Raw genomic sequence first — 72,089 nt, forward strand, 5'->3', positions numbered from 1 at the left:
GTATGAGTCTGATGAGTGAAAATCCCAGGCCTAACCTAGACCTAACATGAATTATTCTCTAAAATATTGATCGAAACCTGGTTTAATCTATTGTTTCAGTGTGGTACCACATTACTATTAGATCCAAACCAGAAAATAACCCAGGATCTGTTCAACGAGTATGTGAAGTGTGCGAAAGTATGACCCTGATGAGGTCAAATCCCAGACCTATCCCAGACCTGACATGCGTTATCCTCTAAAATATTGATCCAAACCAGGTTTAATTGACTGTTTCAGTGTGGTCCCACATTACTACGTGATCCAAACCAGAAAAAACCCAGGATCCGTTCAACAAGTATGTGAAGAATGCGAAAGTATGAGTCTGATGAGTGAAAATCCCAGGGCTAACCTAGACCTAACATGCGTTATCCTCTAAAATATTGATCCAAACCAGGTTTAATTGACTGTTTTAGTTGTGCTACCACTTTACTACGTGATCCAAAGCAGGTAAAACCCTCGATCAGGTCAACATGCATGTTAAAACTGCGAAAGTATGACCCTGATGAGGTCAAATCCCAGACCTATCCCAGACCTGACATGCGTTATCGTCTAAAATATTGATCCAAACCAGGTTTAATGGATTGTTTCAGTGTGGTACCACCTTACTACGTGAACCAAACCAGAAAAAACCCAGGATCCGTTCAACAATTATGTGAAGAATGCGAAAGTATGAGTCTGATGAGTGAAAATCCCAGGGCTAACCTAGACCTAACATGCGTTATCCTCTAAAATATTGATCCAAACCAGGTTTAATGGACTGTTTCAGTGTGGTACCACTTTACTACGTGATCCAAGGCAGAAAAAACCCTCGGTCAGGTCAACATGCATGTTAAAACTGCGAAAGTATGACCCTGATGAGGTCAAATCCCAGACCTATCCCAGACCTGACATGCGTTATCCTCTAAAATATTGATCCAAACCAGGTTTAATTGACTGTTTCAGTGTGGTCCCACATTACTACGTGATCCAAACCAGAAAAAACCCAGGATCCGTTCAACAAGTATGTGAAGAATGCGAAAGAGTGAGTCTGATGCGTGAAAATCCCAGGCCTAACCTAGACCTAACATGCGTTATCCTAAAAAATATTGATCGAAACCAGGTTTAATCGACTGCTTCAGTGTGGTACCACTTTACTACGTGATCCAAAGCAGAAAAAACCCTCGATCAGGTCAACATGCATGTTAAAACTGCGAAAGTATGACCCTGATGAGGTCAAATCCCAGACCTATCCCAGACCTGACATGCGTTATCCTCTAAAATATTGATCCAAACCAGGTTTAATTGACTGTTTCAGTGTGGTCCCACATTACTACGTGATACAATCCAGAAACAGCCCAGGATCTAGCCATCAAGTATGAGAAATATGCGAATGTATGAGCCTGATGAGGACAAATCCTAGACCTAACCCAAACCTAACATGCGTTATCCTCCAAAATATTTATCAAGACCAGGTTTAATTGAATGTTTCAGTGTGGTACCACATTACTACGTGAACCAAACCAGAAAAAACCCTGGATCCGTTCAACAAGTATGTGAAGAATGCGAAAGTATGAGTCTGATGAGTGTAAATCCCAGGGCTAACCTAGACCTAACATGCGTTATCCTCTAAAATATTGATCCAAACCAGGTTTAATGGACTGTTTCAGTGTGGTACCACTTTACTACGTGATCCAAAGCATTAAGAACCCTCGATCAGGTCAACATGTATGTTAAAACTGCGAAAGTATGACCCTGATGAGGGCAAATCCCAGGCCTTACCTAGACCTAACATGCGTTGTCCTCTAAAATATTGATGGAAACCAGGTTTAATTGACTGTTTCAGTGTTGTACTTCATTACCACGTGATGCGATCCAGAAAAAGCCCAGGATCTAGCCATCAAGTATGAGAAATATGCGAAAGAATGAGCCTGATGAGGGCAAATCCTAGACCTTACCCAGACCTAACATGCGTTATCCACTAAAATATTTATCATAACCAGGTTTAATTGATTGTTTCAGTGTGGTCCCACATTACTACGTGATCCAAACCAGAAAAAACCCAGGATCCGTTGAACAAGTATGTGAAGAATGCGAAAGTATGAGTCTGATGAGGGCTAATCCCAGACCTATCCCAGACCTAACTTGCGTTATCGTCTAAAATAATGATCGAAACCAGGTTTAATTGACTGTTTTAGTTGTGGTACCACTTTACCACGTGATCCAAAGCAGAAAAAACCCTCGATCAGGTCAACATGCATGTTAAAACTGCGAAAGTATGACCCTGATGAGGGCAAATCCCAGACCAATCCGAGAACCTAACTTGCGTTGTCCTCTAAGATATTGATCCAAACCAGGTTTAATTGACCGTTTCAGTCTGGTTCCACATTACTACGTGATCCAAACCAGAAAAAACCCAGGATCTAGCCATCAAGTATGAGAAACATTGCGAAAGAATGAGCCTGATGATAGCAAATCCCAGACCTAACCTAGACCTAACATGAATTATTCTCTAAAATATTGATCGAAACCAGGTTTAATTGACTGTTTCAGTGTGGTCCCACATTACTACGTGATCCAAACCAGAAAAAACCCAGGATCCATTCAACAAGTATGTGAAGAATGCGAAAGTATGAGTCTGATGAGTGAAAATCCCAGGCCTAACCTAGACCTAACATGAATTATTCTCTAAAATATTGATCGAAACCTGGTTTAATCTATTGTTTCAGTGTGGTACCACATTACTATTAGATCCAAACCAGAAAATAACCCAGGATCTGTTCAACGAGTATGTGAAGTGTGCGAAAGTATGAGTCTGATGAGGTCAAATCCCAGACCTATCCCAGACTTAACATGCGTTATCCTCTAAAATATTGATGGAAACCGGGTTTAATCGACTGATTATGTGTGGTACCACATTACTACGTGATCCAAACCAGAAAAAACCCAGGATCCGTTCAACAAGTATGTGAAGAATGCGAAAGTATGAGTCTGATGAGTGAAAATCCCAGACCTAACCTAGACCTAACATGAATTATTCTCTAAAATATTGATCGAAACCTGGTTTAATCTATTGTTTCAGTGTGGTACCACATTACTATTAGATCCAAACCAGAAAATAACCCAGGATCTGTTCAACGAGTATGTGAAGTGTGCGAAAGTATGAGTCTGATGAGGTCAAATCCCAGACCTATCACAGACCTAACTTGCGTTATCCTCAAAAATATTGATCGAAACCTGGTTTAATTGAATGTTTCAGTGTGGTACCACATTACTACGTGAATCAAACCAGAAAGAACCCAGGATCCGTTCAACAAGTATGTGAAGAATGCGAAAGTATGAGTCTGATGAGTGAAAATCCCAGGGCTAACCTAGACCTAACATGCGTTATCCTCTAAAATATTGATCCAAACCAGGTTTAATGGACTGTTTCAGTGTGGTACCACTTTACTACGTGATCGAAAGCATTAAGATCCCTCGATCAGGTCAACATGTATGTTAAAACTGCGATAGTATGACCCTGATGAGGGCAAATCCCAGGCCTCACCTAGACCTAACATGCGTTGTCCTGTAAAATATTGATGGAAACCAGGTTTAATTGACTGTTTCAGTGTTGTACTTCATTACCACGTGATGCGATCCAGAAAAAGCCCAGGATCTAGCCATCAAGTATGAGAAATATGCGAAAGAATGAGCCTGATGAGAGCAAATCCCAGACCTAACCTAGACATAACATGAATTATTCTCTAAAATATTGATCAAAACCAGGTTTAATTGACTGTTTCAGTGTGGTACCACATTACTACGTGATCCAATCCAGAAATAGCCCAGGATCTAGCCATGAAGTATGAGAAATATGCGAAAGTATGAGCCTGACGAGGGCAAATCCTAGACCTTACCCAGACCTAACATGCGTTATCCTCTAAAATATTTATCATAACCAGGTTTAATTGATTGTTTCGGTGTGGTCCCACATTACTACGTGATCCAAACCAGAAAAAACCCAGGATCCGTTCAACAAGTATGTGAAGAATGCGAAAGTATGAGTCTGATGAGTGAAAATCCCAGACATAACTTAGACCTAACATGCGTTATCCTCTAAAATATTGATCCAAACCAGGTTTAATGGACTGTTTCAGTGGGGTACCACTTTACTACGTGATCCAAAGCAGAAAAAACACTCGATCAGGTCAACATGTATGTTAAAACTGCGAAAGTATGACCCTGATGACGGCAAATCCCAGACCAATCCGAGACCTAACTTGCGTTGTCCTCTAAGATATTGATCTAAACCAGGTTTAATTGACCGTTACAGTGTGGTCCCACATTACTACGTGATCCAAACCAGAAAAAACCCAGGATCTAGCCATCAAGTATGAGAAACATTGCGAAAGAATGAGCCTGATGATAGCAAATCCCAGACCTAACCTAGACCTAACATGAATTATTCTCTAAAATATTGATCGAAACCAGGTTTAATTGACTGTTTCAGTGTGGTCCCACATTACTACGTGATCCAAACCAGAAAAAACCCAGGATCCATTCAACAAGTATGTGAAGTGTGCGAAAGTATGAGTCTGATGAGGTCAAATCCCAGACCTATCCCAGACCTAACTTGCGTTATCCTCAAAAATATTGATCGAAACCAGGTTAAATTGACTGTTTCAGCGTGGTACCACATTACTACGTGATACAATCCAGAAACAGCCAAGGATCTAGCCATGAAGTATGAGAAATATGCGAATGTATGAGCCTGATGAGGATAAATCCTAGACCTAACCCAAACCTAACATGCGTTATCCTCTAAAATATTTATCAAGACCAGGTGTAATTGAATGTTTCAGTGTGGTACCACATTACTACGTGAATCAAACCAGAAAAAACCCAGGATCCATTCAACAAGTATGTGAAGAATGCGAAAGTATGAGTCTGATGAGTGAAAATTTCAGGTCTAACCCAGACCTAACATGCGTTATCCTCCAAAATATTGATCCAAACCAGGTTTAATGGACTGTTTCAGTGTGGTACCACTTTACTACGTGATCCAAAGCATTAAGAATCCTCGATCAGGTCAACATGCATGTTAAAACTGCGAAAGTATGACCCTGATGAGGGCAATTCCCAGGCCTTACCTAGACCTAACATGCGTTGTCCTCTAAAATATTGATGGAAACCAGGTTTAATTGACTGTTTCAGTGTGGTACCACCTTACTACGTGAACCAAACCAGAAAAAACCCAGGATCCGTTCAACAAGTATGTGAGGAATGCGAAAGTATGAGTCTGATGAGTGAAAATCCCAGGGCTAACCTAGACCTAACATGCGTTATCCTCTAAAATATTGATCCAAACCAGGTTTAATTGACTGTTTTAGTTGTGGTACCACTTTACTACGTGATCCAAAGCAGAAAAAACCCTCGATCAGGTCAACATGCATGTTAAAACTGCGAAAGTATGACCCTGATGAGGTCAAATCCCAGACCTATCCCAGACCTGACATGCGTTATCCTCCAAAATATTGATCCAAACCAGGTTTAATGGACTGTTTCAGTGTGGTATCACTTTACTACGTGATCCAAAGCAGAAAAAACCCTCGATCAGGTCAACATGCATGCTAAAACTGCGAAAGTATGACCCTGATGAGGTCAAATCCCAGACCTATCCCAGACCTGACATGCGTTATCCTCTAAAATATTGATCCAAACCAGGTTTAATTGACTGTTTCAGTGTGGTCCCACATTATTACGTGATACAATCCAGAAACAGCCCAGGATCTAGCCATGAAGTATGAGAAATATGCGAATGTATGAGCCTGATGAGGACAAATCCTAGACCTAACCCAAACCTAACATGCGTTATCCTCCAAAATATTTATGAAGACCAGGTTTAATTGAATGTTTCAGTGTGGCACCACATTACTACGTGAACCAAACCAGAAAAAACCCAGGATCCGTTCAACAAGTATGTGATGAATGCGAAAGTATGAGTCTGATGAGTGAAAATCCCAGGGCTAACCTAGACCTAACATGCGTTATCCTCTAAAATATTGATCCAAACCAGGTTTAATGGACTGTTTCAGTGTGGTACCACTTTACTACGTGATCGAAAGCATTAAGATCCCTCGATCAGGTCAACATGTATGTTAAAACTGCGAAAGTATGACCCTGATGAGGGCAAATCCCAGGCCTCACCTAGACCTAACATGCGTTGTCCTCTAAAATATTGATGGAAACCAGGTTTAATTGACTGTTTCAGTGTTGTACTTCATTACCACGTGATGCGATCCAGAAAAAGCCCAGGATCTAGCCATCAAGTATGAGAAATATGCGAAAGAATGAGCCTGATGAGAGCAAATCCCAGACCTAACCTAGACATAACATGAATTATTCTCTAAAATATTGATCAAAACCAGGTTTAATTGACTGTTTCAGTGTGGTACCACATTACTACGTGATCCAATCCAGAAATAGCCCAGGATCTAGCCATGAAGTATGAGAAATATGCGAAAGTATGAGCCTGACGAGGGCAAATCCTAGACCTTACCCAGACCTAACATGCGTTATCCTCTAAAATATTTATCATAACCAGGTTTAATTGATTGTTTCGGTGTGGTCCCACATTACTACGTGATCCAAACCAGAAAAAACCCAGGATCCGTTCAACAAGTATGTGAAGAATGCGAAAGTATGAGTCTGATGAGTGAAAATCCCAGACATAACTTAGACCTAACATGCGTTATCCTCTAAAATATTGATCCAAACCAGGTTTAATGGAATGTTTCAGTGGGGTACCACTTTACTACGTGATCCAAAGCAGAAAAAAGACTCGATCAGGTCAACATGTATGTTAAAACTGCGAAAGTATGACCCTGATGAGGGCAAATCCCAGACCAATCCGAGACCTAACTTGCGTTGTCCTCTAAGATATTGATCCGAACCAGGTTTAATTGACCGTTTCAGTGTGGTCCCACATTACTACGTGATCCAAACCAGAAAAAACCCAGGATCTAGCCATCAAGTATGAGAAACATTGCGAAAGAATGAGCCTGATGATAGCAAATCCCAGACCTAACCTAGACCTAACATGAATTATTCTCTAAAATATTGATCGACACCAGGTTTAATTGACTGTTTCAGTGTGGTCCCACATTACTACGTGATCCAAACCAGAAAAAACCCAGGATCCATTCAACAAGTATGTGAAGAATGCGAAAGTATGAGTCTGATGAGTGAAAATCCCAGGCCTAACCTAGACCTAACATGAATTATTCTCTAAAATATTGATCGAAACCTGGTTTAATCTATTGTTTCAGTGTGGTACCACATTACTATTAGATCCAAACCAGAAAATAACCCAGGATCTGTTCAACGAGTATGTGAAGTGTGCGAAAGTATGACCCTGATGAGGTCAAATCCCAGACCTATCCCAGACCTGACATGCGTTATCCTCTAAAATATTGATCCAAACCAGGTTTAATTGACTGTTTCAGTGTGGTCCCACATTACTACGTGATCCAAACCAGAAAAAACCCAGGATCCGTTCAACAAGTATGTGAAGAATGCGAAAGTATGAGTCTGATGAGTGAAAATCCCAGGGCTAACCTAGACCTAACATGCGTTATCCTCTAAAATATTGATCCAAACCAGGTTTAATTGACTGTTTTAGTTGTGCTACCACTTTACTACGTGATCCAAAGCAGGTAAAACACTCGATCAGGTCAACATGCATGTTAAAACTGCGAAAGTATGACCCTGATGAGGTCAAATCCCAGACCTATCCCAGACCTGACATGCGTTATCGTCTAAAATATTGATCCAAACCAGGTTTAATGGATTGTTTCAGTGTGGTACCACCTTACTACGTGAACCAAACCAGAAAAAACCCAGGATCCGTTCAACAATTATGTGAAGAATGCGAAAGTATGAGTCTGATGAGTGAAAATCCCAGGGCTAACCTAGACCTAACATGCGTTATCCTCTAAAATATTGATCCAAACCAGGTTTAATTGACTGTTTTAGTTGTGGTACCACTTTACTACGTGATCCAAAGCAGAAAAAACCGTCGATCAGGTCAACATGCATGTTAAAACTGCGAAAGTATGACCCTGATGAGGTCAAATCCCAGACCTATCCCAGACCTGACATGCGTTATCCTCTAAAATATTGATCAAAACCAGGTTTAATTGACTGTTTCAGTGTGGTCCCACATTACTACGTGATCCAAACCAGAAAAAACCCAGGATCCGTTCAACAAGTATGTGAAGAATGCGAAAGAGTGAGTCTGATGCGTGAAAATCCCAGGCCTAACCTAGACCTAACATGCGTTATCCTAAAAAATATTGATCGAAACCAGGTTTAATCGACTGCTTCAGTGTGGTACCACTTTACTACGTGATCCAAAGCAGAAAAAACCCTCGATCAGGTCAACATGCATGTTAAAACTGCGAAAGTATGACCCTTATGAGGTCAAATCCCAGACCTATCCCAGACCTGACATGCGTTATCCTCTAAAATATTGATCCAAACCAGGTTTAATTGACTGTTTCAGTGTGGTCCCACATTACTACGTGATACAATCCAGAAACAGCCCAGGATCTAGCCATCAAGTATGAGAAATATGCGAATGTATGAGCCTGATGAGGACAAATCCTAGACCTAACCCAAACCTAACATGCGTTATCCTCCAAAATATTTATCAAGACCAGGTTTAATTGAATGTTTCAGTGTGGTACCACATTACTACGTGAACCAAACCAGAAAAAACCCAGGATCCGTTCAACAAGTATGTGAAGAATGCGAAAGTATGAGTCTGATGAGTGAAAATCCCAGGGCTAACCTAGACCTAACATGCGTTATCCTCTAAAATATTGATCCAAACCAGGTTTAATGGACTGTTTCAGTGTGGTACCACTTTACTACGTGATCCAAAGCATTAAGAACCCTCGATCAGGTCAACATGTATGTTAAAACTGCGAAAGTATGACCCTGATGAGGGCAAATCCCAGGCCTTACCTAGACCTAACATGCGTTGTCCTCTAAAATATTGATGGAAACCAGGTTTAATTGACTGTTTCAGTGTTGTACTTCATTACCACGTGATGCGATCCAGAAAAAGCCCAGGATCTAGCCATCAAGTATGAGAAATATGCGAAAGAATGAGCCTGATGAGGGCAAATCCTAGACCTTACCCAGACCTAACATGCGTTATCCACTAAAATATTTATCATAACCAGGTTTAATTGATTGTTTCAGTGTGGTCCCACATTACTACGTGATCCAAACCAGAAAAAACCCAGGATCCGTTGAACAAGTATGTGAAGAATGCGAAAGTATGAGTCTGATGAGGGCTAATCCCAGACCTATCCCAGACCTAACTTGCGTTATCGTCTAAAATAATGATCGAAACCAGGTTTAATTGACTGTTTTAGTTGTGGTACCACTTTACCACGTGATCCAAAGCAGAAAAAACCCTCGATCAGGTCAACATGCATGTTAAAACTGCGAAAGTATGACCCTGATGAGGGCAAATCCCAGACCAATCCGAGACCTAACTTGCGTTGTCCTCTAAGATATTGATCCAAACCAGGTTTAATTGACCGTTTCAGTCTGGTTCCACATTACTACGTGATCCAAACCAGAAAAAACCCAGGATCTAGCCATCAAGTATGAGAAACATTGCGAAAGAATGAGCCTGATGATAGCAAATCCCAGACCTAACCTAGACCTAACATGAATTATTCTCTAAAATATTGATCGAAACCAGGTTTAATTGACTGTTTCAGTGTGGTCCCACATTACTACGTGATCCAAACCAGAAAAAACCCAGGATCCATTCAACAAGTATGTGAAGAATGCGAAAGTATGAGTCTGATGAGTGAAAATCCCAGGCCTAACCTAGACCTAACATGAATTATTCTCTAAAATATTGATCGAAACCTGGTTTAATCTATTGTTTCAGTGTGGTACCACATTACTATTAGATCCAAACCAGAAAATAACCCAGGATCTGTTCAACGAGTATGTGAAGTGTGCGAAAGTATGAGTCTGATGAGGTCAAATCCCAGACCTATCCCAGACTTAACATGCGTTATCCTCTAAAATATTGATGGAAACCGGGCTTAATCGACTGATTCAGTGTGGTACCACATTACTACGTGATCCAAACCAGAAAAAACCCAGGATCCGTTCAACAAGTATGTGAAGAATGCGAAAGTATGAGTCTGATGAGTGAAAATCCCAGACCTAACCTAGACCTAACATGAATTATTCTCTAAAATATTGATCGAAACCTGGTTTAATCTATTGTTTCAGTGTGGTACCACATTACTATTAGATCCAAACCAGAAAATAACCCAGGATCTGTTCAACGAGTATGTGAAGTGTGCGAAAGTATGAGTCTGATGAGGTCAAATCCCAGACCTATCACAGACCTAACTTGCGTTATCCTCAAAAATATTGATCGAAACCTGGTTTAATTGAATGTTTCAGTGTGGTACCACATTACTACGTGAATCAAACCAGAAAAAACCCAGGATCCGTTCAACAAGTATGTGAAGAATGCGAAAGTATGAGTCTGATGAGTGAAAATCCCAGGTCTAACCCAGACCTAACATGCGTTATCCTCCAAAATATTGATCCAAACCAGGTTTAATGGACTGTTTCAGTGTGGTACCACTTTACTACGTGATCCAAAGCATTAAGAATCCTCGATCAGGTCAACATGCATGTTAAAACTGCGAAAGTATGGCCCTGATGAGGGCAAATCCCAGGCCTTACCTAGACCTAACATGCGTTGTCCTCTAAAATATTGATGGAAACCAGGTTTAATTGACTGTTTCAGTGTGGTACCACCTTACTACGTGAACCAAACCAGAAAAAACCCAGGATCCGTTCAACAAGTATGTGAGGAATGCGAAAGTATGAGTCTGATGAGTGAAAATCCCAGGGCTAACCTAGACCTAACATTCGTTATCCTCTAAAATATTGATCCAAACCAGGTTTAATTGACTGTTTTAGTTGTGGTACCACTTTACTACGTGATCCAAAGCAGAAAAAACCCTCGATCAGGTCAACATGCATGTTAAAACTGCGAAAGTATGACCCTGATGAGGTCAAACCCCAGACCTATCCCAGACCTGACATGCGTTATCCTCTAAAATATTGATCCAAACCAGGTTTAATGGACTGTTTCAGAGTGGTACCACTTTACTACGTGATCCCAAGCAGAAAAAACCCTCGATCAGGTCAACATGCATGTTAAAACTGCGAAAGTATGACCCTGATAAGGTCAAATCCCAGACCTATCCCAGACCTGACATGCGTTATCCTCTAAAATATTGATCCAAACCAGGTTTAATTGACTGTTTCAGTGTGGTCCCACATTATTACGTGATACAATCCAGAAACAGCCCAGGATCTAGCCATGCGGTATGAGAAATATGCGAATGTATGAGCCTGATGAGGACAAATCCTAGACCTAACCCAAACCTAACATGCGTTATCCTCCAAAATATTTATCAAGACCAGGTTTAATTGAATGTTTCAGTGTGGTACCACATTACTACGTGAACCAAACCAGAAAAAACCCAGGATCCGTTCAACAAGTATGTGAAGAATGCGAAAGTATGAGTCTGATGAGTGAATATCCCAGGGCTAACCTAGACCAAACATGCGTTATCCTCTAAAATATTGATCCAAACCAGGTTTAATGGACTGTTTCAGTGTGGTACCACTTTACTACGTGATCGAAAGCATTAAGAACCCTCGATCAGGTCAACATGTATGTTAAAACTGCGAAAGTATGACCCTGATGAGGGCAAATCCCAGGCCTTACCTAGACCTAACATGCGTTGTCCTCTAAAATATTGATGGAAACCAGGTTTAATTGACTGTTTCAGTGTTGTACTTCATTACCACGTGATGCGATCCAGAAAAAGCCCAGGATCTAGCCATCAAGTATGAGAAATATGCGAAAGAATGAGCCTGATGAGAGCAAATCCCAGACCTAACCCAGACCTAACATGCGTTATCCTCTAAAATATTTATCATAACCAGGTTTAATTGATTGTTTCAGTGTGGTCCCACATTACTACGTGATCCAAACCAGAAAAAACCCAGGATCCGCTCAACAAGTATGTGAAGAATGCGAAAGTATGAGTCTGATGAGGGCTAATCCCAGACCTATCCCAGACCTAACTTGCGTTATCCTCTAAAATAGTTATCAAGACCAGGTTTAATTGATTGTTTCGGTGTGGTCCCACATTACTACGTGATCCAAACCAGAAAAAACCCAGGATCCGTTCAACAAGTATGTGAAGAATGCGAAAGTATGAGTCTGATGAGTGAAAATCCCAGACATAACTTAGACCTAACATGCGTTATCCTCTAAAATATTGATCCAAACCAGGTTTAATGGACTGTTTCAGTGGGGTACCACTTTACTACGTGATCCAAAGCAGAAAAAACACTCGATCAGGTCAACATGTATGTTAAAACTGCGAAAGTATGACCCTGATGACGGCAAATCCCAGACCAATCCGAGACCTAACTTGCGTTGTCCTCTAAGATATTGATCCAAACCAGGTTTAATTGACCGTTACAGTGTGGTCCCACATTACTACGTGATCCAAACCAGAAAAAACCCAGGATCTAGCCATCAAGTATGAGAAACATTGCGAAAGAATGAGCCTGATGATAGCAAATCCCAGACCTAACCTAGACCTAACATGAATTATTCTCTAAAATATTGATCGAAACCAGGTTTAATTGACTGTTTCAGTGTGGTCCCACATTACTACGTGATCCAAACCAGAAAAAACCCAGGATCCATTCAACAAGTATGTGAAGTGTGCGAAAGTATGAGTCTGATGAGGTCAAATCCCAGACCTATCCCAGACCTAACTTGCGTTATCCTCAAAAATATTGATCGAAACCAGGTTAAATTGACTGTTTCAGCGTGGTACCACATTACTACGTGATACAATCCAGAAACAGCCAAGGATCTAGCCATGAAGTATGAGAAATATGCGAATGTATGAGCCTGATGAGGATAAATCCTAGACCTAACCCAAACCTAACATGCGTTATCCTCTAAAATATTTATCAAGACCAGGTGTAATTGAATGTTTCAGTGTGGTACCACATTACTACGTGAATCAAACCAGAAAAAACCCAGGATCCATTCAACAAGTATGTGAAGAATGCGAAAGTATGAGTCTGATGAGTGAAAATTTCAGGTCTAACCCAGACCTAACATGCGTTATCCTCCAAAATATTGATCCAAACCAGGTTTAATGGACTGTTTCAGTGTGGTACCACTTTACTACGTGATCCAAAGCATTAAGAATCCTCGATCAGGTCAACATGCATGTTAAAACTGCGAAAGTATGACCCTGATGAGGGCAATTCCCAGGCCTTACCTAGACCTAACATGCGTTGTCCTCTAAAATATTGATGGAAACCAGGTTTAATTGACTGTTTCAGTGTGGTACCACCTTACTACGTGAACCAAACCAGAAAAAACCCAGGATCCGTTCAACAAGTATGTGAGGAATGCGAAAGTATGAGTCTGATGAGTGAAAATCCCAGGGCTAACCTAGACCTAACATGCGTTATCCTCTAAAATATTGATCCAAACCAGGTTTAATTGACTGTTTTAGTTGTGGTACCACTTTACTACGTGATCCAAAGCAGAAAAAACCCTCGATCAGGTCAACATGCATGTTAAAACTGCGAAAGTATGACCCTGATGAGGTCAAATCCCAGACCTATCCCAGACCTGACATGCGTTATCCTCCAAAATATTGATCCAAACCAGGTTTAATGGACTGTTTCAGTGTGGTATCACTTTACTACGTGATCCAAAGCAGAAAAAACCCTCGATCAGGTCAACATGCATGCTAAAACTGCGAAAGTATGACCCTGATGAGGTCAAATCCCAGACCTATCCCAGACCTGACATGCGTTATCCTCTAAAATATTGATCCAAACCAGGTTTAATTGACTGTTTCAGTGTGGTCCCACATTATTACGTGATACAATCCAGGAACAGCCCAGGATCTAGCCATGAAGTATGAGAAATATGCGAATGTATGAGCCTGATGAGGACAAATCCTAGACCTAACCCAAACCTAACATGCGTTATCCTCCAAAATATTCATCAAGACCAGGTTTAATTGAATGTTTCAGTGTGGTACCACATTGCTACGTGAACCAAACCAGAAAAAACCCAGGATCCGTTCAACAAGTATGTGAAGAATGCGAAAGTATGAGTCTGATGAGTGAAAATCCCAGGGCTAACCTAGACCTAACATGCGTTATCCTCTAAAATATTGATCCAAACCAGGTTTAATGGACTGTTTCAGTGTGGTACCACTTTACTACGTGATCGAAAGCATTAAGAACCCTCGATCAGGTCAACATGTATGTTAAAACTGCGAAAGTATGACCCTGATGAGGGCAAATCCCAGGCCTCACCTGGACCTAACATGCGTTGTCCTCTAAAATATTGATGGAAACCAGGTTTAATTGACTGTTTCAGTGTTGTACTTCATTACCACGTGATGCGATCCAGAAAAAGCCCAGGATCTAGCCATCAAGTATGAGAAATATGCGAAAGAATGAGCCTGATGAGAGCAAATCCCAGACCTAACCTAGACATAACATGAATTATTCTCTAAAATATTGATCAAAACCAGGTTTAATTGACTGTTTCAGTGTGGTACCACATTACTACGTGATCCAATCCAGAAATAGCCCAGGATCTAGCCATGAAGTATGAGAAATATGCGAAAGTATGAGCCTGACGAGGGCAAATCCTAGACCTTACCCAGACCTAACATGCGTTATCCTCTAAAATATTTATCATAACCAGGTTTAATTGATTGTTTCGGTGTGGTCCCACATTACTACGTGATCCAAACCAGAAAAAACCCAGGATCCGTTCAACAAGTATGTGAAGAATGCGAAAGTATGAGTCTGATGAGTGAAAATCCCAGACATAACTTAGACCTAACATGCGTTATCCTCTAAAATATTGATCCAAACCAGGTTTAATGGAATGTTTCAGTGGGGTACAACTTTACTACGTGATCCAAAGCAGGAAAAACACTCGATCAGGTCAACATGTATGTTAAAACTGCGAAAGTATGACCCTGATGAGGGCAAATCCCAGACCAATCCGAGACCTAACTTGCGTTGTCCTCTAAGATATTGATCCAAACCAGGTTTAATTGACCGTTTCAGTGTGGTCCCACATTACTACGTGATCCAAACCAGAAAAAACCCAGGATCCGTTCAACAAGTATGTGAAGAATGCGAAAGTATGAGTCTGATGAGTGAAAATCCCAGGGCTAACCTAGACCTAACATGCGTTATCCTCTAAAATATTGATCCAAACCAGGTTTAATTGACTGTTTTAGTTGTGCTACCACTTTACTACGTGATCCAAAGCAGGTAAAACCCTCGATCAGGTCAACATGCATGTTAAAACTGCGAAAGTATGACCCTGATGAGGTCAAATCCCAGACCTATCCCAGACCTGACATGCGTTATCGTCTAAAATATTGATCCAAACCAGGTTTAATGGATTGTTTCAGTGTGGTACCACCTTACTACGTGAACCAAACCAGAAAAAACCCAGGATCCGTTCAACAATTATGTGAAGAATGCGAAAGTATGAGTCTGATGAGTGAAAATCCCAGGGCTAACCTAGACCTAACATGCGTTATCCTCTAAAATATTGATCCAAACCAGGTTTAATTGACTGTTTTAGTTGTGGTACCACTTTACTACGTGATCCAAAGCAGAAAGAACCGTCGATCAGGTCAACATGCATGTTAAAACTGCGAAAGTATGACCCTGATGAGGTCAAATCCCAGACCTATGCCAGACCTGACATGCGTTATCCTCTAAGATATTGATCCAAACCAGGTTTAATGGACTGTTTCAGTGTGGTACCACTTTACTACGTGATCCAAAGCAGAAAAAACCCTCGATCAGGTCAACATGCATGTTAAAACTGCGAAAGTATGACCCTGATGAGGTCAAATCCCAGACCTATCCCAGACCTGACATGCGTTATCCTCTAAAATATTGATCCAAACCAGGTTTAATTGACTGTTTCAGTGTGGTCCCACATTACTACGTGATCCAAACCAGAAAAAACCCAGGATCCGTTCAACAAGTATGTGAAGAATGCGAAAGAGTGAGTCTGATGCGTGAAAATCCCAGGCCTAACCTAGACCTAACATGCGTTATCCTAAAAAATATTGATCGTAACCAGGTTTAATCGACTGCTTCAGTGTGGTACCACTTTACTACGTGATCCAAAGCAGAAAAAACCCTCGATCAGGTCAACATGCATGTTAAAACTGCGAAAGTATGACCCTGATGAGGTCAAATCCCAGACCTATCCCAGACCTGACATGCGTTATCCTCTAAAATATTGATCCAAACCAGGTTTAATTGACTGTTTCAGTGTGGTCCCACATTACTACGTGATACAATCCAGAAACAGCCCAGGATCTAGCCATCAAGTATGAGAAATATGCGAATGTATGAGCCTGATGAGGACAAATCCTAGACCTAACCCAAACCTAACATGCGTTATCCTCCAAAATATTTATCAAGACCAGGTTTAATTGAATGTTTCAGTGTGGTACCACATTACTACGTGAACCAAACCAGAAAAAACCCAGGATCCGTTCAACAAGTATGTGAAGAATGCGAAAGTATGAGTCTGATGAGTGAAAATCCCAGGGCTAACCTAGACCTAACATGCGTTATCCTCTAAAATATTGATCCAAACCAGGTTTAATGGACTGTTTCAGTGTGGTACCACTTTACTACGTGATCCAAAGCATTAAGAACCCTCGATCAGGTCAACATGTATGTTAAAACTGCGAAAGTATGACCCTGATGAGGGCAAATCCCAGGCCTTACCTAGACCTAACATGAATTATTCTCTAAAATATTGATCGAAACCTGGTTTAATCTATTGTTTCAGTGTGGTACCACATTACTATTAGATCCAAACCAGAAAATAACCCAGGATCTGTTCAACGAGTATGTGAAGTGTGCGAAAGTATGAGTCTGATGAGGTCAAATCCCAGACCTATCCCAGACTTAACATGCGTTATCCTCTAAAATATTGATGGAAACCGGGTTTAATCGACTGATTCAGTGTGGTACCACATTACTACGTGATCCAAACCAGAAAAAACCCAGGATCCGTTCAACAAGTATGTGAAGAATGCGAAAGTATGAGTCTGATGAGTGAAAATCCCAGACCTAACCTAGACCTAACATGAATTATTCTCTAAAATATTGATCGAAACCTGGTTTAATCTATTGTTTCAGTGTGGTACCACATTACTATTAGATCCAAACCAGAAAATAACCCAGGATCTGTTCAACGAGTATGTGAAGTGTGCGAAAGTATGAGTCTGATGAGGTCAAATCCCAGACCTATCACAGACCTAACTTGCGTTATCCTCAAAAATATTGATCGAAACCTGGTTTAATTGAATGTTTCAGTGTGGTACCACATTACTACGTGAATCAAACCAGAAAAAACCCAGGATCCGTTCAACAAGTATGTGAAGAATGCGAAAGTATGAGCCTGATGAGGACAAATCCTAGACCTAACCCAAACCTAACATGCGTTATCCTCCAAAATATTTATCAAGACCAGGTTTAATTGAATGTTTCAGTGTGGTACCACATTACTACGTGAACCAAACCAGAAAAAACCCAGGATCCGTTCAACAAGTATGTGAAGAATGCGAAAGTATGAGTCTGATGAGTGAATATCCCAGGGCTAACCTAGACCAAACATGCGTTATCCTCTAAAATATTGATCCAAACCAGGTTTAATGGACTGTTTCAGTGTGGTACCACTTTACTACGTGATCGAAAGCATTAAGAACCCTCGATCAGGTCAACATGTATGTTAAAACTGCGAAAGTATGACCCTGATGAGGGCAAATCCCAGGCCTTACCTAGACCTAACATGCGTTGTCCTCTAAAATATTGATGGAAACCAGGTTTAATTGACTGTTTCAGTGTTGTACTTCATTACCACGTGATGCGATCCAGAAAAAGCCCAGGATCTGGCCATCAAGTATGAGAAATATGCGAAAGAATGAGCCTGATGAGAGCAAATCCCAGACCTAACCCAGACCTAACATGCGTTATCCTCTAAAATATTTATCATAACCAGGTTTAATTGATTGTTTCAGTGTGGTCCCACATTACTACGTGATCCAAACCAGAAAAAACCCAGGATCCGTTCAACAAGTATGTGTAGAATGCGAAAGTATGAGTCTGATGAGGGCTAATCCCAGACCTATCCCAGACCTAACTTGCGTTATCCTCTAAAATAGTTATCAAGACCAGGTTTAATTGATTGTTTCGGTGTGGTCCCACATTACTACGTGATCCAAACCAGAAAAAACCCAGGATCCGTTCAACAAGTATGTGAAGAATGCGAAAGTATGAGTCTGATGAGTGAAAATCCCAGACATAACTTAGACCTAACATGCGTTATCCTCTAAAATATTGATCCAAACCAGGTTTAATGGACTGTTTCAGTGGGGTACCACTTTACTACGTGATCCAAAGCAGAAAAAACACTCGATCAGGTCAACATGTATGTTAAAACTGCGAAAGTATGACCCTGATGACGGCAAATCCCAGACCAATCCGAGACCTAACTTGCGTTGTCCTCTAAGATATTGATCCAAACCAGGTTTAATTGACCGTTACAGTGTGGTCCCACATTACTACGTGATCCAAACCAGAAAAAACCCAGGATCTAGCCATCAAGTATGAGAAACATTGCGAAAGAATGAGCCTGATGATAGCAAATCCCAGACCTAACCTAGACCTAACATGAATTATTCTCTAAAATATTGATCGAAACCAGGTTTAATTGACTGTTTCAGTGTGGTCCCACATTACTACGTGATCCAAACCAGAAAAAACCCAGGATCCATTCAACAAGTATGTGAAGTGTGCGAAGGTATGAGTCTGATGAGGTCAAATCCCAGACCTATCCCAGACCTAACTTGCGTTATCCTCAAAAATATTGATCGAAACCAGGTTAAATTGACTGTTTCAGCGTGGTACCACATTACTACGTGATACAATCCAGAAACAGCCAAGGATCTAGCCATGAAGTATGAGAAATATGCGAATGTATGAGCCTGATGAGGATAAATCCTAGACCTAACCCAAACCTAACATGCGTTATCCTCTAAAATATTTATCAAGACCAGGTGTAATTGAATGTTTCAGTGTGGTACCACATTACTACGTGAATCAAACCAGAAAAAACCCAGGATCCATTCAACAAGTATGTGAAGAATGCGAAAGTATGAGTCTGATGAGTGAAAATTTCAGGTCTAACCCAGACCTAACATGCGTTATCCTCCAAAATATTGATCCAAACCAGGTTTAATGGACTGTTTCAGTGTGGTACCACTTTACTACGTGATCCAAAGCATTAAGAATCCTCGATCAGGTCAACATGCATGTTAAAACTGCGAAAGTATGACCCTGATGAGGGCAATTCCCAGGCCTTACCTAGACCTAACATGCGTTGTCCTCTAAAATATTGATGGAAACCAGGTTTAATTGACTGTTTCAGTGTGGTACCACCTTACTACGTGAACCAAACCAGAAAAAACCCAGGATCCGTTCAACAAGTATGTGAGGAATGCGAAAGTATGAGTCTGACGAGTGAAAATCCCAGGGCTAACCTAGACCTAACATGCGTTATCCTCTAAAATATTGATCCAAACCAGGTTTAATTGACTGTATTAGTTGTGGTACCACTTTACTACGTGATCCAAAGCAGAAAAAACCCTCGATCAGGTCAACATGCATGTTAAAACTGCGAAAGTATGACCCTGATGAGGTCAAATCCCAGACCTATCCCAGACCTGACATGCGTTATCCTCCAAAATATTGATCCAAACCAGGTTTAATGGACTGTTTCAGTGTGGTATCACTTTACTACGTGATCCAACGCAGAAAAAACCCTCGATCAGGTCAACATGCATGCTAAAACTGCGAAAGTATGACCCTGATGAGGTCAAATCCCAGACCTATCCCAGACCTGACATGCGTTATCCTCTAAAATATTGATCCAAACCAGGTTTAATTGACTGTTTCAGTGTGGTCCCACATTATTACGTGATACAATCCAGAAACAGCCCAGGATCTAGCCATGAAGTATGAGAAATATGCGAATGTATGAGCCTGATGAGGACAAATCCTAGACCTAACCCAAACCTAACATGCGTTATCCTCCAAAATATTCATCAAGACCAGGTTTAATTGAATGTTTCAGTGTGGTACCACATTACTACGTGAACCAAACCAGAAAAAACCCAGGATCCGTTCAACAAGTATGTGAAGAATGCGAAAGTATGAGTCTGATGAGTGAAAATCCCAGGGCTAACCTAGACCTAACATGCGTTATCCTCTAAAATATTGATCCAAACCAGGTTTAATGGACTGTTTCAGTGTGGTACCACTTTACTACGTGATCGAAAGCATTAAGAACCCTCGATCAGGTCAACATGTATGTTAAAACTGCGAAAGTATGACCCTGATGAGGGCAAATCCCAGGCCTCACCTAGACCTAACATGCGTTGTCCTCTAAAATATTGATGGAAACCAGGTTTAATTGACTGTTTCAGTGTTGTACTTCATTACCACGTGATGCGATCCAGAAAAAGCCCAGGATCTAGCCATCAAGTATGAGAAATATGCGAAAGAATGAGCCTGATGAGAGCAAATCCCAGACCTAACCTAGACATAACATGAATTATTCTCTAAAATATTGATCAAAACCAGGTTTAATTGACTGTTTCAGTGTGGTACCACATTACTACGTGATCCAATCCAGAAATAGCCCAGGATCTAGCCATGAAGTATGAGAAATATGCGAAAGTATGAGCCTGACGAGGGCAAATCCTAGACCTTACCCAGACCTAACATGCGTTATCCTCTAAAATATTTATCATAACCAGGTTTAATTGATTGTTTCGGTGTGGTCCCACATTACTACGTGATCCAAACCAGAAAAAACCCAGGATCCGTTCAACAAGTATGTGAAGAATGCGAAAGTATGAGTCTGATGAGTGAAAATCCCAGACATAACTTAGACCTAACATGCGTTATCCTCTAAAATATTGATCCAAACCAGGTTTAATGGAATGTTTCAGTGGGGTACAACTTTACTACGTGATCCAAAGCAGAAAAAACACTCGATCAGGTCAACATGTATGTTAAAACTGCGAAAGTATGACCCTGATGAGGGCAAATCCCAGACCAATCCGAGACCTAACTTGCGTTGTCCTCTAAGATATTGATCCAAACCAGGTTTAATTGACCGTTTCAGTGTGGTCCCACATTACTACGTGATCCAAACCAGAAAAAACCCAGGATCTAGCCATCAAGTATGAGAAACATTGCGAAAGAATGAGCCTGATGATAGCAAATCCCAGACCTAACCTAGACCTAACACGAATTATTCTCTAAAATATTGATCGAAACCAGGTTTAATTGACTGTTTCAGTGTGGTCCCACATTACTACGTGATCCAAACCAGAAAAAACCCAGGATCCATTCAACAAGTATGTGAAGAATGCGAAAGTATGAGTCTGATGAGTGAAAATCCCAGACCTATCCCAGACTTAACATGCGTTATCCTCTAAAATATTGATGGAAACCGGGTTTAATCGACTGATTCAGTGTGGTACCACATTACTACGTGATCCAAACCAGAAAAAACCCAGGATCCGTTCAACAAGTATGTGAAGAATGCGAAAGTATGAGTCTGATGAGTGAAAATCCCAGACCTAACCTAGACCTAACATGAATTATTCTCTAAAATATTGATCGAAACCTGGTTTAATCTATTGTTTCAGTGTGGTACCACATTACTATTAGATCCAAACCAGAAAATAACCCAGGATCTGTTCAACGAGTATGTGAAGTGTGCGAAAGTATGAGTCTGATGAGGTCAAATCCCAGACCTATCACAGACCTAACTTGCGTTATCCTCAAAAATATTGATAGAAACCTGGTTTAATTGAATGTTTCAGTGTGGTACCACATTACTACGTGAATCAAACCAGAAAAAACCCAGGATCCGTTCAACAAGTTTGTGAAGAATGCGAAAGTATGAGTCTGATGAGTGAAAATCCCAGGTCTAACCCAGACCTAACATGCGTTATCCTCCAAAATATTGATCCAAACCAGGTTTAATGGACTGTTTCAGTGTGGTACCACTTTACTACGTGATCCAAAGCATTAAGAATCCTCGATCAGGTCAACATGCATGTTAAAACTGCGAAAGTATGACCCTGATGAGGGCAAATCCCAGGCCTTACCTAGACCTAACATGCGTTGTCCTCTAAAATATTGATGGAAACCAGGTTTAATTGACTGTTTCAGTGTGGTACCACCTTACTACGTGAACCAAACCAGAAAAAACCCAGGATACGTTCAACAAGTATGTGAGGAATGCGAAAGTATGAGTCTGATGAGTGAAAATCCCAGGGCTAACCTAGACCTAACATTCGTTATCCTCTAAAATATTGATCCAAACCAGGTTTAATTGACTGTTTTAGTTGTGGTACCACTTTACTACGTGATCCAAAGCAGAAAAAACCCTCGATCAGGTCAACATGCATGTTAAAACTGCGAAAGTATGACCCTGATGAGGTCAAACCCCAGACCTATCCCAGACCTGACATGCGTTATCCTCTAAAATATTGATCCAAACCAGGTTTAATGGACTGTTTCAGTGTGGTACCACTTTACTACGTGATCCCAAGCAGAAAAAACCCTCGATCAGGTCAACATGCATGTTAAAACTGCGAAAGTATGACCCTGATAAGGTCAAATCCCAGACCTATCCCAGACCTGACATGCGTTATCCTCTAAAATATTGATCCAAACCAGGTTTAATTGACTGTTTCAGTGTGGTCCCACATTATTACGTGATACAATCCAGAAACAGCCCAGGATCTAGCCATGCGGTATGAGAAATATGCGAATGTATGAGCCTGATGAGGACAAATCCTAGACCTAACCCAAACCTAACATGCGTTATCCTCCAAAATATTTATCAAGACCAGGTTTAATTGAATGTTTCAGTGTGGTACCACATTACTACGTGAACCAAACCAGAAAAAACCCAGGATCCGTTCAACAAGTATGTGAAGAATGCGAAAGTATGTGTCTGATGAGTGAAAATCCCAGGGCTAACCTAGACCGAACATGCGTTATCCTCTAAAATATTGATCCAAACCAGGTTTAATGGACTGTTTCAGTGTGGTACCACTTTACTACGTGATCGAAAGCATTAAGAACCCTCGATCAGGTCAACATGTATGTTAAAACTGCGAAAGTATGACCCTGATGAGGGCAAATCCCAGGCCTTACCTAGACCTAACATGCGTTGTCCTCTAAAATATTGATGGAAACCAGGTTTAATTGACTGTTTCAGTGTTGTACTTCATTACCACGTGATGCGATCCAGAAAAAGCTCAGGATCTAGCCAGCAAGTATGAGAAATATGCGAAAGAATGAGCCTGATGAGAGCAAATCCCAGACCTAACCCAGACCTAACATGCGTTATCCTCTAAAATATTTATCATAACCAGGTTTAATTGATTGTTTCAGTGTGGTCCCACATTACTACGTGATCCAAACCAGAAAAAACCCAGGATCCGTTCAACAAGTATGTGAAGAATGCGAAAGTATGAGTCTGATGAGGGCTAATCCCAGACCTATCCCAGACCTAACTTGCGTTATCCTCTAAAATAGTTATCAAGACCAGGTTTAATTGATTGTTTCGGTGTGGCCCCACATTACTACGTGATCCAAACCAGAAAAAACCCAGGATCCGTTCAACAAGTATGTGAAGAATGCGAAAGTATGAGTCTGATGAGTGAAAATCCCAGACATAACTTCGACCTAACATGCGTTATCCTCTAAAATATTGATCCAAACCAGGTTTAATGGACTGTTTCAGTGGGGTACCACTTTACTACGTGATCCAAAGCAGAAAAAACACTCGATCAGGTCAACATGTATGTTAAAACTGCGAAAGTATGACCCTGATGACGGCAAATCCCAGACCAATCCGAGACCTAACTTGCGTTGTCCTCTAAGATATTGATCCAAACCAGGTTTAATTGACCGTTACAGTGTGGTCCCACATTACTACGTGATCCAAACCAGAAAAAACCCAGGATCTAGCCATCAAGTATGAGAAACATTGCGAAAGAATGAGCCTGATGATAGCAAATCCCAGACCTAACCTAGACCTAACATGAATTATTCTCTAAAATATTGATCGAAACCAGGTTTAATTGACTGTTTCAGTGTGGTCCCACATTACTACGTGATCCAAACCAGAAAAAACCCAGGATCCATTCAACAAGTATGTGAAGTGTGCGAAAGTATGAGTCTGATGAGGTCAAATCCCAGACCTATCCCAGACCTAACTTGCGTTATCCTCAAAAATATTGATCGAAACCAGGTTAAATTGACTGTTTCAGCGTGGTACCACATTACTACGTGATACAATCCAGAAACAGCCAAGGATCTAGCCATGAAGTATGAGAAATATGCGAATGTATGAGCCTGATGAGGATAAATCCTAGACCTAACCCAAACCTAACATGCGTTATCCTCTAAAATATTTATCAAGACCAGGTGTAATTGAATGTTTCAGTGTGGTACCACATTACTACGTGAATCAAACCAGAAAAAACCCAGGATCCATTCAACAAGTATGTGAAGAATGCGAAAGTATGAGTCTGATGAGTGAAAATTTCAGGTCTAACCCAGACCTAACATGCGTTATCCTCCAAAATATTGATCCAAACCAGGTTTAATGGACTGTTTCAGTGTGGTACCACTTTACTACGTGATCCGAAGCATTAAGAATCCTCGATCAGGTCAACATGCATGTTAAAACTGCGAAAGTATGACCCTGATGAGGGCAATTCCCAGGCCTTACCTAGACCTAACATGCGTTGTCCTCTAAAATATTGATGGAAACCAGGTTTAATTGACTGTTTCAGTGTGGTACCACCTTACTACGTGAACCAAACCAGAAAAAACCCAGGATCCGTTCAACAAGTATGTGAGGAATGCGAAAGTATGAGTCTGATGAGTGAAAATCCCAGGCCTAACCTAGACCTAACATGAATTATTCTCTAAAATATTGATCCAAACCAGGTTTAATTGACTGTTTTAGTTGTGGTACCACTTTACTACGTGATCCAAAGCAGAAAAAACCCTCGATCAGGTCAACATGCATGTTAAAACTGCGAAAGTATGACCCTGATGAGGTCAAATCCCAGACCTATCCCAGACCTGACATGCGTTATCCTCCAAAATATTGATCCAAACCAGGTTTAATGGACTGTTTCAGTGTGGTATCACTTTACTACGTGATCCAAAGCAGAAAAAACCCTCGATCAGGTCAACATGCATGCTAAAACTGCGAAAGTATGACCCTGATGAGGTCAAATCCCAGACCTATCCCAGACCTGACATGCGTTATCCTCTAAAATATTGATCCAAACCAGGTTTAATTGACTGTTTCAGTGTGGTCCCACATTATTACGTGATACAATCCAGAAACAGCCCAGGATCTAGCCATGAAGTATGAGAAATATGCGAATGTATGAGCCTGATGAGGACAAATCCTAGACCTAACCCAAACCTAACATGCGTTATCCTCCAAAATATTTATCAAGACCAGGTTTAATTGAATGTTTCAGTGTGGTACCACATTACTACGTGAACCAAACCAGAAAAAACCCAGGATCCGTTCAACAAGTATGTGAAGAATGCGAAAGTATGAGTCTGATGAGTGAAAATCCCAGACATAACTTAGACCTAACATGCGTTATCCTCTAAAATATTGATCCAAACCAGGTTTAATGGAATGTTTCAGTGGGGTACAACTTTACTACGTGATCCAAAGCAGAAAAAACACTCGATCAGGTCAACATGTATGTTAAAACTGCGAAAGTATGACCCTGATGAGGGCAAATCCCAGACCAATCCGAGACCTAACTTGCGTTGTCCTCTAAGATATTGATCCAAACCAGGTTTAATTGACCGTTTCAGTGTGGTCCCACATTACTACGTGATCCAAACCAGAAAAAACCCAGGATCTAGCCATCAAGTATGAGAAACATTGCGAAAGAATGAGCCTGATGATAGCAAATCCCAGACCTAACCTAGACCTAACATGAATTATTCTCTAAAATATTGATCGAAACCAGGTTTAATTGACTGTTTCAGTGTGGTCCCACATTACTACGTGATCCAAACCAGAAAAAACCCAGGATCCATTCAACAAGTATGTGAAGAATGCGAAAGTATGAGTCTGATGAGTGAAAATCCCAGGCCTAACCTAGACCTAACATGAATTATTCTCTAAAATATTGATCGAAACCTGGTTTAATCTTTTGTTTCAGTGTGGTACCACATTACTATTAGATCCAAACCAGAAAATAACCCAGGATCTGTTCAACGAGTATGTGAAGTGTGCGAAAGTATGAGTCTGATGAGGTCAAATCCCAGACCTATCCCAGACTTAACATGCGTTATCCTCTAAAATATTGATCGAAACCGGGTTTAATCGACTGATTCAGTGTGGTACCACATTACTACGTGATCCAAACCAGAAAAAACCCAGGATCCGTTCAACAAGTATGTGAAGAATGCGAAAGTATGAGTCTGATGAGTGAAAATCCCAGACCTAACCTAGACCTAACATGAATTATTCTCTAAAATATTGATCGAAACCTGGTTTAATCTATTGTTTCAGTGTGGTACCACATTACTATTAGATCCAAACCAGAAAATGACCCAGGATCTGTTCAACGAGTATGTGAAGTGTGCGAAAGTATGAGTCTGATGAGGTCAAATCCCAGACCTATCCCAGACCTAACTTGCGTTATCCTCAAAAATATTGATTGAAACCAGGTTTAATTGACTGTTTCAGCGTGGTACCACATTACTACGTGATACAATCCAGAAACAGCCAAGGATCTAGCCATGAAGTATGAGAAATATGCGAATGTATGAGCCTGATGAGAATAAATCCTAGACCTAACCCAAACCTAACATGCGTTATCCTCTAAAATATTTATCAAGACCAGGTTTAATTGAATGTTTCAGTGTGGTACCACATTACTACGTGAATCAAACCAGAAAAAACCCAGGATCCGTTCAACAAGTATGTTAAAACTGCGAAAGTATGACCCTGATGAGGGCAAATCCCAGGCCTCACCTAGACCTAACATGCGTTGTCCTCCAAAATATTGATGGAAACCAGGTTTAATTGACTGTTTCAGTGTTGTACTTCATTACCACGTGATGCGATCCAGAAAAAGCCCAGGATCTAGCCATCAAGTATGAGAAATATGCGAAAGAATGAGCCTGATGAGAGCAAATCTCAGACCTAACCTAGACATAACATGAATTATTCTCTAAAATATTGATCAAAACCAGGTTTAATTGACTGTTTCAGTGTGGTACCACATTACTACGTGATCCAATCCAGATATAGCCCAGGATCTAGCCATGAAGTATGAGAAATATGCGAAAGTATGAGCCTGACGAGGGCAAATCCTAGACCTTACCCAGACCTAACATGCGTTATCCTCTAAAATATTTATCATAACCAGGTTTAATTGATTGTTTCGGTGTGGTCCCACATTACTACGTGATCCAAACCAGAAAAAACCCAGGATCCGTTCAACAAGTATGTGAAGAATGCGAAAGTATGAGTCTGATGAGTGATAATCCCAGACATAACTTAGACCTAACATGCGTTATCCTCTAAAATATTGATCCAAACCAGGTTTAATGGAATGTTTCAGTGGGGTACAACTTTACTACGTGATCCAAAGCAGAAAAAACACTCGATCAGGTCAACATGTATGTTAAAACTGCGAAAGTATGACCCTGATGAGGGCAAATCCCAGACCAATACGAGACCTAACTTGCGTTGTCCTCTAAGATATTGATCCAAACCAGGTTTAATTGACCGTTTCAGTGTGGTCCCACATTACTACGTGATCCAAACCAGAAAAAACCCAGGATCTAGCCATCAAGTATGAGAAACATTGCGAAAGAATGAGCCTGATGATAGCAAATCCCAGACCTAACCTAGACCTAACATGAATTATTCTCTAAAATATTGATCGAAACCAGGTTTAATTGACTGTTTCAGTGTGGTCCCACATTACTACGTGATCCAAACCAGAAAAAACCCAGGATCCATTCTACAAGTATGTGAAGAATGCGAAAGTATGAGTCTGATGAGTGAAAATCCCAGGCCTAACCTAGACCCGACATGAATTATTCTCTAAAATATTGATCGAAACCTGGTTTAATCTATTGTTTCAGTGTGGTACCACATTACTATTAGATCCAAACCAGAAAATAACCCATTATCTGTTCAACGAGTATGTGAAGTGTGCGAAAGTATGAGTCTGATGAGGTCAAATCCCAGACCTATCCCAGACTTAACATGCGTTATCCTCTAAAATATTGATCGAAACCGGGTTTAATCGACTGATTCAGTGTGGTACCACATTACTACGTGATCCAAACCAGAAAAAACCCAGGATCCGTTCAACAAGTATGTGAAGAATGCGAAAGTATGAGTCTGATGAGTGAATATCCCAGACCTAACCTAGACCTAACATGAATTATTCTCTAAAATATTGATCGAAACCTTGTTTAATCTATTGTTTCAGTGTGGTACCAGATTACTATTAGATCCAAACCAGAAAATGACCCGGGATCTGTTCAACGAGTATGTGAAGTGTGCGAAAGTATGAGTCTGATGAGGTCAAATCCCAGACCTATCCCAGACCTAACTTGCGTTATCCTCAAAAATATTGATTGAAACCAGGTTTAATTGACTGTTTCAGCGTGGTACCACATTACTACGTGATACAATCCAGAAACAGCCAAGGATCTAGCCATGAAGTATGAGAAATATGCGAATGTATGAGCCTGATGAGGATAAATCCTAGACCTAACCCAAACCTAACATGCGTTATCCTCTAAAATATTTATCAAGACCAGGTTTAATTGAATGTTTCAGTGTGGTACCACATTACTACGTGAATCAAACCAGAAAAAACCCAGGATCCGTTCAACAAGTATGTGAAGAATGCGAAAGTATGAGTCTGATGAGTGAAAATCCCAGGTCTAACCCAGACCTAACATGCGTTATCCTCCAAAATATTGATCCAAACCAGGTTTAATGGACTGTTTCAGTGTGGTACCACTTTACTACGTGAACCAAACCAGAAAAAACCCAGGATCCGTTCAACAAGTATGTGAGGAATGCGAAAGTATGAGTCTGATGAGTGAAAATCCCAGGGCTAACCTAGACCTAACATGCGTTATCCTCCAAAATATTTATCAAGACCATGTTTAATTGAATGTTTCAGTGTGGTACCACATTACTACGTGAACCAAACCAGATAAAACCCAGAATCCGTTCAACAAGTATGTGAAGAATGCGAAAGTATGAGTCTGATGAGTGAAAATCCCAGGTCTAACCCAGACCTAACATGCGTTATCCTCCAAAATATTGATCCAAACCAGGTTTAATGGACTGTTTCAGTGTGGTACCACTTTACTACGTGATCCAAACCATTAAGAATCCTCGATTTGGTCAACATGCATGTAAAAACTGCGAAAGTATGACCCTGATGAGGTCAAATCCCAGACTTATCCCAGACCTGACATGCGTTATCCTCTAAAATAGTTATCAAGACCAGGTTTAATTGATTGTTTCGGTGTGGTCCCACATTACTACGTGATCCAAACCAGAAAAAACCCAGGATCCGTTCAACAAGTATGTGAAGAATGCGAAAGTATGAGTCTGATGAGTGAAAATCCCAGACATAACTTAGACCTAACATGCGTTATCCTCTAAAATATTGATCCAAACCAGGTTTAATGGAATGTTTCAGTGGGGTACAACTTTACTACGTGATCCAAAGCAGAAAAAACACTCGATCAGGTCAACATGTATGTTAAAACTGCGAAAGTATGACCCTGATGAGGGCAAATCCCAGACCAATCCGAGACCTAACTTGCGTTGTCCTCTAAGATATTGATCCAAACCAGGTTTAATTGACCGTTTCAGTGTGGTCCCACATTACTACGTGATCCAAACCAGAAAAAACCCAGGATCTAGCCATCAAGTATGAGAAACATTGCGAAAGAATGAGCCTGATGATAGCAAATCCCAGACCTAACCTAGACCTAACATGAATTATTCTCTAAAATATTGATCGAAACCAGGTTTAATTGACTGTTTCAGTGTGGTCCCACATTACTACGTGATCCAAACCAGAAAAAACCCAGGATCCATTCTACAAGTATGTGAAGAATGCGAAAGTATGAGTCTGATGAGTGAAAATCCCAGGCCTAACCTAGACCTAACATGAATTATTCTCTAAAATATTGATCGAAACCTGGTTTAATCTATTGTTTCAGTGTGGTACCACATTACTATTAGATCCAAACCAGAAAATAACCCAGGATCTGTTCAACGAGTATGTGAAGTGTGCGAAAGTATGAGTCTGATGAGGTCAAATCCCAGACCTATCCCAGACTTAACATGCGTTATCCTCTAAAATATTGATCGAAACCGGGTTTAATCGACTGATTCAGTGTGGTACCACATTACTACGTGATCCAAACCAGAAAAAACCCAGGATCCGTTCAACAAGTATGTGAAGAATGCGAAAGTATGAGTCTGATGAGTGAATATCCCAGACCTAACCTAGACCTAACATGAATTATTCTCTAAAATATTGATCGAAACCTTGTTTAATCTATTGTTTCAGTGTGGTACCACATTACTATTAGATCCAAACCAGAAAATGACCCGGGATCTGTTCAACGAGTATGTGAAGTGTGCGAAAGTATGAGTCTGATGAGGTCAAATCCCAGACCTATCCCAGACCTAACTTGCGTTATCCTCAAAAATATTGATTGAAACCAGGTTTAATTGACTGTTTCAGCGTGGTACCACATTACTACGTGATACAATCCAGAAACAGCCAAGGATCTAGCCATGAAGTATGAGAAATATGCGAATGTATGAGCCTGATGAGGATAAATCCTAGACCTAACCCAAACCTAACATGCGTTATCCTCTAAAATATTTATCAAGACCAGGTTTAATTGAATGTTTCAGTGTGGTACCACATTACTACGTGAATCAAACCAGAAAAAACCCAGGATCCGTTCAACAAGTATGTGAAGAATGCGAAAGTATGAGTCTGATGAGTGAAAATCCCAGGTCTAACCCAGACCTAACATGCGTTATCCTCCAAAATATTGACCCAAACCAGGTTTAATGGACTGTTTCAGTGTGGTACCACTTTACTACGTGAACCAAACCAGAAAAAACCCAGGATCCGTTCAACAAGTATGTGAGGAATGCGAAAGTATGAGTCTGATGAGTGAAAATCCCAGGGCTAACCTAGACCTAACATGCGTTATCCTCCAAAATATTTATCAAGACCATGTTTAATTGAATGTTTCAGTGTGGTACCACATTACTACGTGAACCAAACCAGATAAAACCCAGGATCCGTTCAACAAGTATGTGAAGAATGCGAAAGTATGAGTCTGATGAGTGAAAATCCCAGACATAACTTAGACCTAACATGCGTTATCCTCTAAAATATTGATCCAAACCAGGTTTAATGGACTGTTTCAGTGGGGTACCACTTTACTACGTGATCCAAAGCAGAAAAAACACTCGATCAGGTCAACATGTATGTTAAAACTGCGAAGGTATGACCCTGATGAGGGCAAATCCCAGACCAATCCGAGACCTAACTTGCGTTGTCCTCTAAGATATTGATCCAAACCAGGTTTAATTGACCGTTTCAGTGTGGTCCCACATTACTACGTGATCCAAACCAGAAAAAACCCAGGATCTAGCCATCAAGTATGAGAAACATTGCGAAAGAATGAGCCTGATGATAGCAAATCCCAGACCTAACCTAGACCTAACATGAATTATTCTCTAAAATATTGATCGAAACCAGGTTTAATTGATTGTTTCAGTGTGGTCCCACATTACTACGTGATCCAAACCAGAAAAAACCCAGGATCCATTCAACAAGTATGTGAAGAATGCGAAAGTATGAGTCTGATGAGTGAAAATCCCAGGCCTAACCTAGATCTAACATGAATTATTCTCTAAAATATTGATCGAAACCTGGTTTAATCTATTGTTTCAGTGTGGTACCACATTACTATTAGATCCAAACCAGAAAATAACCCAGGATCTGTTCAATGAGTATGTGAAGTGTGCGAAAGTATGAGTCTGATGAGTGAAAATCCCAGGTCTAACCCAGACCTAACATGCGTTATCCTCCAAAATATTGATCCAAACCAGGTTTAATGGACTGTTTCAGTATGGTACCACTTTACTACGTGATCCAAAGCATTAAGAATCCTCGATCAGGTCAACATGCATGTTAAAACTGCGAAAGTATGACCCTGATGAGGGCAAATCCCAGGCCTTACCTAGACCTAACATGCGTTGTCCTCTAAAATATTGATGGAAACCAGGTTTAATTGACTGTTTCAGTGTGGTACCACCTTACTACGTGAACCAAACCAGAAAAAACCCAGGATCCGTTCAACAAGTATGTGAGGAATGCGAAAGTATGAGTCTGATGAGTGAAAATCCCAGGGCTAACCTAGACCTAACATGCGTTATCCTCTAAAATATTGATCCAAACCAGGTTTAATGGACTGCTTCAGTGTGGTACCACTTTACTACGTGATCGAAAGCATTAAGAACCCTTGATCAGGTCAACATGTATGTTAAAACTGCGAAAGTATGACCCTGATGAGGGCAAATCCCAGGCCTTACCTAGACCTAACATGCGTTGTCCTCTAAAATATTGATGGAAACCAGGTTTAATTGACTGTTTCAGTGTTGTACTTCATTACCACGTGATGCGATCCAGAAAAAGCCCAGGATCTAGCCATCAAGTATGAGAAATATGCGAAAGAATGAGCCTGATGAGAGCAAATCCCAGACCTAACCTAGACATAACATGAATTATTCTCTAAAATATTGATCAAAACCAGGTTTAATTGACTGTTTCAGTGTGGTACCACATTACTACGTGATCCAATCCAGAAATAGCCCAGGATCTAGCCATGAAGTATGAGAAACATGCGAAAGTATGAGTCTGATGAGGGCTAATCCCAGACCTATCCCAGACCTAACTTGCGTTATCGTCTAAAATAATGATCGAAACCAGGTTTAATTGACTGTTTTAGTTGTGGTACCACATTGCCACGTGATCCAAAGCAGAAAAAACCCTCGATCAGGTCAACATGCATGTTAAAACTGCGAAAGTATGACCCTGATGAGGTCAAATCCCAGACTTATCCCAGACCTGACATGCGTTATCCTCTAAAATAGTTATCAAGACCAGGTTTAATTGATTGTTTCGGTGTGGTCCCACATTACTACGTGATCCAAACCAGAAAAAACCCAGGATCCGTTCAACAAGTATGTGAAGAATGCGTAAGTATGAGTCTGATGAGTGAAAATCCCAGACATAACTTAGACCTAACATGCGTTATCCTCTAAAATATTGATCCAAACCAGGTTTAATGGACTGTTTCAGTGGGGTACCACTTTCCTACGTGATCCAAAGCAGAAAAAACACTCGATCAGGTCAACATGTATGTTAAAACTGCGAAGGTATGACCCTGATGAGGGCAAATCCCAGACCAATCCGAGACCTAACTTGCGTTGTCCTCTAAGATATTGATCCAAACCAGGTTTAATTGACCGTTTCAGTGTGGTCCCACATTACTACGTGATCCAAACCAGAAAAAACCCAGGATCCGTTCAACATGTATGTTAAAACTGCGAAAGTATGACCCTGATGAGGGCAAATCCCAGGCCTTACCTAGAACTAACATGCGTTGTCCTCTAAAATATTGATGGAAACCAGGTTTAATTGACTGTTTCAGTGTGGTACCACCTTACTAAGTGAACCAAACCAGAAAAAACCCAGGATCCGTTCAACAAGTATGTGAGGAATGCGAAAGTATGAGTCTGATGAGTGAAAATCCCAGGGCTAACCTAGACCTAACATGCGTTATCCTCCAAAATATTTATCAAGACCAGGTTTAATTGAATGTTTCAGTGTGGTACCACATTACTACGTGAACCAAACCAGAAAAAACCCAGGATCCGTTCAACAAGTATGTGAAGAATGCGAAAGCATGAGTCTGATGTGTGAAAATCCCAGGGCTAACCTAGACCTAACATGCGTTATCCTCTAAAATATTGATCCAAACCAGGTTTAATGGACTGTTTCAGTGTGGTACCACTTTACTACGTGATCGAAAGCATTAAGAACCCTCGATCAGGTCAACATGTATGTTAAAACTGCGAAAGTATGACCCTGATGAGGGCAAATCCCAGGCCTTACCTAGACCTAACATGCGTTGTCCTCTAAAATATTGATGGAAACCAGGTTTAATTGACTGTTTCAGTGTTGTACTTCATTACCACGTGATGCGATCCAGAAAAAGCCCAGGATCTAGCCATCAAGTATGAGAAATATGCGAAAGAATGAGCCTGATGAGAGCAAATCCCAGACCTAACCTAGACATAACATGAATTATTCTCTAAAATATTGATCAAAACCAGGTTTAATTGACTGTTTCAGCGTGGTACCACATTACTACGTGATACAATCCAGAAAAAGCCAAGGATCTAGCCATGAAGTATGAGAAATATGCGAATGTATGAGCCTGATGAGGATAAATCCTAGACCTAACCCAAACCTAACATGCGTTATCCTCTAAAATATTTATCAAGACCAGGTTTAATTGAATGTTTCAGTGTGGTACCACATTACTACGTGAATCAAACCAGAAAAAACCCAGGATCCGTTCAACAAGTATGTGAAGAATGCGAAAGTATGAGTCTGATGAGTGAAAGTCCCAGGTCTAACCCAGAACTAACATGCGTTATCCTCCAAAATATTGATCCAAACCAGATTTAATGGACTGTTTCAGTGTGGTACCACTTTACTACGTGATCCAAAGCATTAAGAATCCTCGATCAGGTTAACATGCATGTTAAAACTGCGAAAGTATGACCCTGATGAGGGCAAATGCCAGGCCTTACCTAGACCTAACATGCGTTGTCCTCTAAAATATTGATGGAAACCAGGTTTAATTGACTGTTTCAGTGTGGTACCACCTTATAACGTGATCCAAACCAGAAAAAACCCAGGATCTAGCCTTCAAGTATGAGAAACATTGCGAAAGAATGAGCCTGATGATAGCAAATCCCAGACCTCACCTAGACCTAACATGAATTATTCTCTAAAATATTGATCGAAACCAGGTTTAATTGATTGTTTCAGTGTGGTCCCACATTACTACGTGATCCAAACCAGAAAAAACCCAGGATCCATTCAACAAGTATGTGAAGAATGCGAAAGTATGAGTCTGATGAGGGCTAATCCCAGACCTATCCCAGACCTAACTTGCGTTATCGTCTAAAATAATGATCGAAACCAGTTTTAATTGACTGTTTTAGTTGTGGTACCACATTACCACGTGATCCAAAGCAGAAAAAACCCTCGATCAGGTCAACATGCATGTTAAAACTGCGAAAGTATGACCCTGATGAGGTCAAATCCCAGACTTATCCCAGACCTGACATGCGTTATCCTCTAAAATAGTTATCAAGACCAGGTTTAATTGATTGTTTCGGTGTGGTCCCACATTACTACGTGATCCAAACCAGAAAAAACCCAGGATCCGTTCAACAAGTATGTGAAGAATGCGAAAGTATGAGTCTGATGAGTGAAAATCCCAGACATAACTTAGACCTAAACATGCGTTATCCTCTAAAATATTGATCCAAACCAGGTTTAATGGACTGTTTCAGTGGGGTACCACTTTACTACGTGATCCAAAGCAGAAAAAACACTCGATCAGGTCAACATGTATGTTAAAACTGCGAAGGTATGACCATGATGAGGGCAAATCCCAGACCAGTCCGAGACCTAACTTGCGTTGTCCTCTAAGATATTGATCCAAACCAGGTTTAATTGACCGTTTCAGTGTGGTCCCACATTACTACGTGATCCAAACCAGAAAAAACCCAGGATCTAGCCATCAAGTATGAGAAACATTGCGAAAGAATGAGCCTGATGATAGCAAATCCCAGACCTCACCTAGACCTAACATGAATTATTCTCTAAAATATTGATCGAAACCAGGTTTAATTGATTGTTTCAGTGTGGTCCCACATTACTACGTGATCCAAACCAGAAAAAACCCAGGATCCATTCAACAAGTATGTGAAGAATGCGAAAGTATGAGTCTGATGAGTGAAAATCCCAGGCCTAACCTAGACCTAACATGAATTATTCTCTAAAATATTGATCGAAACCTGGTTTAATCTATTGTTTCAGTGTGGTACCACATTACTATTAGATCCAAACCAGAAAATAACCCAGGATCTGTTCAACGAGTATGTGAAGTGTCCGAAAGTATGAGTCTGATGAGTGAAAATCCCAGACCTAACCTAGACCTAACATGAATTATTCTCTAAAATATTGATCGAAACCTGGTTTAATCTATTGTTTCAGTGTGGTACCACATTACTATTAGATCCAAACCAGAAAATAACCCAGGATCTGTTCAACGAGTGTGTGAAGTGTGCGAAAGTATGAGTCTGATGAGGTCAAATCCCAGACCTATCCCAGACCTAACTTGCGTTATCCTCAAAAATATTCATCGAAACCAGGTTTAATTGACTGTTTCAGCGTGGTACCACATTACTACGTGATACAATCCAGAAACAGCCAAGGATCTAGCCATGAAGTATGAGAAATATGCGAATGTATGAGCCTGATGAGGATAAATCCTAGGCCTAACCCAAACCTAACATGCGTTATCCTCTAAAATATTTATCAAGACCAGGTTTAATTGAATGTTTCAGTGTGGTACCACATTACTACGTGAATCAAACCAGAAAAAACCCAGGTTCCGTTCAACAAGTATGTGAAGAATGCGAAAGTATGAGTCTGATGAGTGAAAATCCCAGGCCTAACCTAGACCTAACATGAATTATTCTCAAAAATATTGATCGAAACCTGGTTTAATCTATTGTTTCAGTGTGGTACCACATTACTATTAGATCCAAACCAGAAAATAACCCAGGATCTGTTCAACGAGTATGTGAAGTGTGCGAAAGTATGAGTCTGATGAGGTCAAATCCCAGACCTATCCCAGACTTAACATGCGTTATCCTCTAAAATATTGATCGAAACCGGGTTTAATCGACTGATTCAGTGTGGTACCACATTACTACGTGATCCAAACCAGAAAAAACCCAGGATCCGTTCAACATGTATGTGAAGAATGCGAAAGTATGAGTCTGATGAGTGAAAATCCCAGGCCTAACCTAGACCTAACATGAATTATTCTCTAAAATATTGATCGAAACCTGGTTTAATCTATTGTTTCAGTGTGGTACCACATTACTATTAGATCCAAACCAGAAAATAACCCAGGATCTGTTCAACGAGTATGTGAAGTGTGCGAAAGTATGAGTCTGATGAGGTCAAATCCCAGACCTATCCCAGACCTAACTTGCGTTATCCTCAAAAATATTGATCGAAACCAGGTTTAATTGACTGTTTCAGCGTGGTACCACATTACTACGTGATACAATCCAGAAACAGCCAAGGATCTAGCCATGAAGTATGAGAAATATGCGAATGTATGAGCCTGATGAGGATAAATCCTAGACCTAACCCAAACCTAACATGCGTTATCCTCTAAAATATTTTTCAAGACCAGGTTTAATTGAATGTTTCATTGTGGTACCACATTACTACGTGAATCAAACCAGAAAAAACCCAGGATCCGTTCAACATGCATGTTAAAACTGCGAAAGTATGACCCTGATGAGGGCAAATCCCAGGCCTTACCTAGACCTAACATGCGTTGTCCTCTAAAATATTGATGGAAACCAGGTTTAATTGACTGTTTCAGTGTTGTACTTCATTACCACGTGATGCGATCCAGAAAAAGCCCAGGATCTAGCCATCAAGTATGAGAAATATGCGAAAGAATGAGCCTGATGAGAGCAAATCCCAGACCTAACCTAGACATAACATGAATTATTCTCTAAAATATTGATCAAAACCAGGTTTAATTGACTGTTTCAGCGTGGTACCACATTACTACGTGATACAATCCAGAAAAAGCCAAGGATCTAGCCATGAAGTATGAGAAATATGCGAATGTATGAGCCTGATGAGGATAAATCCTAGACCTAACCCAAACCTAACATGCGTTATCCTCTAAAATATTTATCAAGACCAGGTTTAATTGAATGTTTCAGTGTGGTACCACATTACTACGTGAATCAAACCAGAAAAAACCCAGGATCCGTTCAACAAGTATGTGAAGAATGCGAAAGTATGAGTCTGATGAGTGAAAATCCCAGGTCTAACCCAGAACTAACATGCGTTATCCTCCAAAATATTGATCCAAACCAGATTTAATGGACTGTTTCAGTGTGGTACCACTTTACTACGTGATCCAAAGCATTAAGAATCCTCGATCAGGTCAACATGCATGTTAAAACTGCGAAAGTATGACCCTGATGAGGGCAAATCCCAGGCCTTACCTAGACCTAACATGCGTTGTCCTCTAAAATATTGATGGAAACCAGGTTTAATTGACTGTTTCAGTGTGGTACCACCTTACTACGTGATCCAAACCAGAAAAAACCCAGGATCTAGCCTTCAAGTATGAGAAACATTGCGAAAGAATGAGCCTGATGATAGCAAATCCCAGACCTCACCTAGACCTAACATGAATTATTCTCTAAAATATTGATCGAAACCAGGTTTAATTGATTGTTTCAGTGTGGTCCCACATTACTACGTGATCCAAACCAGAAAAAACCCAGGATCCATTCAACAAGTATGTGAAGAATGCGAAAGTATGAGTCTGATGAGGGCTAATCCCAGACCTATCCCAGACCTAACTTGCGTTATCGTCTAAAATAATGATCGAAACCAGTTTTAATTGACTGTTTTAGTTGTGGTACCACATTACCACGTGATCCAAAGCAGAAAAAACCCTCGATCAGGTCAACATGCATGTTAAAACTGCGAAAGTATGACCCTGATGAGGTCAAATCCCAGACCTATCCCAGACCTAACTTGCGTTATCCTCAAAAATATTGATCGAAACCAGGTTTAATTGACTGTTTCAGCGTGGTACCACATTACTACGTGATACAATCCAGAAACAGCCAAGGATCTAGCCATGAAGTATGAGAAATATGCGAATGTATGAGCCTGATGAGGATAAATCCTAGACCTAACCCAAACCTAACATGCGTTATCCTCTAAAATATTTATCAAGACCAGGTTTAATTGAATATTTCATTGTGGTACCACATTACTACGTGAATCAAACCAGAAAAAACCCAGGATCCGTTCAACATGCATGTTAAAACTGCGAAAGTATGACCCTGATGAGGGCAAATCCCAGGCCTTACCTAGACCTAACATGCGTTGTCCTCTAAAATATTGATGGAAACCAGGTTTAATTGACTGTTTCAGTGTGGTACCACCTTACTACGTGAACCAAACCAGAAAAAACCCAGGATCCGTTCAACAAGTATGTGAAGAATGCGAAAGTATGAGTCTGATGAGTGAAAATCCCAGGGCTAACCTAGACCTAACATGCGTTATCCTCTAAAATATTGATCCAAACCAGGTTTAATTGACTGTTTTAGTTGTGGTACCACTTTACTACGTGATCCAAAGCAGAAAAAACCCTCGATCAGGTCAACATGCATGTTAAAACTGCGAAAGTATGACCCTGATGAGGTCAAATCCCAGACCTATCCCAGACCTGACATGCGTTATCCTCTAAAATATTGATCCAAACCAGGTTTAATTGACTGTTTCAGTGTGGTCCCACATTACTACGTGACACAATCCTGAAACAGCCCAGGATCTAGCCATGAAGTATGAGAAATATGCGAATGTATGAGCCTGATGAGGACAAATCCTAGACCTAACCCAAACCTAACATGCGTTATCCTCCAAAATATTTATCAAGACCAGGTTAAATTGAATGTTTCAGTGTGGTACCACTTTACTACGTGATCCAAAGCATTAAGAACCCTCGATCAGGTCAAGATGTATGTTAAAACTGCGAAAGTATGACCCTGATGAGGGCAAATCCCAGGCCTTACCTAGACCTAACAGGCGTTGTCCTCTAAAATATTGATGGAAACCAGGTTTAATTGACTGTTTCAGTGTTGTACTTCATTACCACGTGATGCGATCCAGAAAAAGCCCAGGATCTAGCCATCAAGTATGAGAAATATGCGAAAGAATGAGCCTGATGAGAGCAAATCCCAGACCTAACCTAGACATAACATGAATTATTCTCTAAAATATTGATCAAAACCAGGTTTAACTGACTGTTTCAGTGTGGTACCACATTACTACGTGATCCAAACCAGAAAAAACCCAGGATCCGTTCAACAAGTATGTGAAGAATGCGAAAGTATGAGTCTGATGAGGGCTAATCCCAGACCTATCCCAGACCTAACTTGCGTTATCGTCTAAAATAATGATCGAAACCAGTTTTAATTGACTGTTTTAGTTGTGGTACCACATTACCACGTGATCCAAAGCAGAAAAAACCCTCGATCAGGTCAACATGCATGTTAAAACTGCGAAAGTATGACCCTGATGAGGTCAAATCCCAGACTTATCCCAGACCTGACATGCGTTATCCTCTAAAATAGTTATCAAGACCAGGTTTAATTGATTGTTTCGGTGTGGTCCCACATTACTACGTGATCCAAACCAGAAAAAACCCAGGATCCGTTCAACAAGTATGTGAAGAATGCGAAAGTATGAGTCTGATGAGTGAAAATCCCAGACATAACTTAGACCTAACATGCGTTATCCTCTAAAATATTGATCCAAACCAGGTTTAATGGACTGTTTCAGTGGGGTACCACTTTACTACGTGATCCAAAGCAGAAAAAACACTCGATCAGGTCAACATGTATGTTAAAACTGCGAAGGTATGACCCTGATGAGGGCAAATCCCAGACCAATCCGAGACCTAACTTGCGTTGTCCTCTAAGATATTGATCCAAACCAGGTTTAATTGACCGTTTCAGTGTGGCCCCACATTACTACGTGATCCAAACCAGAAAAAACCCAGGATCTAGCCATCAAGTATGAGAAACATTGCGAAAGAATGAGCCTGATGATAGCAAATCCCAGACCTAACCTAGACCTAACATGAATTATTCTCTAAAATATTGATCGAAACCAGGTTTAATTGATTGTTTCAGTGTGGTCCCACATTACTACGTGATCCAAACCAGAAAAAACCCAGGATCCATTCAACAAGTATGTGAAGAATGCGAAAGTATGAGTCTGATGAGTGAAAATCCCAGGCCTAACCTAGACCTAACATGAATTATTCTCTAAAATATTGATCGAAACCTGGTTTAATCTATTGTTTCAGTGTGGTACCACATTACTATTAGATCCAAACCAGAAAATAACCCAGGATCTGTTCAACGAGTATGTGAAGTATCCGAAAGTATGAGTCTGATGAGTGAAAATCCCAGACCTAACATGAATTATTCTCTAAAATATTGATCGAAACCTGGTTTAATCTATTGTTTCAGTGTGGTACCACATTACTATTAGATCCAAACCAGAAAATAACCCAGGATCTGTTCAACGAGTATGTGAAGTGTGCGAAAGTATGAGTCTGATGAGGTCAAATCCCAGACCTATCCCAGACCTAACTTGCGTTATCCTCAAAAATATTCATCGAAACCAGGTTTAATTGACTGTTTCAGCGTGGTACCACATTACTACGTGATACAATCCAGAAACAGCCAAGGATCTAGCCATGAAGTATGAGAAATATGCGAATGTATGAGCCTGATGAGGATAAATCCTAGACCTAACCCAAACCTAACATGCGTTATCCTCTAAAATATTTATCAAGACCAGGTTTAATTGAATGTTTCAGTGTGGTACCACATTACTACGTGAATCAAACCAGAAAAAACCCAGGATCCGTTCAACAAGTATGTGAAGAATGCGAAAGTATGAGTCTGATGAGTGAAAATCCCAGGCCTAACCTAGACCTAACATGAATTATTCTCTAAAATAATGATCGAAACCTGGTTTAATCTATTGTTTCAGTGTGGTACCACATTACTATTAGATCCAAACCAGAAAATAACCCAGGATCTGTTCAACGAGTATGTGAAGTGTGCGAAAGTATGAGTCTGATGAGGTCAAATCCCAGACCTATCCCAGACTTAACATGCGTTATCCTCTAAAATATTGATCGAAACCGGGTTTAATCGACTGATTCAGTGTGGTACCACATTACTACGTGATCCAAACCAGAAAAAACCCAGGATCCGTTCAACAAGTATGTGAAGAATGCGAAAGTATGAGTCTGATGAGTGAAAATCCCAGGCCTAACCTAGACCTAACATGAATTATTCTCTAAAATATTGATCGAAACCTGGTTTAATCTATTGTTTCAGTGTGGTACCACATTACTATTAGACCCAAACCAGAAAATAACCCAGGATCTGTTCAACGAGTATGTGAAGTGTGCGAAAGTATGAGTCTGATGAGGTCAAATCCCAGACCTATCCCAGACCTAACTTGCGTTATCCTCAAAAATATTGATCGAAACCAGGTTTAATTGACTGTTTCAGCGTGGTACCACATTACTACGTGATACAATCCAGAAACAGCCAAGGATCTAGCCATGAAGTATGAGAAATATGCGAATGTATGAGCCTGATGAGGATAAATCCTAGACCTAACCCAAACCTAACATGCGTTATCCTCTAAAATATTTATCAAGACCAGGTTTAATTGAATGTTTCATTGTGGTACCACATTACTACGTGAATCAAACCAGAAAAAACCCAGGATCCGTTCAACATGCATGTTAAAACTGCGAAAGTATGACCCTGATGAGGGCAAATCCCAGGCCTTACCTAGACCTAACATGCGTTGTCCTCTAAAATATTGATGGAAACCAGGTTTAATTGACTGTTTCAGTGTTGTACTTCATTACCACGTGATGCGATCCAGAAAAAGCCCAGGATCTAGCCATCAAGTATGAGAAATATGCGAAAGAATGAGCCTGATGAGAGCAAATCCCAGACCTAACCTAGACATAACATACATTATTCTCTAAAATATTGACCAAAACCAGGTTTAATTGACTGTTTCAGTGTGGTACCACATTACTACGTGATCCAATCCAGAAATAGCCCAGGATCTAGCCATGAAGTATGAGAAATATGCGAAAGTATGAGCCTGACCAGGGCAAATCCTAGACCTTACCCAGACCTAACATGCGTTATCCTCTAAAGTATTTATCATAACCAGGTTTAATTGATTGTTTCAGTGTGGTCCCACATTACTACGTGATCCAAACCAGAAAAAACCCAGGATCCGTTCAACAAGTATGTGAAGAATGCGAAAGTATGAGTCTGATGAGGGCTAATCCCAGACCTATCCCAGACCTAACTTGCGTTATCGTCTAAAATAATGATCGAAACCAGGTTTAATTGACTGTTTTAGTTGTGGTACCGCTTTACCACGTGATCCAAAGCAGAAAAAACCCTCGATCTGGTCAACATGCATGTTAAAACTGCGAAAGTATGACCCTGATGAGGTCAAATCCCAGACTTATCCCAGACCTGACATGCGTTATCCTCTAAAATAGTTATCAAGACCAGGTTTAATTGATTGTTTCAGTGTGGTACCACTTTACTACGTGATCCAAAGCAGAAAAAACCCTCGATCAGGTCAACATGCATGTTAAAACTGCGAAAGTATGACCCTGATGAGGTCAAATCCCAGACCTATCCCAGACCTGACATGCGTTATCCTCTAAAATATTGATCCAAACCAGGTTTAATTGACTGTTTCAGTGTGGTCCCACATTACTACGTGATACAATCCAGAAACAGCCCAGGATCTAGCCATGAAGTATGAGAAATATGCGAATGTATGAGCCTGATGAGGACAAATCCTAGACCTAACCCAAACCTAACATGCGTTATCCTCCAAAATATTTATCAAGACCAGGTTTAATTGAATGTTTCAGTGTGGTACCACATTACTACGTGAACCAAACCAGAAAAAACCCAGGATCCGTTCAACAAGTATGTGAAGAATGCGAAAGTATGAGTCTGATGAGGGCTAATCCCAGACATATCCCAGACCTAACTTGCGTTATCGTCTAAAATAATGATCGAAACCGGGTTTAATTGACGGTTTTAGTTGTGGTACCACTTTACCACGTGATCCAAAGCAGAAAAAACCCTCGATCAGGTCAACATGCATGTTAAAACTGCGAAAGTATGACCCTGATGAGGTCAAATCCCAGACTTATCCCAGACCTGACATGCGTTTTCCTCTAAAATAGTTATCAAGACCAGGTTTAATTGATTGTTTCGGTGTGGTCCCACATTACTACGTAATCCAAACCAGAAAAAACCCAGGATCCGTTCAACAAGTATGTGAAGAATGCGAAATTATGAGTCTGATGAGTGAAAATCCCAGACATAACCTAGACCTAACATGCGTTATCCTCTAAAATATTGATCCAAACCAGGTTTAATGGACTGTTTCAGTGGGGTACCACTTTACTACGTGATCCAAAGCAGAAAAAACACTCGATCAGGTCAACATGTATGTTAAAACTGCGAAAGTATGACCCTGATGAGGGCAAATCCCAGACCTATCCCAGACCTAACTTGCGTTGTCCTCTGAGATGTTGATCCAAACCAGGTTTAATTGACTGTTTCAGTGTGGTCCCACATTACTACGTGATCCAAACCACAAAAAACCCAGGATCTAGCCATCAAGTATGAGAAACATGCGAAAGAATGAGCCTGATGATAGCAAATCCCAGACCTAACCTAGACCTAACATGAATTATTCTCTAAAATATTGATCGAAACCAGGTTTAATTGACTGTTTCAGTGTGGTCCCACATTACTACGTGATCCAAACCAGAAAAAACCCAGGATCCATTCAACAAGTATGTGATGAATGCGAAAGTATGAGTCTGATGAGTGAAAATCCCAGGCCTAACCTAGACCTAACATGAATTATTCTCTAAAATATTGATCGAAACCTGGTTTAATCTATTGTTTCAGTGTGGTACCACATTACTATTAGATCCAAACCAGAAAATAACCCAGGATCTGTTCAACGAGTATGTGAAGTGTGCGAAAGTATGAGTGTGATGAGGTCAAATCCCTGACCTATCCCAGACCTAACCTGCGTTATCCTCAAAAATATTGATCGAAACCAGGTTTAATTGACTGTTTCAGCGTGGTACCACATTACTACGTGATACAATCCAGAAACAGCCAAGGATCTAGCCATGAAGTATGAGAAATATGCGAATGTATGAGCCTGATGAGGACAAATCCTAGACCTAACCCAACCTAACATGCGTTATCCTCCAAAATATTTATCAAGACCAGGTTTAATTGAATGTTTCAGTGTGGTGCCACTTTACTACGTGATCCAAAGGATTAAGAACCCTCGATCAGGTCAACATGTATGTTAAAACTGCGAAAGTATGAGTCTGATGAGGGCTAATCCCAGACCTATCCCAGACCTAACTTGCGTTATCGTCTAAAATAATGATCGAAACCAGGTTTAATTGACTGTTTTAGTTGTGGTACCACTTTACCACGTGATCCAAAGCAGAAAAAACCCTCGATCAGGTCAACATGCATGTTAAAACTGCGAAAGTATGACCCTGATGAGGTCAAATCCCAGACTTATCCCAGACCTGACATGCGTTATCCTCTAAAATAGTTATCAAGAGCAGGTTTAATTGATTGTTTCAGTTTGGTCCCACATTACTACGTAATCCAAACCAGAAAAAACCCAGGATCCGTTCAACAAGTATGTGAAGAATGCGAAAGTATGAGTCTGATGAGTGAAAATCCCAGACATAACCTAGACCTAACATGCGTTATCCTCTAAAATATTGATCCAAACCAGGTTTAATGGACTGTTTCAGTGGGGTACCACATTACTATTAGATCCAAACCAGAAAATAACCCAGGATCTGTTCAGCGAGTATGTGAAGAATGCGAAAGTATGAGTCTGATGAGTGAAGATCCCAGGCCTAACCTAGACCTAACATGAATTATTCTCTAAAATATTGATCGAAACCTGGTTTAATCTATTGTTTCAGTGTGGTACCACATTACTATTAGATCCAAACCAGAAAATAACCCAGGATCTGTTCTACGAGTATGTGAAGTGTGCGAAAGTATGAGTCTGATGAGGTCAAATCCCTGACCTATCCCAGACCTAACTTGCGTTATCCTCAAAAATATTGATCGAAACCAGGTTTAATTGACTGTTTCAGCGTGGTACCACATTACTACGTGATACAATCCAGAAACAGCCAAGGATCTAGCCATGAAGTATGAGAAATATGCGAATGTATGAGCCTGATGAGGACAAATCCTAGACCTAACCCAAACCTAACATGCGTTATCCTCTAAAATATTTATCAAGACCAGGTTTAATTGAATGTTTCAGTGTGGTACCACGTTACTACGTGAACCAAACCAGAAAAAACCCAGGATCCGTTCAACAAGTATGTGAAGAATGCGAAAGTATGAGTCTGATGAGTGAAAATCCCAGGTCTAACCCAGACCTAACATGCGTTATCCTCTAAAATATTGATCCAAACCAGGTTTAATGGACTGCTTCAGTGTGGTACCACTTTACTACGTGATCGAAAGCATTAAGAACCCTCGATCAGGTCAACATGCATGTTAAAACTGCGAAAGTATGACCCTGATGAGGGCAAATCCCAGGCCTTACCTAGACCTAACATGCGTTGTCCTCTAAAATATTGATGGAAACCAGGTTTAATTGACTGTTTCAGTGTGGTACCACCTTACTACGTGAACCAAACCAGAAAAAACCCAGGATCCGTTCAACAAGTATGTGAGGAATGCGAAAGTATGAGTCTGATGAGTGAAAATCCCAGGGCTAACCTAGACCTAACATGCGTTATCCTCTAAAATATTGATCCAAACCAGGTTTAATGGACTGCTTCAGTGTGGTACCACTTTACTACGTGATCCAAAGCATTAAGAATCCTCGATCAGGTCAACATGCATGTTAAAACTGCGAAAGTATGACCCTGATGAGGGCAAATCCCAGGCCTTACCTAGACCTAACATGCGTTGTCCTCTAAAATATTGATGGAAACCAGGTTTAATTGACTGTTTCAGTGTTGTACTTCATTACCACGTGATGCGATCCAGAAAAAGCCCAGGATCTAGCCATCAAGTATGAGAAATATGCGAAAGAATGAGCCTGATGAGAGCAAATCCCAGACCTAACCTAGACATAACATGAATTATTCTCTAAAATATTGATCAAAACCAGGTTTAATTGACTGTTTCAGTGTGGTACCACATTACTACGTGATCCAATCCAGAAATAGCCCAGGATCTAGCCATGAAGTATGAGAAATATGCGAAAGTATGAGTCTGATGAGGGCTAATCCCAGACCTATCCCAGACCTAACTTGCGTTATCGTCTAAAATAATGATCGAAACCAGGTTTAATTGACTGTTTTAGTTGTGGTACCACATTGCCACGTGATCCAAAGCAGAAAAAACCCTCGATCAGGTCAACATGCATGTTAAAACTGCGAAAGTATGACCCTGATGAGGTCAAATCCCAGACTTATCCCAGACCTGACATGCGTTATCCTCTAAAATAGTTATCAAGACCAGGTTTAATTGATTGTTTCGGTGTGGTCCCACACTACTACGTGATCCAAACCAGAAAAAACCCAGGATCCGTTCAACAAGTATGTGAAGAATGCGTAAGTATGAGTCTGATGAGTGAAAATCCCAGACATAACTTAGACCTAACATGCGTTATCCTCTAAAATATTGATCCAAACCAGGTTTAATGGACTGTTTCAGTGGGGTACCACTTTACTACGTGATCCAAAGCAGAAAAAACACTCGATCAGGTCAACATGTATGTTAAAACTGCGAAGGTATGACCCTGATGAGGGCAAATCCCAGACCAATCCGAGACCTAACTTGCGTTGTCCTCTAAGATATTGATCCAAACCAGGTTTAATTGACCGTTTCAGTGTGGTCCCACATTACTACGTGATCCAAACCAGAAAAAACCCGGGATCCGTTCAACATGTATGTTAAAACTGCGAAAGTATGACCCTGATGAAGGCAAATCCCAGGCCTTACCTAGACCTAACATGCGTTGTCCTCTAAAATATTGATGGAAACCAGGTTTAATTGACTGTTTCAGTGTGGTACCACCTTACTAAGTGAACCAAACCAGAAAAAACCCAGGATCCGTTCAACAAGTATGTGAGGAATGCGAAAGTATGAGTCTGATGAGTGAAAATCCCAGGGCTAACCTAGACCTAACATGCGTTATCCTCCAAAATATTTATCAAGACCAGGTTTAATTGAATGTTTCAGTGTGGTACCACATTACTACGTGAACCAAACCAGAAAAAACCCAGGATCCGTTCAACAAGTATGTGAAGAATGCGAAAGCATGAGTCTGATGTGTGAAAATCCCAGGGCTAACCTAGACCTAACATGCGTTATCCTCTAAAATATTGATCCAAACCAGGTTTAATGGACTGTTTCAGTGTGGTACCACTTTACTACGTGATCGAAAGCATTAAGAACCCTCGATCAGGTCAACATGTATGTTAAAACTGCGAAAGTATGACCCTGATGAGGGCAAATCCCAGGCCTTACCTAGACCTAACATGCGTTGTCCTCTAAAATATTGATGGAAACCAGGTTTAATTGACTGTTTCAGTGTTGTACTTCATTACCACGTGATGCGATCCAGAAAAAGCCCAGGATCTAGCCATCAAGTATGAGAAATATGCGAAAGAATGAGCCTGATGAGAGCAAATCCCAGACCTAACCTAGACATAACATGAATTATTCTCTAAAATATTGATCAAAACCAGGTTTAATTGACTGTTTCAGCGTGGTACCACATTACTACGTGATACAATCCAGAAAAAGCCAAGGATCTAGCCATGAAGTATGAGAAATATGCGAATGTATGAGCCTGATGAGGATAAATCCTAGACCTAACCCAAACCTAACATGCGTTATCCTCTAAAATATTTATCAAGACCAGGTTTAATTGAATGTTTCAGTGTGGTACCACATTACTACGTGAATCAAACCAGAAAAAACCCAGGATCCGTTCAACAAGTATGTGAAGAATGCGAAAGTATGAGTCTGATGAGTGAAAATCCCAGGTCTAACCCAGAACTAACATGCGTTATCCTCCAAAATATTGATCCAAACCAGGTTTAATGGACTGTTTCAGTGTGGTACCACTTTACTACGTGATCCAAAGCATTAAGAATCCTCGATCAGGTCAACATGCATGTTAAAACTGCGAAAGTATGACCCTGATGAGGGCAAATCCCAGGCCTTACCTAGACCTAACATGCGTTGTCCTCTAAAATATTGATGGAAACCAGGTTTAATTGACTGTTTCAGTGTGGTACCACCTTACTACGTGATCCAAACCAGAAAAAACCCAGGATCTAGCCTTCAAGTATGAGAAACATTGCGAAAGAATGAGCCTGATGATAGCAAATCCCAGACCTCACCTAGACCTAACATGAATTATTCTCTAAAATATTGATCGAAACCAGGTTTAATTGATTGTTTCAGTGTGGTCCCACATTACTACGTGATCCAAACCAGAAAAAACCCAGGATCCATTCTACAAGTATGTGAAGAATGCGAAAGTATGAGTCTGATGAGGGCTAATCCCAGACCTATCCCAGACCTAACTTGCGTTATCGTCTAAAATAATGATCGAAACCAGTTTTAATTGACTGTTTTAGTTGTGGTACCACATTACCACGTGATCCAAAGCAGAAAAAACCCTCGATCAGGTCAACATGCATGTTAAAACTGCGAAAGTATGACCCTGATGAGGTCAAATCCCAGACTTATCCCAGACCTGACATGCGTTATCCTCTAAAATAGTTATCAAGACCAGGTTTAATTGATTGTTTCGGTGTGGTCCCACATTACTACGTGATCCAAACCAGAAAAAACCCAGGATCCGTTCAACAAGTATGTGAAGAATGCGAAAGTATGAGTCTGATGAGTGAAAATCCCAGACATAACTTAGACCTAACATGCGTTATCCTCTAAAATATTGATCCAAACCAGGTTTAATGGACTGTTTCAGTGGGGTACCACTTTACTACGTGATCCAAAGCAGAAAAAACACTCGATCAGGTCAACATGTATGTTAAAACTGCGAAGGTATGACCATGATGAGGGCAAATCCCAGACCAGTCCGAGACCTAACTTGCGTTGTCCTCTAAGATATTGATCGAAACCTGGTTTAATCTATTGTTTCAGTGTGGTACCACATTACTATTAGATCCAAACCAGAAAATAACCCAGGATCTGTTCAACGAGTATGTGAAGTGTGCGAAAGTATGAGTCTGATGAGGTCAAATCCCAGACCTATCCCAGACTTAACATGCGTTATCCTCTAAAATATTGATCGAAACCGGGTTTAATCGACTGATTCAGTGTGGTACCACATTACTACGTGATCCAAACCAGAAAAAACCCAGGATCCGTTCAACAAGTATGTGAAGAATGCGAAAGTATGAGTCTGATGAGTGAAAATCCCAGGCCTAACCTAGACCTAACATGAATTATTCTCTAAAATATTGATCGAAACCTGGTTTAATCTATTGTTTCAGTGTGGTACCACATTACTATTAGATCCAAACCAGAAAATAACCCAGGATCTGTTCAACGAGTATGTGAAGTGTGCGAAAGTATGAGTCTGATGAGGTCAAATCCCAGACCTATCCCAGACCTAACTTGCGTTATCCTCAAAAATATTGATCGAAACCAGGTTTAATTGACTGTTTCAGCGTGGTACCACATTACTACGTGATACAATCCAGAAACAGCCAAGGATCTAGCCATGAAGTATGAGAAATATGCGAATGTATGAGCCTGATGAGGATAAATCCTAGACCTAACCCAAACCTAACATGCGTTATCCTCTAAAATATTTATCAAGACCAGGTTTAATTGAATGTTTCATTGTGGTACCACATTACTACGTGAATCAAACCAGAAAAAACCCAGGATCCGTTCAACATGCATGTTAAAACTGCGAAAGTATGACCCTGATGAGGGCAAATCCCAGGCTTTACCTAGACCTAACATGCGTTGTCCTCTAAAATATTGATGGAAACCAGGTTTAATTGACTGTTTCAGTGTTGTACTTCATTACCACGTGATGCGATCCAGAAAAAGCCCAGGATCTAGCCATCAAGTATGAGAAATATGCGAAAGAATGAGCCTGATGAGAGCAAATCCCAGACCTAACCTAGACATAACATGAATTATTCTCTAAAATATTGATCAAAACCAGGTTTAATTGACTGTTTCAGCGTGGTACCACATTACTACGTGATACAATCCAGAAAAAGCCAAGGATCTAGCCATGAAGTATGAGAAATATGCGAATGTATGAGCCTGATGAGGATAAATCCTAGACCTAACCCAAACCTAACATGCGTTATCCTCTAAAATATTTATCAAGACCAGGTTTAATTGAATGTTTCAGTGTGGTACCACATTACTACGTGAATCAAACCAGAAAAAACCCAGGATCCGTTCAACAAGTATGAGAAGAATGCGAAAGTATGAGTCTGATGAGTGAAAATCCCAGGCCTAACCCAGAACTAACATGCGTTATCCTCCAAAATATTGATCCAAACCAGGTTTAATGGACTGTTTCAGTGTGGTACCACTTTACTACGTGATCCAAAGCATTAAGAATCCTCGATCAGGTCAACATGCATGTTAAAACTGCGAAAGTATGACCCTGATGAGGGCAAATCCCAGGCCTTACCTAGACCTAACATGCGTTGTCCTCTAAAATATTGATGGAAACCAGGTTTAATTGACTGTTTCAGTGTGGTACCACCGTACTACGTGATCCAAACCAGAAAAAACCCAGGATCTAGCCTTCAAGTATGAGAAACATTGCGAAAGAATGAGCCTGATGATAGCAAATCCCAGACCTCACCTAGACCTAACATGAATTATTCTCTAAAATATTGATCGAAACCAGGTTTAATTGATTGTTTCAGTGTGGTCCCACATTACTACGTGATCCAAACCAGAAAAAACCCAGGATCCATTCAACAAGTATGTGAAGAATGCGAAAGTATGAGTCTGATGAGTGAAAATCCCAGGCCTAACCTAGACCTAACATGAATTATTCTCTAAAATATTGATCGAAACCTGGTTTAATCTATTGTTTCAGTGTGGTACCACATTACTATTAGATCCAAACCAGAAAATAACCCAGGATCTGTTCAACGAGTATGTGAAGTGTCCGAAAGTATGAGTCTGATGAGTGAAAATCCCAGACCTAACCTAGACCTAACATGAATTATTCTCTAAAATATTGATCGAAACCTGGTTTAATCTATTGTTTCAGTGTGGTACCACATTACTATTAGATCCAAACCAGAAAATAACCCAGGATCTGTTCAACGAGTATGTGAAGTGTGCGAAAGTATGAGTCTGATGAGGTCAAATCCCAGACCTATCCCAGACCTAACTTGCGTTATCCTCAAAAATATTCATCGAAACCAGGTTTAATTGACTGTTTCAGCGTGGTACCACATTACTACGTGATACAATCCAGAAACAGCCAAGGATCTAGCCATGAAGTATGAGAAATATGCGAATGTATGAGCCTGATGAGGATAAATCCTAGACCTAACCCAAACCTAACATGCGTTATCCTCTAAAATATTTATCAAGACCAGGTTTAATTGAATGTTTCAGTGTGGTACCACATTACTACGTGAATCAAACCAGAAAAAACCCAGGATCCGTTCAACAAGTATGTGAAGAATGCGAAAGTATGAGTCTGATGAGTGAAAATCCCAGGCCTAACCTAGACCTAACATGAATTATTCTCTAAAATATTGATCGAAACCTGGTTTAATCTATTGTTTCAGTGTGGTACCACATTACTATTAGATCCAAACCAGAAAATAACCCAGGATCTGTTCAACGAGTATGTGAAGTGTGCGAAAGTATGAGTCTGATGAGGTCAAATCCCAGACCTATCCCAGACTTAACATGCGTTATCCTCTAAAATATTGATCGAAACCGGGTTTAATCGACTGATTCAGTGTGGTACCACATTACTACGTGATCCAAACCAGAAAAAACCCAGGATCCGTTCAACAAGTATGTGAAGAATGCGAAAGTATGAGTCTGATGAGTGAAAATCCCAGGCCTAACCTAGACCTAACATGAATTATTCTCTAAAATATTGATCGAAACCTGGTTTAATCTATTGTTTCAGTGTGGTACCACATTACTATTAGCTCCAAACCAGAAAATAACCCAGGATCTGTTCAACGAGTATGTGAAGTGTGCGAAAGTATGAGTCTGATGAGGTCAAATCCCAGACCTATCCCAGACTTAACATGCGTTATCCTCTAAAATATTGATCGAAACCGGGTTTAATCGACTGATTCAGTGTGGTACCACATTACTACGTGATCCAAACCAGAAAAAACCCAGGATCCGTTCAACAAGTATGTGAAGAATGCGAAAGTATGAGTCTGATGAGTGAAAATCCCAGGCCTAACCTAGACCTAACATGAATTATTCTCTAAAATATTGATCGAAACCTGGTTTAATCTATTGTTTCAGTGTGGTACCACATTACTATTAGATCCAAACCAGAAAATAACCCAGGATCTGTTCAACGAGTATGTGAAGTGTGCGAAAGTATGAGTCTGATGAGGTCAAATCCCAGACCTATCCCAGACCTAACTTGCGTTATCCTCAAAAATATTGATCGAAACCAGGTTTAATTGACTGTTTCAGCGTGGTACCACATTACTACGTGATACAATCCAGAAACAGCCAAGGATCTAGCCATGAAGTATGAGAAATATGCGAATGTATGAGCCTGATGAGGATAAATCCTAGACCTAACCCAAACCTAACATGCGTTATCCTCTAAAATATTTATCAAGACCAGGTTAAATTGAATATTTCATTGTGGTACCACATTACTACGTGAATCAAACCAGAAAAAACCCAGGATCCGTTCAACATGCATGTTAAAACTGCGAAAGTATGACCCTGATGAGGGCAAATCCCAGGCCTTACCTAGACCTAACATGCGTTGTCCTCTAAAATATTGATGGAAACCAGGTTTAATTGACTGTTTCAGTGTGGTACCACCTTACTACGTGAACCAAACCAGAAAAAACCCAGGATCCGTTCAACAAGTATGTGAAGAATGCGAAAGTATGAGTCTGATGAGTGAAAATCCCAGGGCTAACCTAGACCTAACATGCGTTATCCTCTAAAATATTGATCCAAACCAGGTTTAATTGACTGTTTTAGTTGTGGTACCACTTTACTACGTGATCCAAAGCAGAAAAAACCCTCGATCAGGTCAACATGCATGTTAAAACTGCGAAAGTATGACCCTGATGAGGTCAAATCCCAGACCTATCCCAGACCTGACATGCGTTATCCTCTAAAATATTGATCCAAACCAGGTTTAATTGACTGTTTCAGTGTGGTCCCACATTACTACGTGACACATTCCTGAAACAGCCCAGGATCTAGCCATGAAGTATGAGAAATATGCGAATGTATGAGCCTGATGAGGACAAATCCTAGACGTAACCCAAACCTAACATGCGTTATCCTCCAAAATATTTATCAAGACCAGGTTAAATTGAATGTTTCAGTGTGGTACCACTTTACTACGTGATCCAAAGCATTAAGAACCCTCGATCAGGTCAAGATGTATGTTAAAACTGCGAAAGTATGACCCTGATGAGGGCAAATCCCAGGCCTTACCTAGACCTAACAGGCGTTGTCCTCTAAAATATTGATGGAAACCAGGTTTAATTGACTGTTTCAGTGTTGTACTTCATTACCACGTGATGCGATCCAGAAAAAGCCCAGGATCTAGCCATCAAGTATGAGAAATATGCGAAAGAATGAGCCTGATGAGAGCAAATCCCAGACCTAACCTAGACATAACATGAATTATTCTCTAAAATATTGATCAAAACCAGGTTTAACTGACTGTTTCAGTGTGGTACCACATTACTACGTGATCCAAACCAGAAAAAACCCAGGATCCGTTCAACAAGTATGTGAAGAATGCGAAAGTATGAGTCTGATGAGGGCTAATCCCAGACCTATCCCAGACCTAACTTGCGTTATCGTCTAAAATAATGATCGAAACCAGTTTTAATTGACTGTTTTAGTTGTGGTACCACATTACCACGTGATCCAAAGCAGAAAAAACCCTCGATCAGGTCAACATGCATGTTAAAACTGCGAAAGTATGACCCTGATGAGGTCAAATCCCAGACTTATCCCAGACCTGACATGCGTTATCCTCTAAAATAGTTATCAAGACCAGGTTTAATTGATTGTTTCGGTGTGGTCCCACACTACTACGTGATACAAACCAGAAAAAACCCAGGATCTGTTCAACGAGTAAGTGAAGTGTGCGAAAGTATGAGTCTGATAAGGTCAAATCCCAGACCTATCCCAGACATAACTTGCGTTATCCTCTAAAATATTGATCCAAACCAGGTTTAATGGACTGTTTCAGTGTGGTACCACACTACTACGTGATACAAACCAGAAAAAACCCAGGATCTGTTCAACAAGTATGTGAAAAACGCGAAAGTATGAGCCTGATGAGGGCAAATCCCAGACCTATCCCAGACCTAACATGCGTTATCCTCAAAAATATTGATCGAAACCTGGTTTAATCGACTGTTTCAGTGTGGTACCACATTACTATGTGATCCAAACCAGAAAATAACCCAGGATCTGTTCAACAAGTATGTGAGGTGTGCGAATGTATGAGTCTGATGAGGTCAAATCCCAGACCAATCCCAGACTTAACTTGCGTTATCCTCTAAAATATTGATCGAAACCAGGTTTAATCGACCGTTTCAGTGTGGTACCACATTACTACGTGATCCAAACCAGAAAATACCCAGGATCTGTTCAACAAGTATGTGAAGAATGCGAAAGTATGAGTCTGATGAGTGAAAATCCCAGGGCTAACCTAGACCTAACATGCGTTATCCTCTAAAATATTGATCGAAACCAGGTTTAATCGACTGTTTCAGTGTGGTACCACATTACTACGTGATCCAAACCAGAAAAAACCCGGGATCAGTTCAACAAGTATGTGAAGAATGCGAAAGTATGAGTCTGATCAGTGAAAATCCCAGGCCTAACCTAGACCCAGCTTGCGTTATCCTCTAAAATATTGATCGAAACCAGGTTTAATCGACTGTTTCAGTGTGGTACCACATTACTACGTGACCCAAACCAGAGAAAACCCATTATCTGTTCAACAAGTATGTGAAAAACGCGAAAGTATGAGCCTGATGAGGGCAAATCCCAGACCTCTCCCAGACCTAACTTGCGTTATCCTCTAAAATATTGATCGAAACCAGGTTTAATTGACCGTTTCAGTGTGGTACCTCATTACTACGTGATCCAAACCAGAAAAAACCCAGGATCAGTTCAACAAGTATGTGAAGAATGCGAAAGTATGAGTCTGATGAGTGAAAATCCCAGGCCTAACCTAGACCTAACATGCGTTATCCTCTAAAATATTGATCGAAACGAGGTTTAATTGTCTGTTTCAGCGTGGTACCACATTACTACGTGATACAATCCAGAAACAGCCCGGGATCTAGCCATGAAGTATGAGAAAAAATGCGAAAGTATGAGCCTGATGAGGGCAAATCCTAGACCTAACCCAAACCAAACATGCGTTATCCTCTAAAATAATGATCGAAACCAGGTTTAATTAATTGTTTTAGTTGTGGCACCACATTACTACGTGATCCAAAGCAGAAAAAACCCTCGGTCAGGTCAAAATGCATGTTAAATTTGCGAAAGTATGACCCTGATGAGGGCAAATCCCAGAGCTATCCCAGACCTATCTTGCGTTGTCCTCTAAAATAATGATCGAAACCAGGTTTAATTGATTGTTTTAGTTGTGGCACCACTTTACTACGTGATCCAAAGCAGAAAAAACCCTCGATCAGGTCAACATGCATGTTAAAACTGCGAAAGTATGACCCTGATGCGTGAAAATCCCAGGCCTAACCTAGACCTAACATGCGTTATCCTCAAAAATATTGATCGAAACCTGGTTTAATTGACTGTTTTAGTTGTGGTACCACTTTACTACGTGATCCAAAGCAGAAAAAACCCTCGATCAGGTCAAAATGCATGTTAAAACTGCGAAAGTATGACCCTGATGAGGTCAAATCCCAGACCTTTACCAGACCTGACATGCGTTATTCTCTAAAATATTTATCAAGACCAGGTTTAATTGATTGTTTCGGTGTGGTCCCACATTACTACGTGATCCAAACCAGAAAAAACCCAGGATCCGTTCAACAAGTATGTGAAGAATGCGAAAGTATGAGTCTGATGAGTGAAAATCCCAGACCTAACCTAGACCTAACATGCGTTATCCTCAAAAATATTGATCGAAACCTGGTTTAATTGACTGTTTTAGTTGTGGTACCACTTTACTACGTGATCCAAAGCAGAAAAAACCCTCGATCAGGTCAAAATGCATGTTAAAACTGCGAAAGTATGACCCTGATGAGGTCAAATCCCAGACCTATCCCAGACCTGACATGCGTTATTCTCTAAAATATTTATCAAGACCAGGTTTACTTGATTGTTTCGGTGTGGTCACACATTACTACGTGATCCAAACCAGAAAAAACCCAGGATCCGTTCAACAAGTATGTGAAGAATGCGAAAGTATGAGTCTGATGAGGGCAAATCCCAGACCTATCCCAGACCTAGCATGCGTTATCCTCTAAAAGATTTATCAAGACCAGGTTTAATTGACTGTTTCAGTGTGGTACCACATTGCTACGTGATCCAAACCAGAAAAAGCCCAGGATCTGTTCAACAAGTATGTGAAAAACACGAAAGTATGAGCCTGGTGAGTGAAAATCCCAGACCTAACCTAGACCTAACATGCGTTATCCTCTAAAATATTGATCCAAACCAGGTTTAATGGACTGTTTCAGTGTGGTACCACTTTACTACGTGATCCAAAGCAGAAAATACCCTCGATCAGGTCAACATGCATGTTAGAACTGCGAAAGTATGGCCCTGATGAGGTCAAATCCCAGACCTGTCCCAGACCTGACATGCGTTATCCTCTAAAATATTGATCCAAACCAGGTTTAATTGACTGTTTCAGTGTGGTCCCACATTACTACGTGATACAATCCAGAAACAGCCCAGGATCCAGTCATGAAGTATGAGAAATATGCGAATGTATGAGCCTGATGATGACAAATTCTAGACCTAACCCAAACCTAACATGCGTTATCCTCCAAAATATTTATCAAGACCAGGTTTAATTGAATGTTTCAGTGTGGTACCACATTACTACGTGAACCAAACCAGAAAAAACCCACGATCCGTTCAACAAGTATGTGAAGAATGCGAAAGTATGAGTCTGATGAGTGAAAATCCCAGGGCTAACCTAGACCTAACATGTGTTATCCTCTAAAATATTGATCGAAACCAGGTTTAATCGACTGTTTCAGTGTGGTACCACATTACTACGTGATCCAAACCAGAAAAAACCCGGGATCAGTTCAACAAGTATGTGAAGAATGCGAAAGTATGAGTCTGATCAGTGAAAATCCCAGGCCTAACCTAGACCCAGCTTGCGTTATCCTCTAAAATATTGATCGAAACCAGGTTTAATCGACTGTTTCAGTGTGGTACCACATTACTACGTGACCCAAACCAGAGAAAACCCATTATCTGTTCAACAAGTATGTGAAAAACGCGAAAGTATGAGCCTGATGAGGGCAAATCCGAGACCTATCCCAGACCTAACATGCGTTATCCTCTAAAATATTTATCAAGACCAGTTTTAATTGACTATTTCAGCGTGGTACCACGTTACTACGTGATACAATCCAGAAATAGCACAGGATCTAGCAATGAAGTATGTGAAGAATGCGAAAGTATGAGTCTGATGAGGGCAAATCCTAGACCTATCCCAGACCTACCATGCGTTATCCTCTAAAATATTGATCCAAACCAGGTTTAGTGGACTGTTTCAGTGTGGTACCACTTTACAACGTGATCCAAAGCAGAAAAAACCCTCGATCACGTCAACATGTATGATAAAACTGCGAAAGTATGACCCTGATGAGGGCAAATCCCAGACCTATCCCAGACCTAACTTGCGTTATCCTCTAAAATATTGATTGAATCCAGGTTTAATTGACTGTGTCAGTGTGGTACCACATTACTACGTGATCCAATCCAGAAATAGCCCAGGATCTAGCAATGAAGTATGAGAAATATGCTTAAGTATGAGCCTGACGAGGGCAAATCCTAGACCTAACCCAGACCTAACATGCGTTATCCTCTAAAATATTTATCATGACCAGGTTTAATTGATTGTTTCAGTGTGGTCCCACATTACTACGTGATCCAAACCAGAAAAAACCCCGGATCCGTTCAACAAGTATGTGAAGAATGCGAAAGTATGATTCTGATGAGGGCAAATCCTAGACCTATCCCAGACCTAACATGCGTTATCCTCTAAAATATTAATCCAAACCAGGTTTAATGGACTGTTTCAGTGTGGTACCACACTACTACGTGATCCAAACCAGAAAAAACCCAGGATCTGTTCAACAAGTATGTGAAAACTGCGAAAGTATGACCCTAATGAGGGCAAATCCCAGGCCTAACCTTGACCTAACATGCGTTATCTTCTAAAATATTGAGCGAAACCAGGTTTAATTGACTGTTTCAGTGTCGTACCACATTACTACGTGATCCAATCCAGAAATAGCCCAGGATCTAGCCATGAAGTATGAGAAATATGCGAAAGTATGAGCCTGATGAGGGCAAATCCCAGACCTAACCCAGACCTAACATGCGTTGTCCTCTAAAATATTTATCAAGACCAGGTTTAATCGACTGTTTCAGTGTGGTCTCACATTACTACGTGATCCAAACCAGAAAAAACCCAGGATTCGTTCAACAAGTATGTGAAGAATGCGAAAGAATGAGTCAGATGCGTGAAAATCCCAGGCCTAACCTAGACCTAAAATGCGTTATCCTAAAAAATATTCATCAAAACCTGGTTTAATCGACTGCTTCAGTGTGGTACCACATTACTACGTGACCCAAACCAGAAAAAACCCAGGATCTCATCAACAAGTATGTGAAAAACGCAAAAGTATGAGCCTGATGAGGGCAAATTCCAGACCTATCCCAGACCAAACTTGCGTTATCCTCTAAAATATTGATCGAAACCTGGTTTAATCGACTGTTTCAGTGTGGTACCACATTACTATGTGATCCAAACCAGAAAATAACCCAGGATCTGTTCAACGAGTATGTGAAGTGTGCGAAAGTATGAGTCTGATGAGGGCAAATCCTAAACCTATCCCAGACCTAACATGCGTTATCCTCTAAAATATTTATCAAGACCACGTTTAATTGACTGTTTCAGTGTGGTACCACTTTACAACGTGATCCAAAGCAGAAAAAACCCTCGATCACGTCAACATGTATGATAAAACTGCGAAAGTATGACCCTGATGAGGGCAAATCCCAGACCTATCCCAGACCTAACTTGCGTTATCCTCTAAAATATTGATTGAATCCAGGTTAATTGACTGTGTCAGTGTGGTACCACATTACTACGTGATCCAATCCAGAAATAGCCCAGGATCTAGCAATGAAGTATGAGAAATATGCTTAAGTATGAGCCTGACGAGGGCAAATCCTAGACCTAACCCAGACCTAACATGCGTTATCCTCTAAAATATTTATCATGACCAGGTTTAATTGATTGTTTCAGTGTGGTCCCACATTACTACGTGATCCAAACCAGAAAAAACCCCGGATCCGTTCAACAAGTATGTGAAGAATGCGAAAGTATGATTCTGATGAGGGCAAATCCTAGACCTATCCCAGACCTAACATGCGTTATCCTCTAAAATATTAATCCAAACCAGGTTTAATGGACTGTTTCAGTGTGGTACCACACTACTACGTGATCCAAACCAGAAAAAACCCAGGATCTGTTCAACAAGTATGTGAAAACTGCGAAAGTATGACCCTAATGAGGGCAAATCCCAGGCCTAACCTTGACCTAACATGCGTTATCTTCTAAAATATTGAGCGAAACCAGGTTTAATTGACTGTTTCAGTGTCGTACCACATTACTACGTGATCCAATCCAGAAATAGCCCAGGATCTAGCCATGAAGTATGAGAAATATGCGAAAGTATGAGCCTGATGAGGGCAAATCCCAGACCTAACCCAGACCTAACATGCGTTGTCCTCTAAAATATTTATCAAGACCAGGTTTAATCGACTGCTCCAGTGTGGTCTCACATTACTACGTGATCCAAACCAGAAAAAACCCAGGATTCGTTCAACAAGTATGTGAAGAATGCGAAAGAATGAGTCAGATGCGTGAAAATCCCAGGCCTAACCTAGACCTAAAATGCGTTATCCTAAAAAATATTCATCGAAACCTGGTTTAAACGACTGCTTCAGTGTGGTACCACATTACTACGTGACCCAAACCAGAAAAAACCCAGGATCTCATCAACAAGTATGTGAAAAACGCAAAAGTATGAGCCTGATGAGGGCAAATCCCAGACCTATCCCAGACCAAACTTGCGTTATCCTCTAAAATATTGATCGAAACCTGGTTTAATCGACTGTTTCAGTGTGGTACCACATTACTATGTGATCCAAACCAGAAAATAACCCAGGATCTGTTCAACGAGTATGTGAAGTGTGCGAAAGTATGAGTCTGATGAGGGCAAATCCTAAACCTATCCCAGACCTAACATGCGTTATCCTCTAAAATATTTATCAAGACCACGTTTAATTGACTGTTTCAGTGTGGTACCACATTACTATGTGATCCAAACCAGAAAAAGCCCAGGATCTGTTCAACAAGTATGTGAAAAACACGAAAGTATGAGCCTAATGAGGGCAAATCCTAGACCTATCCCAGACCTAACATGCGTTATCCTCTAAAATATTTATCAAGACAAGGTTTAGTTGACTGTTTCAGCGTGGTACCACGTTACTACGTGATACAGTCCAGAAATAGCCCAGGATCTAGTCATGAAGTATGAGAAATATGCGAAAGTATGAGTCTGATGAGGGCAAATCCCAGACCTATCCCAGACCTAACATGCGTTATCCTCTAAAATATTTATCAAGACCGGGTTTAATTGACTGTTTCAGTGTGGTACCACATTGCTACGTGATCCAAACCAGAAAAAGCCCAGGATCTGTTCAACTAGTATGTGAAAAACACGAAAGTATGAGCCTGGTGAGGGCAAATCCTAGACCTATCCTAGACCTAACATGCGTTATCCTCTAAAATATTTATCAAGACAAGGTTTAATTGACTGTTTCAGTGTGGTACCACATTGCTACGTGATCCAATCCAGAAATACCCCAGGATCTAGCCATGAAGTATGAGAAATATGCGAAAGTATGAGCCTGACGAGGGCAAATCCTACACCTAACGCAGACCTAACATGCGTTATCCTCTAAAATATTTATCAAGACCAGGTTCATTTGATTGTTTCAGTGTGGTCCCACATTACTACGTAATCCAAACCAGAAAAAACACAGGATCCGTTCAACAAGTATGTGAAAAACGCGAAAGTATGAGCCTGATGGGGGCAAATCCCAGACCTATCCCAGACCTAACTTGCGTTATCCTCTAAAATATTGATCGAAACCTGGTTTAATCGACTGTTTCAGTGTGGTACTACATTACTATGTGATCCAAACCAGAAAATAACCCAGGATCTGTCCAACGAGTATGTGAAGTGTGCGAAAGTATGAGTCTGATGAGGGCAAATCCTAGACCTAACCCAAACCTAACATGCGTTATCCTGTAAAATATTTATCAAGACCAGGTTTAATTGAATGCTCCAGTGTGGTACCACATTACTACGTGAACCAAACCAGAAAAAACCCAGGATCCGTTCAACAAGTATGTGAAGAATGCGAAAGTATGAGTCTGATGAGTGAAAATCCCAGGCCTAACCTAGACCTAACATGCGTTATCCTCAAAAATATTGATCGAAACCTGGTTTAATCGACTGTCTCAGTGTGGTACCACATTACTATGTGATCCAAACCAGAAAATAACCCAGGATCTGTTCAACGAGTATGTGAAGTGTGCGAAAGTATGAGCCTGACGAGGGCAAATCCTAGACCTAACCCAGACCTAACATGCGTTATCCTCTAAAATATTTATCATGAGCAGGTTTAATTGATTGCTTCAGTGTGGTCCCACATTACTACGTGATCCAAACCAGAAAATAACCCAGGATCTGTTCAACGAGTATGTGAAGTGTGCGAAAGTATGAGTCTGATGGGGGCAAATCCTAGACCTAACCCAAACCTAACATGCGTTATCCTCTAAAATATTTATCAAGACCAGGTTCATTTGATTGTTTCAGTGTGGTACCACATTGCTACGTGATCCAAACCAGCAAAAACCCAGGATCCGTTCAACAAGTATGTGAAGAATGCGAAAGTATGAGTCTGATGAGGGCAAATCCTAGACCTATCCCAGACCTACCATGCGTTATCCTCTAAAATATTGATCCAAACCAGGTTTAGTGGACTGTTTCAGTGTGGTACCACATTACTACGTGATCCAAACCAGAAAATAACCCAGGATCTGTTCAACGAGTATGTGAAGTGTGCGAAAGTATGAGTCTGATGAGGGCAAATCCCAGACCTATCCCAGACCTAACATGCGTTATCCTCTAAAATATTTATCATGACCAGGTTTAATTGATTGTTTCAGTGTCGTCCCACATTACTACGTGATCCAAACCAGAAAAAACCCAGGATCCGTTCAACAAGTATGTGAAGAATGCGAAAGTATGAGTCTGATGAGTGAAAATCCCAGGGCTAACCTAGACCTAACATGTGTTATCCTCTAAAATATTGATCCAAACCAGGTTTAATTGACTGTTTCAGCGTGGTACCACGTTACTACGTGATACAATCCAGAAATAGCACAGGATCTAGCCATCAAGTATGAGAAATATGCGAAAGAATGAGCCTGATGAGAGCAAATCCCAGACCTAACCTAGACATAACATGAATTATTCTCTAAAATATTTATCAAGACCAGGTTTAATTGACTGTTTCAGTGTGGTACCACATTGCTACGTGATCCAAACCAGAAAAAGCCCAGGATCTGTTCAACAAGTATGTGAAAAACACGAAAGTATGAGCCTGGTGAGGGCAAATCCTAGACCTATCCCAGACCTAACATGCGTTATCCTCTAAAATATTTATCAAGACAAGGTTTACTTGACTGTTTCAGTGTGGTACCACATTGCTACGTGATCCAATACAGAAATACCCCAGGATCTAGCCATGAAGTATGAGAAATATGCGAAAGTATGAGCCTGACGAGGGCAAATCCTACACCTAACGCAGACCTAACATGCGTTATCCTCTAAAATATTTTTCAAGACCAGGTTCATTTGATTGTTTCAGTGTGGTCCCACATTACTACGTAATCCAAACCAGAAAAAACACAGGATCCGTTCAACAAGTATGTGAAAAACGCGAAAGTATGAGCCTGATGAGGGCAAATCCCAGACCTATCCCAGACCTAACTTGCGTTATCCTCTAAAATATTGATCGAAACCTGGTTTAATCGACTGTTTCAGTGTGGTACCACATTACTATGTGATCCAAACCAGAAAATAACCCAGGATCTGTCCAACGAGTATGTGAAGTGTGCGAAAGTATGAGTCTGATGAGGGCAAATCCTAGACCTAACCCAAACCTAACATGCGTTATCCTGTAAAATATTTATCAAGACCAGGTTTAATTGAATGCTCCAGTGTGGTACCACATTACTACGTGAACCAAACCAGAAAAAACCCAGGATCCGTTCAACAAGTATGTGAAGAATGCGAAAGTATGAGTCTGATGAGTGAAAATCCCAGGCCTAACCTAGACCTAACATGCGTTATCCTCAAAAATATTGATCGAAACCTGGTTTAATCGACTGTTTCAGTGTGGTACCACATTACTATGTGATCCAAACCAGAAAATAACCCAGGATCTGTTCAACGAGTATGTGAAGTGTGCGAAGGTATGAGTCTGATGAGGGCAAATCCTAGACCTATCCCAGACCTAACATGCGTTATCCTCTAAAATATTTATCAAGACCAGGTTTAATTGACTGTTTCAGCGTGGTACCACGTTACTACGTGATACAATCCAGAAATAGCGCAGGATCTAGCCATCAAGTATGAGAAATATGCGAAAGAATGAGCCTGATGAGAGCAAATCCCAGACCTAACCTAGACATAACATGAATTATTCTCTAAAATATTGATCCAAACCAGGTTTAATGGACTGTTTCAGTGTGGTACCACTTTACTACGTGATCCAAAGCAGAAAATACCCTCGATCAGGTCAACATGCATGTTAAAACTGCGAAAGTATGACCCTGATGAGGTCAAATCCCAGACCTATCCCAGACCTGACATGCGTTATCCTCTAAAATATTGATCCAAACCAGGTTTAATTGACTGTTTCAGTGTGGTCCCACATTACTACGTGATACAATCCAGAAACAGCCCAGGATCTAGCCATGAAGTATGAGAAATATGCGAATGTATGAGCCTGATGATGACAAATTCTAGACCTAACCCAAACCTAACATGCGTTATCCTCCAAAATATTTATCAAGACCAGGTTTAATTAAATGTTTCAGTGTGGTGCCACATTACTACGTGAACCAAACCAGAAAAAACCCACGATCCGTTCAACAAGTATGTGAAGAATGCGAAAGTATGAGTCTGATGAGTGAAAATCCCAGGGCTAACCTAGACCTAACATGTGTTATCCTCTAAAATATTGATCCAAACCAGGTTTAATTGACTGTTTCAGCGTGGTACCACGTTACTACGTGATACAATCCAGAAATAGCACAGGATCTAGCCATCAAGTATAAGAAATATGCGAAAGAATGAGCCTGATGAGAGCAAATCCCAGACCTAACCTAGACATAACATGAATTATTCTCTAAAATATTGATCGAAACCAGGTTTTATTGACTGTTTCAGTGTGGTGCCACATTACTACGTGATCCAATCCAGAAATAGCCCAGGATCTAGCCATGAAGTATGAGAAATATGCGAAAGTATGAGCCTGACGAGGGCAAATCCTAGACCTAACCCAGACCTAACATGCGTTATCCTCTAAAATATTTATCACGAGCAGGTTTAATTGATTGCTTCAGTGTGGTCCCACATTACTACGTGATCCAAACCAGAAAATAACCCAGGATCTGTTCAACGAGTATGTGAAGTGTGCAAAAGTATGAGTCTGATGGGGGCAAATCCTAGACCTATCCCATGCCTAACATGCGTTATCCTCTAAAATATTTATCAAGACCAGGTTTAATTGTCTGTTTCAGTGTGGTACCACATTGCTACGTGATCCAAACCAGAAAAAACCCAGGATCCGTTCAACAAGTATGTGCAGAATGCGAAAGTATGAGTCTGATGGGGGCAAATCCTAGACCTATCCCATACCTAACATGCGTTATCCTCTAAAATATTTATCAAGACCAGGTTTAATTGTCTGTTTCAGTGTGGTACCACATTGCTACGTGATCCAAACCAGAAAAAACCCAGGATCCGTTCAACAAGTATGTGAAGAATGCGAAAGTATGAGTCTGATGAGGGCAAATCCCAGACCTATCCCAGACCTAACATGCGTTATCCTCTAAAATATTTATCATGACCAGGTTTAATTGATTGTTTCAGTGTGGTCCCACATTACTACGTGATCCAAACCAGAAAAAACCCAGGATCCGTTCAACAAGTATGTGAAGAATGCGAAAGTATGATTCTGATGAGGGCAAATCCTAGACCTATCCCAGACCTAACATGCGTTATCCTCTAAAATATTGATCCAAACCAGGTTTAATGGACTGTTTCAGTGTGGTACCACACTACTACGTGATCCAAACCAGAAAAAACCCAGGATCTGTTCAACAAGTATGTGAAAACTGCGAAAGTATGACCCTAATGAGGGCAAATCCCAGGCCTAACCTTGACGTAACATGCGTTATCTTCTAAAATATTGATGGAAACCAGGTTTAATTGTCTGTTTCAATGTTGTTCTCCATTACTACGTGATACAATCCAGAAAAAGCCCAGGATCTAGCCATCAAGTATGAGAAATATGCGAAAGAATGAGCCTGATGAGAGCATATCCAAGACCTAACATAGACCTAACATGAATTATTCTCTAAAATATTGATCAAAACCAGGTTTAATTGACTGTTTCAGTGTGGTACTACATTACTACGTGATCCAAACCAGTAAAAACCCAGGATCTGTTCAACAAGTATGTGAAGAATGCGAAAGTATGTGTCTGATGAGGGCTAATCCCAGACCTATCCCAGACCTAACTTGCGTTATCCTCTAAAATAATGATCGAAACCAGGTTTAATTGACTGTTTTAGTAGTGGCACCACTTTACTACGTGATCCAAAGCAGAAAAAACCCTCGATCAGGTCAACATGCATGTTAAAACTGCGAAAGTATGACCCTAATGAGGGCAAATCCCAGGCCTAACCCAGACCTAACATGCGTTATCTTCTAAAATATTGAGCGAAACCAGGTTTAATTGACTGTTTCAGTGTCGTACCACACTACTACGTGATCCAATCCAGAAATAGCCCAGGATCTAGCCATGAAGTATGAGAAATATGCGAAAGTATGAGCCTGTTGAGGGCAAATCCCAGACCTAACCCAGACCTAACATGCGTTGTCCTCTAAAATATTTATCAAGACCAGGTTTAATCGACTGTTTCAGTGTGGTCCCACATTACTACGTGACCCAAACCAGAAAAAACCCAGGATCTCTTCAACAAGTATGTGAAAAACGCAAAAGTATGAGCCTGATGAGGGCAAATCCCAGACCTATCCCAGACCAAACTTGCGTTATCCTCTAAAATATTGATCGAAACTTGGTTTAATCGACTGTTTCAGTGTGGTACCACATTACTATGTGATCCAAACCAGAAAATAACCCAGGATCTGTTCAACGAGTATGTGAAGTGTGCGAAAGTATGAGTCTGATGAGGGCAAATCCTAGACCTATCCCAGATCTAACATGCGTTATCCTCCAAAATATTTATCAAGGCCAGGTTTAATTAAATGTTTCAGTGTGGTACCACATTACTACGTGAACCAAACCAGAAAAAACCCACGATCCGTTCAACAAGTATGTGAAGAATGCTAAAGTATGAGTCTGATGAGTGAAAATCCCAGGGCTAACCTAGACCTAACATGTGTTATCCTCTAAAATATTGATCCAAACCAGGTTTAATTGACTGTTTCAGTGTGGTACCACATTGCTACGTGATCCAAACCAGTAAAAACCCAGGATCAGTTCAACAAGTATGTGAAAAACGCGAAAGTATGAGCCTGATGAGGGCAAATCCGAGACCTAGCCCAGACCTAACATGCGTTATCCTCTAAAATATTTATCAAGACCAGGTTTAATTGACTGTTTCAGCGTGGTACCACGTTACTACGTGATACAATCCAGAAATAGCACAGGATCTAGCCATCAAGTATGAGAAATATGCGGAAGAATGAGCCTGATGAGAGCAAATCCCAGACCTAACCTAGACATAACATGAATTATTCTCTAAAATATTGATCGAAACCAGGTTTAATTGCCTGTTTCAGTGTGGTACCACATTACTACGTGATCCAATCCAGAAATAGCCCAGGATCTAGCCATGAAGTATGAGAAATTTGCGAAAGTATGAGCCTGACGAGGGCAAATCCTAGACCTAACCCAGACCTAACATGCGTTATCCTCTAAAATATTTATCATGAGCAGGTTTAATTGATTGCTTCTGTGTGGTCCCACATTACTACGTGATCCAAACCAGAAAATAACCCAGGATCTGTTCAGCGAGTATGTGAAGTGTGCGAAAGTATGAGTCTGATGGGGGCAAATCCTAGACCTATCCCATACCTAACATGCGTTATCCTCTAAAATATTTATCAAGACCAGGTTTAATTGTCTGTTTCAGTGTGGTACCACATTGCTACGTGATCCAAACCAGAAAAAACCCAGGATCCGTTCAACAAGTATGTGAAGAATGCGAAAGTATGAGTCTGATGGGGGCAAATCCTAGACCTATCCCATACCTAACATGCGTTATCCTCTAAAATATTGATCCAAACCAGGTTTAGTGGACTGTTTCAGTGTGGTACCACTTTACAACGTGATCCAAAGCAGAAAAAACCCTCGATCACGTCAACATGTATGATAAAACTGCGAAAGTATGACCCTGATGAGGGCAAATCCCAGACCTATCCTAGACCTAACTTGCGTTATCCTCTAAAATATTGATTGAATCCAGGTTTAATTGACTGTTTCAGTGTGGTACCACATTACTACGTGATCCAATCCTGAAATAGCCCAGGATCTAGCAATGAAGTATGAGAAATATGCGAAAGTATGAGCCTGACGAGGGCAAATCCTAGACCTAACCCAGACCTGACATGCGTTATCCTCTAAAATATTTATCATGACCAGGTTTAATTGATTGTTTCAGTGTGGTCCCACATTACTACGTGATCCAAACCAGAAAAAAACCCAGGATCCGTTCAACAAGTATGTGAAGAATGCGAAAGTATGAGTCTGATGAGGGCAAATCCTAGACCTATCCCAGACCTAACATGCGTTATCCTCTAAAATATTGATCCAAACCAGGTTTAATGGACTATTTCAGTGTGGTACCACACTACTACGTGATCCAAACCAGAAAAAACCCAGGATCTGTTCAACAAGTATGTGAAAACTGCGAAAGTATGACCCTAATGAGGGCAAATCCCAGGCCTAACCTTGACCTAACATGCGTTACCTTCTAAAATATTGATGGAAACCAGGTTTAATGGTCTGTTTCAATGTTGTTCTTCATTACTACGTGATACAATCCAGAAAAAGCCCAGGATCTAGCCATCAAGTATGAGAAATATGCGAAAGAATGAGCCTGATGAGAGCAAATCCAAGACCTAACATAGACCTAACATGAATTATTCTCTAAAATATTGATCAAAACCAGGTTTAATTGACTGTTTCAGTGTGGTACCACATTACTACGTGATCCAATCCAGAAATAGCCCAGGATCTAGCCATGAAGTACGAGAAATATGCGAAAGTATGAGCCTGATGAGGGCAAATCCCAGGCCTAACCTAGACCTAAAATGCGTTATCCTAAAAAATATTGATCGAAACCTGGTTTAATCGACTGCTTCAGTGTGGTACCACATTACTACGTGACCCAAACCAGAAAAACCCCAGGATCTCTTCAACAAGTATGTCAAAAACGCAAAAGTATGAGCCTGATGAGGGCAAATCCCAGACCTATCCCAGACCAAACTTGCGTTATCCTCTAAAATATTGATCGAAACCAGGTTTAATCGACTGTTTCTGTGTGGTCCCACATTACTACGTGATCCAAACCAGAAAAAACCCAGGATCCGTTCAACAAGTATGTGAAGAATGCGAAAGTATGAGTCTGATGAGGGCTAATCCCAGACCTATCCCAGACCTAACTTGCGTTATCCTCTAAAATAATGATCGAAACCAGGTTTAATTGACTGTTTTAGTTGTGCTACCACTTTACTACGTGATCCAAAGCAGAAAAAACCCTCGATCAGGTCAACATGCATGTTAAAACTGCGAAAGTATGACCCTGATGGGGGCAAATCCTAGACCTATCCCATACCTAACATGCGTTATCCTCTAAAATATTTATCAAGACCAGGTTTAATTGTCTGTTTCAGTGTGGTACCACATTGCTACGTGATCCAAACCAGAAAAAACCCAGGATCCGTTCAACAAGTATGTGAAGAATGCGAAAGTATGAGTCTGATGGGGGCAAATCCTAGACCTATCCCATACCTAACATGCGTTATCCTCTAAAATATTTATCAAGACCAGGTTTAATTGACTGTTTCAGTGTTGTACTTCATTACTACGTGATGCAATCCAGAGAAAGCCCAGGATCTATCCATCAAGTATGAGAAATATGCGAAAGAATGAGCCTGATGGGAGCAAATCCCTGACCTAACCTAGACCTAACATGAATTATTCTCTAAAATATTGATCGAAACCAGGTTTACTTGACTGCTTCAGTGTGGTCCCACATTACTACGTGATCCAAACCAGAAAAAACCCGGGTTCCGTTCAACAAGTATGTGAAGAATGCGAAAGTATGAGCCTGATGAGGACAAATCGTAGACCTAACCCAGACCTAAGATGCGTTATCCTCTAAAATAATTATCCAGACCAGGTTTCATTGAATGTTTCAGTGTGGCACCACTTTACTCCGTGATCCAATCCAGAAATAGCCCAGGATCTTGCCATGAAGTATGAGAAATATGCGAAAGTAGGAGCCTGATGAGGGCAAATCCTAGACCTATCCCAGGCCTAACTTGCGTTGTCCTCTAAAATATTGATCGAAACCAGGTTTACTTGACTGCTTCAGTGTGGTCCCACATTACTACGTGATCCAAACCAGAAAAAACCCAGGTTCCGTTCAACAAGTATGTGAAGAATGCGAAAGTTTGAGTCTGATGAGGGA

This window comes from Colletes latitarsis, unplaced genomic scaffold (assembly GCF_051014445.1).
Source record: "Colletes latitarsis isolate SP2378_abdomen unplaced genomic scaffold, iyColLati1 scaffold0018, whole genome shotgun sequence".
Lineage (NCBI taxonomy): Eukaryota > Metazoa > Arthropoda > Insecta > Hymenoptera > Colletidae > Colletes > Colletes latitarsis.